The sequence below is a fragment of the Hippopotamus amphibius genome, chromosome 13 (assembly GCF_030028045.1).
Source record: "Hippopotamus amphibius kiboko isolate mHipAmp2 chromosome 13, mHipAmp2.hap2, whole genome shotgun sequence".
In the NCBI taxonomy this organism is placed as follows: Eukaryota; Metazoa; Chordata; class Mammalia; order Artiodactyla; family Hippopotamidae; genus Hippopotamus; species Hippopotamus amphibius.
In genome coordinates, this window is record NC_080198.1 from 93,904,566 (window position 1) to 93,976,654 (window position 72,089).

Below are 72,089 nucleotides of genomic sequence, written 5' to 3' on the forward strand. Positions count from 1 at the left end.
CCCCCCAGGTATACAGAAGGGTGAGGGGGCAGGCCAGAAACTTCAGCTTTCAGGATTTTTTTATTGTTATTATTTTTTCTCCTCTCTTGGTCCAAATTACTGGTCCTTTTCATTCACTGTGATTGGTTTAGTCAGAATCAGCAATGAAACATGTTCTAGAGCAGAAATCAGAATGATACCTAGGATGAGGGTTTAGCTTCTACTCTGCCACTAGTCAGCTGTGTGATTTTAAGCAAATGATTTCCCTTTCTGGGCCTGTATTTCTTTACCAACATTATGAAGATATGCAACTTTGCCACTGATTACTGTTCTCCAACCTTTTCTTTTTCCCTCTGCTATGAGATCTATGTATCACGTGAGATGTATGTTACCTGAAACTTGAGACTGCAATATACAGAACATGCACAAGCAAGTGGCTGTGTTGGCTGGCGTGGCTGGCTGAGCAAAGGGCAGAGAAATGTCAGCAGAGCTTCCTGCCCTAAGGGGGCCCCTTCACCCCAAAGACAGGCCCCCTAGGCTCCCACACAGGTTTCTGGGGCATCACTGAAAGGAACGTGGAAATCCCCAAGCATTTTATCCACAAGTGTTGTACGCATTCTCTTAAATGCACTCTGTACGTGAAAAGAGATCATGGGAGGAAAATCGCTGAGCAAAACTGAACAGATATTGTTTTGTTACTATGATGCTTATGATCTTTGGATGGAGCTGAAGGGCCCTTGTTTCTGATCCACAAAGACACATGGGCTGCTGGCTTCGCACGACCTTGGCAAGGACAAAACTTGAGGCACAGCTTTGGGAAGGCGGCTTGGTTTTCCTCTGTGAAAATAAGAGTTTGAAAAAGTATTGAGCAAGTCAGGGAAAAAAAAAACAAAAGAGAGTGAGTGAGAGAGAGTGAGAGATCTGAATGGCTTTTCTTAATAAAGCATTTCCTCTAATCAAAAAGCAAAACACAGACGCCAGGGCAATCGGGGAAATCCCCCACCCCCACTGAGGTTAATCACCAGCTGCCACCCCCAAATTCTTCTCAACGCCGCATCAGCGAGGCAGAGGCTTGCTAAGACTGGCCCATTCTCTCTGGTGACCTGGAAGGGTGACAGAGAGGCTCACCTGCTGGGAGAGCTCATCCCACTGGGCTCCTTGCAGGTGAGGATTTATTCACTCCCTCACTCATTCATTCATTCATTCATTTACTCAAGAATAGTGCAGTCTGCACACAATGGAGAACACCTCTATTTGTTTTTCCAAGTTTACCGATTAATGAGTTCCCTACATGCCAGGCTTTAGAACACAGGAATGAACAAGATTCCACCAGTTCATCCATCTCTAAAAATCCATTAAGGCAGCATGGCCTCTGAGAAACCTCCTCATCTGGGTGTGAGGCCCGTCCATCCTAGGTAGTCCCATCCATCCTAGATAGTCCCATCGTGCTTGGGCTCACAAGTGTCATCACATCCACTGCAACTGAAGGTCTGGAAGGACAGAGCCCAGGGCTCTGCTGTCCACAGCTCTGGTCCCAGAGAGTTTAGCATAACACCAGGCACCTAGCAGATGTTCAATGAATAGTGGTTGGGAGAATTTAACAGTACTTATCACAGCACTCTATGGTATCCACTTACTTGTCTTTTTTTTTTTTTTTTTTGGTTTAATTTTTTATTTTTTAAATTTATTTCTTTTTTAAAAAATTGAAGTATAGTACATATGCATATATCTATTCTTTTTCATATTCTTTTCCCTTATAGGTTATTGCAAAATATTGAGTAGAGTTCCATGTGCTATACAGTAGGTCCTTGTTGGTTATTTTATATATACTAGTGTGTATATGTTAATCCCATCTTCCTAATTTATCCCTCCCCCCCTTAACCATAAGTTTGTTTTCTATGTCTGTCGATCCATTTCTGTTTCATATATGAGTTCATTTGTATCCTTTTTTTTTCGGATTCCACATATAAGTGATATCGTATGATATTTGTCTTTTCTATTTTCCTTCTCCACCCTCCCTACAGGTTGTGAACTTCTGAAGGGTGAAGCCTCACCTCTTCCTGCCTGACGTCACGTGAACTGTCCCTTCTAGTGGCAGGAAATGAGCCCAACCTGAATTCAAATCCAGGAAACTGCCAAGTCCTGCAGTGAGTATCCTGTTTCAATTTCCTCATATCGAAACATGAAAAAGATTTCCACATCCAGAGCTATTTAAAAAGTTTAGAAAGAATGCCTGTGACCTACCTAAGACACTCCATAGCAAATGATGGTCACACAGTAATTACTCACTATTAATAGAAACTTCAATGTGTTTAAACTTCTAAAGCACATTGGGTTGCTGGAAAAACAGTCCCTCTCTCTCTCTCTCTCTCTCTCTCTCTCTCTCTCTCGAACTTCTGGATATACTTCTGCCAGACGCATCGGTTTTTAACATTTTGCCACGTTTGCTTTATTGTCCTCTCTTTACATCTATCTACCCATCTATCTATATGTAGATATACAGATATATGTACACACACGTGTATCTGCATATACATGCACATAGGTACGTGTAAATTATAAATTCTAAAATATTTATTTGCTTTTCTGAGCCATTGGAAAGTAGGTTGCATACATTCTACCCTTTCACTTATGAATATTTCACTGTGTAATTCCTAAGAATAAGAATATTCTCTTAAATAACCACAATATACTGTTCCAGTGAGGAAATTTAACATTATTGCAGTACTTTCATCACATCTACCTTCCAATATCTCATATTTGTCAATTGCCCCAATCATGTCCTTTAAGCACCTTCCCCTTCAGTATAGGATCTGGGCCATTTAGTGGCCATGTCTATTTAGTCTGCTTTAATCTGGAAAGTTTCTCAGTCTCTTCCACTTTCATACGTTGACATTGTTAAAGAATCCAGACCAGCTATAGACTGTTCTTCTGTGTGGGTTTCTCTGACTTTTCCTTATCATTATATTCAGTTTTCTTATAAGTGATGGTGTTTCCTCCTCCATGCATCACATCCAGAGACATGCGATAGCCATGTGCTCCTCATTACTAAGGTTAATTTTGATCACACAGCCTAAGTGTCATCTGTTTTCGCCAGTGTATAGTGACCATTCTTCCCTTTTCAACTAAGAAGCAATCTGCAGGGAGACCCTTTGAGACCATGCATGCTTCTCATCACGTTTTCCCCAGATTTGGCATCCGTTGATGCTCGTTGCCTAATGGATCCTTCCTGGGATGGATCAGCATGGCGATTTCACTACTCTACCACTCTCCAGTTTTATCATAGGCTTTCCACGATAAGAAACTCTTAAGTAGGCAAGGTGTATTTAAGGATATTTATCCTATTGTCAGAAGGGAATGGGGGCCTGTTGTGCTGGTGAGATGGAGATGGAGGTTTATATGTTAATCCTGGAGAAGCCCCGAGAACGTCTGGGAACAAAGAGAAATAAGGCCAAGGAAACATGGGGCATTCACCATGGGAACCAGAAAGAAGATGCAGTTGCAGGAGACTCAATGGTACAGGGAGAGTTTGAGCAGGATCTGCAGGCAAAGGCTGGGTCAGATCCCACTCAGGCCACTCTCTAAATGGTTAAGGAAAGCCTCTCTACCTTTGTTTGTTCTTCCATAAAACTATGACCATCATACTGATGTCATAGCATTTCTCTGTGTTTTAGACAAATATTAGATCGAAAGCACCCTACTTAATGTCATGCAAGTGCTCTAAATGCCCCTCTCCCTTTTTTCTCTTCCCTGTGTGTTGCTCAGATATTGCCATGGAAACTCACCTCTCTGCTTACACTGAGGTCCCTTTAAAAATTTTGCAATTACTTTAAAAGTTTGATGTTTTAAAAAAAATCTGAAATGAGAAATTCTAAAGGTAATAATATGCTATATTTCCTGCTAACAGTAAATTAAACGCATGGTCAAAACCACCTCTGAACCCAACTAGGAAGTCTCAGAGATGCTTACATTTCAAAATTGTTTTAATTATTTTTAGTAAATTAAAGAAAACAAACTAATTATTTTGCATGATGATAATGATATCACCATTTTATTAGTATCAATAAAATACAGTAATAAAAATGACTGCTTTTAAAATTGGATATGTAGTATTTGCTACACCCCTTTCCAGATGCTTTAGAGTCATTAATTATAATCCTCAAACTGCTTTGTCACTATTCTTCCCATTTTACAGATGAAGACACAGAGACTCAAAATGTCCATGAGACCCACCAAAGGTCTTATTGCAGGAAAGGGATAAGCAAGGCAGTGAGTATACTCTGTCTCCAGAATATGTATACTTTGCACTCCAAGTAACTTCTGGACAATGATTTCACTTCAATGTATTGAAAAAATCATGCTCTCCATTTGCTTCTTCTGAACTTGGCTTAGCATAGAAACAAATGTAATCAATCATCAGATGGAAGCAGAGATTGTTATTTCTATGCATCCTCCTTCATTTCCCACTTGCACTTGCCATTAGGTTGAAGCCAAGTGACTGCTTCCATCCAAAGAATCTGAAACAGAATGACACATATTACTTCCAGGTGGAGGCAGTTACAAGCCAGTGTGCTTCTTCCTCTTTTCTCTCCCCATGCTAAAATGACCTTAGAAGTGACATGCAAAGGAGGCTATATTATAAGATGAAGAGAGCTTGGACCCCTGAATCACTGGATGGAGGAGCATCCCAAGCAAACCACATTGTACTTTGCATGTGGAAGAGATCAACTTCTCTTGTGCTGAGCCACCATGATCATAAAGTTTATTTGTTACGACAGCACAACCTAGCCTGCCCTGACTGACTTGCTAGGGAATCCTTTTTGGGGGCCAGTTATTATGATAGGCATAAGAATCTCATTATTTGGGGTGCCAAGGAGGCTAGGAGACTCTACTTACTATCATTGAAATCAAAATTGAATGGCATAGCCTCTATATATATTTTTAGGCAAATCTAGCATGGCCTTGTTGTTTTGAACCAGGGATGGAGGTGTAAAGAAAAAGGGACTCCTTCCTTTTCTGTACTGAGATTTAGGTTAAGCTGAATAGGAAAACAATGATCTCCTTCAATCCAGAAGGACAGAGGAAGAATGATCTGCAGGAAAAGGCAGGTGCACACTTGGGAGAAAATGTTTTAACTATTGTTCCCACGAAAAGCATCTGCACATATCAGAATCTAAGAGAAAGGAATCACAACTAAAGAGATGCAGCCTGATTAGAGAAAATCATTTTTAAATCACTGTGGGTTTTCACTTTTGCATCGGAAGGCTAAGCTTTGCCTGAATCTTATTAATAAGAGAGTGATGCCAAGATAACAAGGACCGATAAGGAATAAATGCAATTTGGCTTGATTCAGCTGCAAGCATCACCTATTTTGAAAGATTATTATAAGTGACTTTCAAATTTGTGTAATTCTTTTATAGAGTAAGTTTTTTTTGGACTGTACAAAATATTTTTCAATTTCCCTAGATGAGAAATAGCAAAAGAGGTTAATTAAAAGTCAACTGAAGGCTACTTAGACAGTTAAACATGTAATTTCTTGAGCTTCAAACTTAAATAGCTCAAACTGTAAAATAGCTGACTCTTATGATTCAGGCCTTTACTTTTTAAACATTGTTTTTTATTTCCTTGGCTTGATTTAAAATCCCATCCTAAAACTTTGCAGAATCCTAGGTTTTTAATAACCACATTCCCATTTAGATGCATGAATGAGTCTAGGTTTGCAAACAAAGAGATCACTAATTTCGAGAGCGTCTCTTTGAAACCTCAGAACGCTGATTGCAGGTTTCTGCAAAACTTCTTTATACTCTTTCCCCTGTCTCTCTGCCTCCCACCACACCACCTACCCCCCACCCCTGCCTCTGCCCACGCCCCGTGTTGGATTATCCAGCTGATACCTGTCTTTCAGAATCTTACTAATTCTTCAGGGTCCAGTTCAAACTGTTATTGCCTTGCAGTACCTGTTCTGATTGTGATGGTCTTTTCTTCTCTTGATTTTCTGCTATAATCTTTGGGTAAACCACTCATCATTTCACAAAGTTTGCATTGTATTGTTAATTGTCATTTTCTGTTTACATGCCCTATCTCCTTATTTACATTGTAGATTTCCTGGGATCAGCCAGTCTCTCCAGTGCCCTGTAGAGCATCCCTACAGGGCATGGTAGTGGGAGGAATTGCCAAGGTTCCCATGTGGTGCCTACATTCAGGATCTATGTTTGGCTCTGTCTCCAATATTAACTTACTCTTTTCATGAAAAGGAGGGGGAATAGTGAGCATATACTCCAGCCCTGAAAGAGGGTCAATGTCCAAAGCCCAAGGCCAGCTGTGGATTCTTGCAGTTGAGACAGAGAATTGCAGGTCCATGATAACAGAGAAGGCATCCTGGCCAGAGCTGAAAAGTGATCAGAAGACATTTTTGGAGTGTACCATGTTAAAAATGAAATCTTGTTTATTAATATTTAGTGTTAACTTTGAACATGTATTAAAGAAAGATTAAGAATTTTCTGTACTTACTAATAGATTCTGAGAAACTCTACTACAGGGGTCCCCAGCCCCAGGATCTAATGCATAATAAATGTAATGCCCTAGAATCATCCCGAAACCATCCCCCCATGCCTGGTCCTTGGAAAAATTGTCTTCGATGAAAACCGTCCATGGTGCCAAAAAGGTTGTGGACCACTGCTACTCATTATGGGCAAGTCATTCATGTGACAGAGCAGGTTAGCCTTGTTTTACCTTTAAGAACACCTTTCAGAACTTTTAAGGCTTAGAGGCCTTATGTTCTCTCCAGGTTTCAAGCCATGGTACATATTTCCCATCTGCCTGGAAGCATCCTTCGCTTTACCAGGATAACATCTTTGCCAGGAGGTTTTTTGTTTGATATTGTTTTGCATTTGACTTTTTACCAGGATAATTTCACACATTTTCTTAAATATATCCTCTTCTGAGAATCAAAGTGTTCTCTTTTCCCATCTTTCCTCCCTACCCCAAGTTAATTACTTGCTTATATCATATGCATTCTGTACGTCCACTATTCCAGCACATCCCTGCTGTAATTTCTTATCGAATTATCCTTTTTTTTCTGATAGAGGAAGCTCTATGAAGGCAGAAACCAAGTCTGTCTTGTTCACTGCTGAATCCTTCCCTTGCACAGTACCTTGATATATCAGGCATTCCAAAACCATTTGTTGCAAAAAAAATGAACACAGTCCCCATACTTGGGCAATGAGAGAGGAGAAATCCAAGCAAATCAAACTGGAGTCTTGTCTTTCAGTTCTACCTGGCTGAAAATTGTTCACATCAATGAAGAAGAGATTGACATTTTTTTCTAGAAATCTACAGTACAGTATATTTATTAGAAGATAGTAAACTATTTAGAGTTACCCACTCATTAATTAGAGTTACCCATTCATTTTGTGGGTGAATTATACTACATGGAATGTGTTATCCTAAAGCTTCCTGCGAAAGAATCTGAACAAATCATTTGATAGAGATCTGTCTCGATTCTGTAGTCCACACCTGATTATTACTGTCAACTTTTGTCCCCAGAATGGAGACTACGTTTACACGACCACCTTATACAGGGCAGCCATGACTGAGAATTGTTAATATTGGTTGTTGAGTATTTATTATGTTTCATGCACTGTAGTAAGGTATTTCCATCAATTATTGGAGACTACAACCCCTGTATGAGGTCAGCACTATTATTATCCCAATTCATTAATTTATACACCAGACACGAATTGGGTTCCTGCCACACACAAGGCATTGAAATAGACATCAGGGAATGTGGTGGGGATTAAAATAAGTGTCACACTTTGCCCCCTTGGAATTTACATCTGAGCAGAGCAGGAGAGAGCCATAAGACAAACATCAATTACGTTAACCGTTAAGAGTGTTATATGGATGATGCCTTAGAGGACTGGGATGGGGAGGGTGAGGGGGGAGTCAAGGGAGGGAGGGAATACGGGGATATGTGTATAAATACAGATGATTGAACTTGGTGTACCTCAAAAAAAAAAAAAGAGTGTTATAAACAAGTGTAGCAAGGAAGGAGAAAGGGACTGCTGGGCTATGCAATTTTGCAGAGAGAGCTCAGAGGAGGCTTCACTGATAAGGGACATGTGAGCAGAAATGGGAAAGAGGGAAGAGAAGGAGCCATTCAGATATCTGGGGGAAGAACATTCCAGGCAAAGGGAATAGCAGGCACAAAACCCCCAGGTAGAAGCAGATGGGGTCAGGAGTGAAGTTGGTATAGTTAGAATACAAGAAGTGAGTGAAGAAGAAGGAAACTGTGGAGGAGGGGACAGATAACATGGTGTCTCCTGCAATTCTGAATGACAAGGAGATGTCGTGAGGGGTTTTGAGATGGAAATGATGTGAGCTGGTTTACAGTTTAAAAGGGTACTCTGGTTGCAGTGTTGAGGATAGATTGGATAGGTTAAGGGTTAGGGATAGGAAGTCCAGATGGGAGGCTTTGGCAGTAATCCAGAGAGGAGAACAGGGTGGCTGAGACAGTGTTGTACTAGTGCAGGTGATGAGAACTGGTTGGGTTCAGTGTGGAACCCACAGGATTTGCTGATGGATTGGATGTGGGCTATGAGAGAATAAGAGAAATCAATGATGACGACAAAGTGTTTGCCCAACTATAAATATCAAGTTGCTATTTACTAGATGGGAAAGATTGAAGAAAGGACAGGTTTAGGAGAAAAGATGACAAGTTTGAACTTGGACATTTTTGTCTTAGGTTCCAATGGAGATGTTAAATAGAGATTAGATATACGTGTCTGGAGTTCAGAAGACTGTTTGGGGTTGGAGGCACAAATTTGAGAGTTTTTAACATATTAATGGCATTAATACACTAAAAATGAAGTGGGCCTTTCTAGGAAATAAGAGTAGTGATTCAATAACTGAAACTTGGGACAACCCAACATTTGAGTATTGTGTTCATTCAGGGAAACTGATACTCAGGCATCTGAGCCATCCTTCTTGGTCATTTTGCCTGTGAAAGATAAAGAGGGAAGAAGCAGGATAGGGTGAGGAAAGCCTTCAGGACACAAAGCAGATCTGACACTTCTGAAAGGGAAGAGTCTGGAGGAAGCAGAATTAAGTCGAGTGAGATGCAACGATGCAACTTTGATAAAGTCTTGGCAATCCCAAGGGGGAGATCCAAAGCAAAGCTTGCCCTTTAGTAGAGTCCCACATTGGACAAATATGGCTGGGCCTTGTATCTGTCCATGTTCTGTCATTGACTAGGGCCTTCTGAGAAGAGTGTGGCCTCCACTTGGATTCTGCATTGGAAACCAGTAGTGCTGCGGCTGAAGGCTGAGAGCTAATGACACTACTGTCAGCTGACTATCAAGTTCTTTCTTGAAGGTCTGAGCAGCATACAGTTATCAATTTTACCCAAGAGAAATCTGGAGCACAGAAAGATGAAGTAACCAGACCAACATCACACAGCAGGTAAGTGGCAGCCTGACTGCAGATCTTAGACTTTTAACTAAGATCAAGACTACCTCCCTCCAACAAGCCTATCTGAGAGTGTCAAATAATGAATTAGATTTTCCTTGGCATTGTACAAAGAACTCAAATGATGACAGCATTGATTTGGGGGACCCTCAGGGCAGGGGGTGTGCCTATTCAAATTCTCCCCTTTCTCTTTGGCCCTGAAATTTTCTTAGAATGTTTTCTACTCCTTCCTCCTCATCCAACACCCCACACTCAACCACACAAACACCATACATTTGATCCCTGGGCCAAGCTCGCAAAATATTCATAGATAACTCAGAAATGCTTCCTGCTTCATGAAGCTTTCTTGGGTTCCTAAGCAGAAGCAACATTTGACACTTCTAAATTTTTATAACATTTTAATCTGATTCTCATCCATGACTTTGTGCCTTCTGTGATAAGTATGTTCCCCATTTCCCCATTTCTTCATCAGTTCTTGGTCCTGGGATGGTCGTTGAGGGATCAAAGCACAATGCATGACCCACTGTTGGTCCCCGACTGCTGTTCTTCACCCACAAGACTTCTTCCGTCTGCCCTGCTTTCTCCATCCTCTGTGATTTCTTCACAAGCTACCCTTTCTCCAAGGTTCGGATGAAGAGCTCTCTTCTTCAGAAGCCTTTTCCTCTTCCACCCCCTATGAGTCTCATCTAGACATCTCTTCTCTGTGTTCCTACACACACCACATTAGTGTCTTTCAAAGATTCTTGACAATGAGCTAAAGGAAGAAATATATTTTGCATCATGACTTGGTATACAAACCAACACATACACAGCCTCCCATACAATTGAAACACAATTGTTTCACCACATTTTTGCATCCTTCCTGAGGTACAACACACTGATATATTCTGGTCTGGTTTATTTCTTTTTTTTCAAATGCTGTCTGCAGCCTACTAAATTGATTTAATGACCTGCCAATGGGTCTCAACATACAGCATGAGAAACACTGCCCTCTATGGACCTCCATTAACACCCTCCACTCACAATACTGACATCATTAGTATACTTGTCTGTTTCCCCGGGCAGGCAGTAAACTCCGAGGGTACGGATCATATCTTATTCTTATTTTCTCTTCTATTTTAGCACCAGTAAATGTCTGAGGAATGAATAAGAGAGTGCAGGCATGCTCTGAAGTCTTGACAACCGCCTACTTGGATTTTGAAAATGTAACAGAGTTTCCAGGACATTGAAACGTTTTACATTAGACTTTGTAGAAACTTTTCCCTTGCCCCATGGCTGTTTGCCTCCATGTGTCCTGGATGCTAATGGTATGGTCAGCCCAGTAGGCTTATTGTTCTGGAAAGTTCTCTTTTTACATTTCATTTGTATTGTTTGTATACAGGAGCTACCATGAACATACAGAGCTACTTCTCTGGCCTTAGGTGATGGTCTACCGGTGGGCACCCAACATGAGGTAAGCTAATTTCTAAAACTGTGACCAGAATGAACATGAGTCAGCCCCTCTCGGAGCCTGGGAGACAGGTTTCCTGCTTTATGGAGCAAGCCCACCTGTAGCAAGAGAGTGAGGGTGATGCAGAGACTATGGATACAGTCGAGATAGGGATAGAGAAATAATGAACCCTGGCAGTATTCTGAATCCCTGGTTCCAGTTTTCTTAAAAACCAATAGATCCCTACATTTTTCCCATTAAGATATTTAGCCCCTCTGTTCAAATGCCCCAATATTTGGTGGACACTAAATTTCTGTTTTACTTTTGCCAATTTGATGTTGGTTCCTGTCACTGGGAAACAAAATTCCCAAATCACACGTATGACTTGTCAAGGAGTTCCAGACAAGTGTCCAGTCAGGTGCACAGTGACTGGTGGGTATGACTAAGGCTTTGTTCTGGACCCCACCATCACCTCAATTCTGTCAGGAAGGAGGTCACAGACTGTTTTGCATGGGAGTGCAAAGGTTCTTCAGTTTAAACCAAGAGACACATCCAGGTTGTGCTAGAAAAGGCAGAAGGGGAGCTTTTTCTTCCCACTTACACACCAGGACGATTAATTCTGCTGTTTTGTCCCTCCGTATTTTCGTCTGTAAGATCAACGCAGTTCTAAGTTTGGTTGTGAAGATTAAATAAGATTGTGAATGGGAAGGAGGTAACAGAGTTTTTGACATAAAGTAATCACTCCATATAGGTCTGTTGACCCCTCTTTTTCTCGTAGAAGCCACAACATAGTCTCATTTTTAAATCATGCTTCCTTTTAAAAGTTAATGTGTTTGATAAAGCAGAGATGTCCTATGGCTCAATGGTTCTTTTTATTTATTTTCCTCGTCTCTTCTCATTTGCTGAATTGCTCTATCTCCCCATGATTTGAATGTTTAATTTGAGTCATAAGTAGTGGGAATGACATCACATCAGATAAAGATGGCTTTATTTTTTTAGAGCAGTCATGGAAAGGACTTGTGACTAGCCCAACATGGCACTAGATGACGAACACTTTCCTGAAAAAAGCTTACCCTCATCTACCACTACTGACTCAACAAAATCATTTGTCCCTCTTTTCCCGACAGGTGATAAAGAAGCTTGTCTTATCAGAGCCTGATGCCGAATTATCAGAAGAAACCGAGTTTCTGAACCTGCCATATTGTGTAGTGGCCAGAATCCCACTGTGGGTTACAACCTGTTGTGATCGCCACATTTGAATTCTCACCTGTGTGTATTTATATGGGAAACTCAAGATTCTACCTTTGTGTCCTGGGGCAACCTCTGTCCCCTAAACCTGTTAGGTGGAGGTCACTTCAGGCTGGGCTAGTGCCCTGAATTCTGGACATGCTGACGTAAAGCCCTGTCTGCACCCCAGCCCAGAAAATGACAGTGAGTGGAAAATAAGGTGATGGTGGTAGTTCCATGTTTTTCTCCAGTGTCTACTGAGTTCCTACACAGGGAAAGGCAGTGCGTAGAATGGTAAATTAGAATTAAGACAGAGAACTGCAAAATGTTAAGTATAATCTAGACGCTGGTACTCAATGGGCAGAGGGGGGCTGGGGTAGATTGGGGAATGAACATGTGTCAATATCACCTGTAAGACTTTTGTCACGTTATCCAAGACCCTCCATCTTGAATTCTGACATTTAAGGACACTATCAGAATTAATTTGGTTGAGGGGTGTTCTCTGTGATTGTTCCATTTGCAATTAAAAAAAAAAAAAATCTCCCAGATGATTTCAGTATACTGCTATCACTACCACTCTCAGAAAAATAACTTCTCCCTGGTCCATTTCCTCACTGGAAACCTCCTATACTATCCTGGCTGTGGAGTCAATTACATTGTTCTTATATTACATAGGAGATAAAACTGGGTGATGGTGGAGGTGCCCTGGATTTTAGTGCTTCTGGACTCTTGATCAGCTTTCTTTCTTTTATAAATTTATTTATTTTTTTGTTGGATTTATTTTTTTATTGGCTGCATTAGGTCTTCTTTGTTGCACACAGGCTTTCTCTAGTTGCGGCGAGTGGGGGCTACTCTTCATTGTGGTGCACAGGCTCCTCATTGTGGTGGCCTCTCAGTGCGGAGCACGGGTTCTAGGTGCATGGGCTTCAATAGTTGCAGCACATGGGCTCAACAGTTGTGGCTCACAGGCTGTAGAGCGCAGGCTCAGTAGTTGTGGCTCACAGGCTTAGTTGATCTGCAGCATGTGGTATCTTCCTAGGGCAGGGCTCGAACCCGTTTCCCCTGCATTGGCAGGCAGATTCTTTATTTTCTATAAATTTATTTATTTATTGATTGATTGATTGATTGATTTTATTGGCTGTGTTGGGTCTTTTTTGCTGTGTGCGGGCTTTCTTTTTAGTTGCGGTGAGCAGCGCCTACTCTTTGTGGTGGTGCGCAGGCTCCTCATTGCCGTGGCTTCTCTTGTTGTGGAGCACAGGCTCTAGGCGCATGGGCTTCCGTAGCTGCAGCACATGGGCTCAGTAGTTGTGGCTCACAGGCTCTAAAGCGCAGGCTCAGTAGTTGTGGCACATGGGCTTAGTTGCTCCGCAGCATGTGGGATCTTCCTGGGGCAGGGATCGAACCCGTGTCCCCTGCATTGGCAGGCGGATTCTCAACCACTGCGCCACCTAGGAAGCCCAGCAGGCAGATTCTTAACCACTGCATCACCTAGGAAGTCCTTGCTCAGCTTTCTTTTTAACATTATCCCAACCTTTCCTAACTCATAACCCTTTTCCCCCCACACCCCACGATCTCCTTGTGCACCAAAGAAGCTGTGCTTCCCTTACAATTAACGCCGCTAAGGTGTAGTGACTTATAGAACCATAAAACCAGAAGATGGCTTTGAGCTTACTTTGTTTGTTCAACTCCCGATAATCTGTAGACTATGAGTCAAGACCCAAAGAAGAAAAGTGAGGTCTTTAAGATGAACAAGGCTGTTAGTGGGAGAAGAAGGCCTAGCACTAAATTGCCAGAACTGAGTTTGTTTAGCAATTGTCCAGTCATGGATATAACTACCATTAGATACCTTTTGTCATACGATCAACAGTAATAGGAGAATAACCTGCCAACTTGTTGCACAGGTCACCCTACCTTACTGTTATTTCAGCATCATGCGTGTTAAAATGGATGAACAAAGAAAAGTATTTCCTTTCAAGGATCCAACATATAAGAATAGAAGATGAAGTAAGTATACTATGGCAAAACTACTCGAAAATGTAATCAGCTATGGTAGTGTTGCTTATGCAGAATTTTTTTTAAAAAGAATGACAGCAGCAAAAAGCTGCAGCATCAAATCCAGCACTGATATGCAGACATGTGGACTTTTACCCCAATACTCATTCTAGTCTGATAACAGAATCTCTGTTTTCCTTCTGGAAAATTTTTCCTCCTCCATTCTTACCCATGTGATCTGAGTACACAGGGAGTGAAGATTGTGACCCAAGACTGGCATATTGGGTTCTCTTGCTACAGCTGTAAAAAATGATTGCAAACTTAGAGGTTTACGATTCTGGAGGTCAGAGGTCCAAAGTGGTTCTCTTGGGGCTAAAAGCATGATGTTAGCAGGCAGGGCTGGTTCCTTTCAGAGGCCCCGGGGAGAGAATATGTTCCCTGTCACTTTCAGCTTGTACAGCCTGCTGGTATTCCTTGGCTTGTGGTTACTTTAATTTCTGATTCTATTGTTATATTGCCTGACTTCTGACCCTTCTGCCTCCCTCTTATAAATACCCTTGTGATTTCATTGGGGGCACCCAGATCATCCAGGATAATCTTTTCATCCCAAGATGCTTAATTTAACCACATCTGAAAAGTCCCTTTTGCTGTGTAAGGTATCGTATTCACATGTTCCCGGGATCAGTGAACATCTTTGGGGGACTGTTAATTGAGCTCCTACAATTAGTCAATCAAAGCATCACATTCCCCCAGCAATTGTCATTTTTTGGGGTGAGCAAGTGACCCGTATTAATCCAGTCAGAGGGACTCCTGGGACTTGTGCACGTGCTAACAGAAAGAGGCTCTCTCTGCTGACCTTGGGGTTATGGGGAATTGGACGACCACCTGCTCCACGGACCGCAGCCATCTTGCCGTGCCGTGGGCAGGGCTTGTCTCTGAGTAAGAGCCACCCCACTGATTGACTCTCTGCCCAGGTCTACATCTGGACTTTCTATTTTGGAAGTAAATGTGATTCCATTTGCTGAAGTCAGTTAATTTTTTTGGTGTCATTTGCAATTAAAAAAAATAGTCCTCCTAGTTGTAAGCAATAATAATTTTGAGTTCTTACTTTCTACCCAGTATTCTCCTAAGAGCTTTACGTAGATCTGAGACAGGCTGTGATCTGGGACCTGGGACCCTTTGCTGCAGTTCTTGTATCTGGACAAATGTCTCCTCAAGCAACAAAATACAAATAAACTATAAGGGACTGAAAATAACTGTGTGCATGAGCAGTCGGGGCAAATTACGGGCAACAAGATACAAAATTATGGGACAAAAGACCCCCCCAAACCCCCAACTGCAACTTCTGAAGAGCCAGGAGAAAAAACAGGGTACTGCATATGCCTCCTGCACTCAACACCACCAAAGGGCTGGGCAAACCACCCAAGCCGCCCCTCTGACCCAAGGACCCATCCGTACCCTCACCCCATACAAGGAACAACTCCCTCTCGCTGCAGCAGGGGGTCTCAATAAAGCCTTGCCTGAATTTTTTGTCTGGCCTCTGATCCATTTCTATTGATTGGGGAAGGCCAAGAACACTGGTCGGTATCACATCATCTCACTTTACTCTCACACAGCTCTGTAATAAGTTGACGGCTATTATTACCCCTCACTTTGTATGTGAAAGTTTGAGCCTTACAGAGTTTGAGTGCCCAGTTGAAGGCATAGAGCAGGTTAGAGGGATGTCCTGGATATCACAGTTTGTTTTCAGAGATTTAACCACTCAGCTAAAAATAATTTTTGCACCTGAAGGAAGAGCCTGGGTTAAATGGTAGGATCTCTATAATAAAATGGTAACAGTGTAAACAAACTCTGCATAACAGCCATTACAGGAAGAGGCAATATCTCTTGGGAGCACTAGGATGCTTTCTGGGCGGAGGAGTATATTCTAATTTTTTTTTTAATATAATGGCAGTTTATCACTTTTTTAAAATGGAAAAATAGTTTTTATTTAACCGAGATAAGCTCCTTGCCTGCAAAACTGTGCCTGAATGTCGATTTTGTGATCATAGGCATGGCAGATAAGGTTTTGAAGCCTGGTATAAAAGTCTGCTAATTGCTGCATTTACACTCATTCTTCCTGGGAGCTGGGCTGGAAATGTACACGTGTGCATCACCCATCCTGCTGGTGACACTAATAGGAAATATACTTTTTTTTTTTCTGTCAGAGCACTGGGAAAACAGGTCTTCAATAGATAGAACAATAGCAGAGTTTTGAAATGAGCTTGTTTTCTAGCAAACATGAGACTTAAATGTGCATATATGTGTGTGTACATATACAAACATATCCATGAGTCTACACATAATTTTATCAGATGCACTTTCTCAACTTGCCATGTAGATATTAACTTGGTTAATGAATTCCTCTTCAACTTTTCTTTCTCGGGGTCGCTAGCTTGAGGTGACATGAAGCTGACATTTTAAGGGCAGATACTGTAGACCAGGCATACTGTCAGGAAATATGATCACATCATCTCATTTAATTCTCACAAAAACTCTATGATATGGGGAAAATGTTATGTTTTTAGATGAGCAACCTGCAGCTATGGGGGTATGCAATTTGCTCAAAGTCACAGGACAAGTAAGGGTGAGAGCTGAGACTCAAACTGTTACCAAACTGAAGTTCGTTTGCCTGACAGATGGTGAGGCAAAACAGGGCCAAAATGTCAAAGTTTGGAATAGAGAAAGGTTTATTGCAGGGCCATGCAAGGACATGGGTGCCTCATGTTCCCCCAAAACCCTGAACTCACCTAAGGCTTTCAGCAAAGCATTTTTAAAGACAAGGTAAGGGAGGGGCATGGTTCATTGTTGCAAACTTCTTGGTGCAGGAAGTTTTTGTTCATGTAGGTCAGGTCACGGTATTCCTGTAAACCTCCAATAAAACAAGTGTTATTCTCTGTTCTGCAACTTTTTATCTCTGTATGAATGGAAAAGTATTACACCCTTAAACATCAGAGCCTTGAGAATAGGCTATCCTGTATATCTTAGGCTATAGGCAACATTCTTAACTGGAAGCAAAAGCAATAGAACACAAAGGTTAAAGCAAAAGAAAAAGATCTAGGATGGAGTCAGATTTATTCTTCCCTATTACAGAACTAGGGTCTTTTCGACCCCAAAGATCACATTCCTTTCACTACATGTTCCTGAGTTTTTCTCTTTGAAATCCTGTAGTTTTACATTAAGCATCACACGATGTAGTATTCAAATGTGAGCCATCTTCTTGTATTCGTGTATTGTTTTATTTATATTTATTATAACCATACAGCTTTGTATTTTATACAGCACCTACTACTGAGAAGGAGTGAGACTTAGGTGACCCCGTGAGCTTCAGAATTAGATTTGGATTTGCGTCCTGGCCATACTAAAGCCTGACTATGTGATATTGGGCAAGTTATGTAATTTTGCCAAACTCTGGTTTCCTCATCTGAAAATGAGGAAAATAATTGCATCCTTCCAAGATTGCTGAGAGCAGTAGTAAAGACATATGCCCAAAGTTTGTGACAGTGGAAGCTGGGCAAGTGTTCATTTTTCTTTATCCTTTTAGAAGGTTGGAACAACTCAGTGAATGTGGCTTGATGTATTAGCTAAATTAAATGAAACTTAAAACCTTTCTTTCCTATCCTCTAATTCCATTCTTCTTTCACAAAAAAAAAAAAGCATACCAGAACAACGAATAGCTGGCCTTCTGATGAAAATACTCCATCTTTTAGGCAAAGACAGAATTCATGCACTAAATCAGAACCATGTGGCAGGTTTCTTTTTTATAGCCTGGTGAATGGCATATTTTGCTTCTCGTTTGCTTTTATCTTGAGGTCAAAGAAATGATGCAATACATTATCACAAGTGCCCACCCTTCATTTGTTGAACATCTGTGTTCAGAGCGTATGTCTGCTGAGACAAGTGGATTCATCTTGCTACTATCTGGTCTCTCATGTGCTGGCTCCTTTGAAGCATGGTACATTTATTTTGACTATTTCTGCCAAATAATGACAAGTTTAAGGGGAAATTAGAAAAAGAAAATGTTTGTTTTCCATCTGGAAAGAATTCCAAAATGTTTATTAACCACCATCCCCCTTAAATCATCAAGTTTAAATATGTTCAGGAGTCACTAGGCCTGAGGTTAAGTTATTACTAGTGGCTTATCTTGAGTAAATTTTGGCTTGTAGGCAAACACCCATGTGGTTTGAATTTCTTCCATAATAGGCTGAAAATATGAGACTGTAATGAGTGAGTCTTGAAGTTGAATGAATTTATGAGCATGCAAACTCTTGAGATAAGCCAAGCGCCTGTAGCAATACCTCATCCTAATGAGAGGCTTTTCAGGGATTTCCTGCAAAAGGATTTCCTTCAACACCACAACAGGATGGTTGTTAGAAGCTCTCTTTAGAACATCATCTGGGTAAGAAGTTTGATACCTAGGAGGTGACCACGACACATCCTTTTTCCCTCCCCCAGCACCATGTCTTGTGGGTTATCTATCAATTGGGCATCCAATCTCCTTCTACTCTCAGCTCTTTTTACACTTTAACCTGTTTACCATGCAGCCAACTATGTTTTATTTTCCCAAACACAAATCTTATTACATAATAATCTACTCACCATTGTACCCCTATGATGCAGCACCATGCCTGGTGATATTAGATGTTCAATAACTAATCATCACACGATGGATGAATGGCTGAATAAGTGAACTATGGCATTTTAGGTAAGTTTCACCTTCATTTTCCTTACTTAAGATAACTATTGGCATATATACAATTCAAGTGGATTAAGGAACATAATATCTGTGATTTAGAACCTGTGAGCAGTACCACAGACCAGCAAGGCGGCTTAATTCAGTAAGAATTTTATTTTCCAATGCAATAGATATCTTTGAAAGAATTTAATAAAGAAAAAGAACTTTCATCTGGTCTTAAAATAATCTTCATTCTGGTGAGCCAATATGATACCTTGAGACTCAGCTAGAGATTTTTGAAAAAAGAACATATGTACTCAAAGACTCAGTGCCAGCTGGCAGTGATCGAAGTCAGTAAATGAAGATCATGTTAAGACAAGTTCTCAGACTCTGTTAGACCAAGACGCACAGTGCTGTGTGCTGAGGTAGGGAGGCCCAGGGAACATGATATACGAGGCTCACAGATAAACTTGGCACCCTTCTGTATAACAATTTAACTTGAATGATGGAGGAAGTAGGAAAACATGTAATGTTTATGCTTTCCAAAGTTTATGTCGCATCCACCAAATCCTTGTTTTAATTCTGCACAATTTCATATTTAATTTAACTTATATGCCTCGTTTAAGTTTTGATAATAAAAGAAAAAACATTAACTCCTACACATCAGATCGATTTTCTACAGCAATTACTCAAATTTGATTTTTGTTTTACAAACACGTAATTCTACTAAGTTTCATTTCCTACCTCAGCGAGTTTTCTGAGTGAGTTCAGGCATTTGTTTTATGTGATTTCAGCATTAAATTCTTTAAGTTGATGCATCTTCAATCTTGCCTCGTTTCCTCATGTTGGGTATGGAAATTTGTGGGGAGGGGTGCTTAGAATCCACTTGAATGTTCTTCTCAAAGCCTACTTTCTGTTTTTACAGGTTTGCCTCAGATAAAGATTATGATACCCTTATACCTTTTTGTTTTTCTGAAAGTTTCCAGTAGTTTTTCTTTTGTTTTTTAAACCTTTTCTTGACAAATTATACGCTTGTCTTCTGCCTATTTTTTCTCTGTCTCTGTGGTGCTGGGGGTGCCTCACACTCAGCACCAAATTCTAGAATTTTCTCAGTTGTGTCTTGTCCATGAATGGTTGTTAGTTTATTCTTCTTGTGGGGTGTGTTAGTCGTCCTTCTAGTTGGGAATAAACTATGTCACCATCTTAGTGATGTCTCTCTTCCCACTCTACATCCTCAAACATTCTTCTTCTTACTCTGTTTACTTTCTTTTTCCCCTGGCATCCTTCTTTCCTTGTCCTGATTGCATCTGGACTGTATGTTCCCTAAAATGGCTTCATAGCACCCTATTCTCTGGGCTTCCTTTTACTGCTATCTTGATTTAAATTCACTATTTTTTTTGAAGCCATGTCTTTCTCTTGGTTTTAATTGTCATTTTGCTGGTGTATATTCTCAAGTACATTTCCTAAGAATGGGTATTTGGATTATACACTTCCTTCATTCTTATCTGTCCTGACAGTTGGGCTTCATATGCAATTTTGGATTGGAAAATTATTTCTTCCTTATAACTTTGGAATCCACTCTCCATTGTTTTCTGGCTTCCTGTGTGCTTAAGGTGTCTGAAGATACTCTGTCCTTTATTTCTTTGTAGATAACCTATCTTTCTCTCTATAAGATTGTTAACACTTTGTTTACTCATCAGTGTTCTGAAATTTCTTTTTTTTAAGTTTTATTTTATTGGGGTAAGAACACTTAAAATGAGATCTAGCCTATTAACAAAGTTTTAATTGTATAATACATTATTGTTGACTATGGTTGAGATGTTGTAGAGTGTGTTTCTAGAGCTTATTCACCTTGTTTGACTGATACTTTATGCCTGTTCATGAATAATTCTCCATTTACCTTTCCCTCCAGCCCTGGACAACCACCACTCCACTCTTTGATTCTATGAACTTGAATATTTTAGATACCTCCTGTCAGTGGAATCATGCAGTAATTGTTTTTCTGTGGCTGGCTTTTTAAACGTAGCACAGTGTCTTCATGGTCCATTTATGCTATTGAATATTGTAAAATGTTCTTTTTAAAGGCTAAATAATATTCCATTGTATGTATATACCATATTTTCTTAATCCATTTATCTATAAGTGGACCTTTAGGTTGTTTATAGATATTGACTATTGTAAGTAATGCTGCAATGAACATGAGAGTGCTAATATCTCTTCAAGATTCTGATTTCCATTCTTTTGGATAAATGTCAAAAGTGTGACTGCTGGATCATATGGTAGGTCTATTTTTAATTTTTTGAAGAACCTCCATACTATTTTCCATAGAGTTTGAACCATTTTGCATTTCCATCAACTGTTTAAAAGGGTTCCAATTTCTCCACATTCTCACCAATACTTGCTGTCCTTTTGTTTGTTTTGTTTTGTTTTGTTTTTTTGATGATAGCCATTCTGACAGGTATGGGGTGATACCTCATGGTGGTTTTTATTTGCATTGCCCTGGTGATTAGTGATGTTGAACATTTTTTTTTTCATTTACCTATTGGCCATTTGTATATCTTCTTTGGATAAGTGTCCATTTAAGTCCTTAGCCGATTTTAAATTCAGGTTAAGTGTTTGTTTGTTTTCCACTATTGAGTTGTAGGAGTTCCTTATATATTTTGGAGATTAACTTATCAGATGTATGTGATGTGGTCTTACTGTTGGTAATCCCTTAAAATTCATATGCTCATATCCTAATTCCCAATGTGATGGTATTAGGAAGCAGGACTTCTGGGAGGTACTTAGGACCCCACATGAATGGAATTAGTGTTCTTATAAAAGAGATCCCACAGAGCTCCCTAACCTCTTCTGCTTCATGAAGATACAAGGGAAAATCTGCAATGGGGAACAGGGGCCCTTGTCTGACTATGTTGACACCCCAATCTCATATTTCCAGCCTATAAAACTATGAGAAATAAATTTCTGTTATTCATAAGGTACCAAGTCTATTGTGTTTTGTTGCAGCATCATGAACAGTTTAAGATATATTGTTTGCAAATATTTTTCTCCCATCCATTCCATAGGCTTCCTTTTTACTGAGTTGATTGTTTCCCTTATTGTGCAATTTTTAGTTTGATATAATCCCATTTGTTTATTTTTTGTTGTTGTTGCTTTTGCTTTTTGTGTCATGTCAATGAAATCATTGTTAATACAAATATCATGAAGATTTTCCCTACGTTTTCTTTTAGAAAAACTTCAGTTTCTTACTTTTAAGTCTTTAATCCATCTTCAGTTGATTTTTTTTAGAACTTTTATTGAGATATAAATGACATACAATAAACTGCATACATTTACATCTTCAGTTGATTTTTGTGTGCGGTAGAAGATGAGTCAAATTTTATTATTTTTTGTTGTACGGTAGAAACTAACACAACATTGTAAAGCAATTGTACTCCAATAAAGATCTGAAAAAAATTTATTCTTTTGCATGTGGATATCTAATTTTCTCAAAATCATTTGCTGAAGAGACTGTCCTTTTTTCATTGTGTATTCTTGGCATCCTTGTTTAAAAGATTAGTTGGCCATTAATGCATGGATCTATTTTGGCCTCTCTATTATGTTCCAGTGTTTTATATGTCTGTCCTTATTCTAGTACCATGCTGTTTAGATTATTGTAGTTTTGTAATATATGTTGAAATCAGGAAGTGTAACCCCTCCAACTTTGTTTGTCTTTTTTGGGGTCAGTTTAGTTATTCATGGTCTTTTTTGGTACCATAAAAATTATTTTCCATTTTATTCTAGAATTTTTCTTCTATTTCTGTAAAAAATGCTATTGTAATTTTGATGGTCATTGCATTAAATCTGTAAATTGCTTTGGGTACTATGGATATTTTAGCAGTATTAAGCCTTTAAATCCATGAACACATAATATCTCTCCATTTTTTGTCTTCATTTCTTTCATCATTTTTTCCCACTTTTTGGTATGCAGTTCTTTCACCTCCTTAACTAAGTTTATTTCTAAATGTTTTATCCTTCTTTTTTTGGTGCCAATGCAAATTGGATTGTTTCCCTAATTTTATTTTCAGATAATTTATTGTTAGTGTACAGAAATGCAACTGATTTTTTCCATGTTGATTTTGTATCCTGCAAATTTACTGTATTTGTGTATTAGTTCTAAAGTTTCTTGTTGTTGTTTTCTAGTGGAGTCTTTACAGTTTTCTATATATAAGATCAGGATATTTGCAAATGGGAACAATTTTACTTTTTTCTTTCTAATTTTGTGTGCCTTTTATTTCTTCTTGTCTAATTATTCCAGTTAGTACTTACAGTACAATGCTGAACAGAAGTGGTAGTAGTGGGCATCCTTGCTTCATTCCCATTCTTAGAGGAAAAGCTTTCAGTCTTTTGCTGTTGAGTATGATGTTACCTGTGGGCTTGTCATATATGACCTTTATTATGTTGAAGTAATTTCCTTGTATTTCTAGTTTGTTGAGGGTGTTTATTATGATAGGATGTTGAATTTTGTCAGTTTTTCTGCATCTATTGGCACAATGATGTGGTTTTTATTCTTTGTTTTGTATAGTGTACTGTGTCACATTAATTAACTTTTTTATGTTGAACTATCCTTGCATCTCAATGATAAATTTCACTTGGTCATGGTGTATGATTTTTTCAATGTGCTGTCAGATTCAGTTTGCTAGTATTTTGTTGAGAATTTTTGCATCTATATTCATCAGGGATATTGGCCTATAGTTTTTCTTTTCTAATTGTATCTTTGTTTGGCTTTGGTATCAGGGTACTGCTGGGCCCATAAAATGATTTTAGAAATGTTTCATCTCCTTCAGTTTTTTTGGAAGAATTTGAGAAGAATTGACATTAATTATTCTTTAAATGTTTGATAGAATTCTCCTGTGAAGCCACCTGATCCTGGGTTTTGTGTTGTTGTTGGGAGGTTTTGATTACTGATTCATTCTTCATACTAGTAATGTCTGTTCAGACTTTCTATTTCTTCATGATTTTGTTTTAATAGGTTTTATGTTTCTAGGAATTTATTGATTTCTTGTAGGTCATCCCATTGGTTGGCTTATAATTGTTCATAGTAGTTTCTTGCGATCAATTTTATTTCTGTGGTATTAGTTGTAATGTCTATTCATTCAGTTCTGATTTTATTTATTTGAGTTTTCTCCCATTTTTCACAGTTAAGTTAAGGGTTCGTCAATTCTGTTTATCTTTTCTGAAAATCAACTCTTAGTTTTGTTGATTTTTTTCTATTGTTTTTCTATTTTTTATTTATTTCTGCTCTAATATTTGTTATTTCTTTCCTTCTGCTAACTTTAAGTTTAGTTTGTTCTTTTTCTAGCTCTTTCAGTGTAAATTTAGATAGTTTATTTGAGATCTTTCTTCTTTTTTCATATAGGCATTTATTGCTATGAACTTTTCTCTTAATACTGTTTTTGCTGCATCCCCTAAGTTTTTGGTATGTTGTGTTTTCATTTTGTTTGGTCTCAAAGTATTTTTTGTTTCCTTTTTGATTTCTTCTTTGATTCAGTGGTTGTTCAAGAGTATGCTGTTTAATTTCCACACATTTGTGAAGTTTTCAGTTTTACTCCTATTATTTTTTACTTTCAATCCATTGTGGTCAGAAAAATATACTTGGTATGATTTCAATCTTCTTAAATGTCTTAAGACTTGTCTTGTGACCTAACATGTTGTCTATCCTGGAGAAAGATCTGATCATTTGACGCTGTGTGAGGGGCATGTCCTCTGGTGAGAAGGTAATGTGAATCTCCCTATTGTCTTCTGTGAGTCTGATTTCACATTCTCCTGAGTTGCAGTAGTCTTTCACCTAATTTCTGGATTTCTCAGGAAGATAATTTGTCCATGAATTGTTGCTGAATTTGTGTGTTTGTAGGGGCAAAGAGATTCTAAAACTTCCTACTCTATTATCTTGCTGACACGACTCTTGAAATTTCTTAATGACCTATCCAATGTGGGTCTTAAAAATTATCTTGCTTGTTATTTAGTAGGCCTTTCTACTTTTATTGAATTCAGATTTATTAAATGGGAATTCACAAACAATTTTATGCATTTTTGAAGTACATGTTGATAAGCTTTCACAAACACACATCATTATAAATTTACCACTGTATCAGGATACAGGATATTTCCAACACTTCATGCCTCTTCTTAATCCCCAAACCTTCATCTCCCATCCCTGGAAAACACTAATCTTATTTCTGTCTCTATTATTTTGCCTTTTTCAGAATGTCATACAAATGCAATCAAAGACTATGTAGGCTCCTGCTTGTGTCTCACTTCTTTATTTTATTAAAATACTTTTCAGATTTATTCATGTTGTTGAATATATCAGTTATTTGTTCTTTTTGGTTTCTGTAATATTCTGTTGTTTGGATGTACCATAATTTGCTTATCCAATCATCAACTGATAAATTGATGATCACTTGGATTGCTTTTTTGATATCATATAAACAAAGCTGCCATGAACACTTATTTACAGACTTGTGTGTGATCATCTGTTTTCACTTCTCTTGTGCAAATAACTGAAAGTAAGATTCCTTGGGTCACAACATAATTACATATTTAACTTTATATGATATTGTCACTTGTTTTCCAAGGTGGATGTACCTTTCTGTTTTCCCACCAGCAGTGTATGAGAGCACTTGTTGATTTGCATCATCCCCAGGACTTAGTATTTTCCATTTTAATTTTATTTATTTTCTAACGTTAGACATTTCACGTTTATGTAGTTATATCTTGTGATTGGACCCTTTCCTTTTGAGGATTCACATTTCCTCAGTTCAGAAAACTTTTCTTGTATTATTTATTTGGCAATATCCCCCTGCTTACCCCTGCTCCATCATCATCATTAATCCTTTCCAGAATTCCTTTGAATCCAATGCTGTGCCCATTGGATTATCTTCCATCTTTTCTCTCAAATTCTTCACTCTCTTTTTAGCTCCAGGCTCTGTGTCAGTTATCTGACTTTATCTTCAACCCATGTGTATGTTTTTCTTTTAATTTTATCTGTCATATATATTTTTTTAACTCCAAAGAAACTCTTCCTTATTGTTTTATGATTTGCTTCTCATGACAACTGATTCTTATTTTTTGATAGCAATGTGTCCTTAGATTTGTCAGTGTACAAATCAGAATCTGTTTCCTGTTAGAACAATCTCTTTATCCTAGAGTCTTTATTCCTCAACTAGTTCATTGCAGTCTTTCTCCATCATGGTTTCCTTACATTTCAGGTTTCTATGTTGTCCAGTCATATTTAGGAATTAGGCAAAAGGGTGATTTTTGGAAGTTCTGTGTAAAAATGGTAAGGCGTGCAGACCAACAGTCTTTCCTTCTGTTTACCTCCTTACCTGCTCATTGCTCCATAGGAAGCAAAGGCAAGCCCTACAGCTACTGAATTACTGTAGAGGGGGAAAGGATGCAGTTAACATTTATTAAGAATTAACTCTGTGCCTGAACTCTTTCAAATTATAGCAATAAAAACAGTTAACGGTTGTATCGTGCTTATAATCTGGCCCTCTTCTAAGAACTCTTCATACGTTCATTTCATTGCACACTAACCCTGTCACGGATGCCTATTACGATTATCCGTCTTTAAAATAAGGACATCAAGGAACAGAGAGGTTCACAAATGTGTCCAAGTTTGCACAGCTAATAAGTGGCAAAGCTGTGTTTGAAACACAGGAATTGGATCTAGGACCTTTGCTCCTAAACAGTATGCTGCACTGACTCTCTGATATTGACTTTCTCCCTGAATCCTTTCAACAAACCTGTGATATGGGTATTATCAATGCCATTTTGCCAAAGAAAATGTTGAGGTCCAGACAGGTTAAATGAAAAACCTCATTCTACAAATCTCAGGCATGGAAACTGACTACAAAGCTCAGATTGGTCCAAAGGATGATCACTTTAAACACTTACAAAGAAAGATTGCTTGACAATTAAATCAACGTTTATTTGAACCAAGGTAACATTTGAACTCCATGTTTTGGTTTAAATGGTAAAAACAACAAAAAAGACTCCGTGTTACTAATGATCTGTACAAACTGTCTTTTTTACTTTGGAACCAACAATTAAGATCTAAGATATCAATTATGTTGTTTCTCAATAACACAACGGATCAATAACCTTCATTTGGTGTTCTTCTTAATTGCTGCGTGGGGGTTTCTACAGAAACATTCTGAAACAGATCTTGCGTATTAATCTCTGCACATAGTTCTTGTTCCTCACAATGGAGCAATCAGACCCTGATTAATGTTAGCATTAAACTAACTGCTATCTAATCAGTTGACAAAAAGCTGCTTTTGACTCTAGTTTCTGGGGTCTGTTTGTTTCAGATGCTTCTGATTGGTGTTTGCTATAGGGAGGAATAAAGAAATAAGACATACATTATTCATTCAAGTGAATAGAAGGATTTTTGTGATATTTCCTCTGGCTTTGACAGAATAACAGAGCAGTAGCTCAGGCCTAAATGTAAAGCACCGCACTCCCCATCCTGCTATTTTTTGAGGACTAGAGAATTTAAACCAATCATCCAATAAGTAAAATGTCCCTCTAGAATTCCGCATCATGGAAAATGATACCACCAGACACCAAATTGCCCAAGGTGGGAAAATAGGAGTGGGTCTGTTTCTTCTCTTCCTTGTATTCTGGATATTTTCAGATCCTGAGACCATTCTTTCTGTCCTAGTTAAAAATGCTATTTACCATCTTTTTCTTCATCTATTTCCATGCCTTTGTACTCATTCATCCCAGCTTCCATTTTACCTCTACCCACCAGTCCTCCACACTGGACAGAGTGATAATCCTAATACACAGTGTGCATTCATCCACCTCATGTTCAAAACTGTCCAGTGAGTCTCTGATGTGTCCACGAGTTCTGCAGAGTGCCCGGGTTCACTGAGGATGTCTCAGGGTTCCAGGTATGCCTGAGAGGAAAGCCCTCCACCCAATTTTTAAAAGAGCAGTTCTATTTTTATCTGCCTTCTGTCAAGGGATTCTGAATCATATTTTATTTAAAAAGTAAAAGGGTCTATAACTGAAAAGATATGAAAACTATTGGCTGCAGGAGGAAATTCACATGTACAATATACATCCTGCAACATACAGTCCATCCTCTATCATACTATGTCATATAATAACATAGAAGCTTATCTGTGAAGAGTTCCCTGCCTTCCGGTCAATCCATGTTATGCTTCCAATTCCAGGGCATCTTTTAAACATTTAGGATTATTCTGATTTACTTGCATCTCACTGGATGATCTGTGTCTTCTCATGCCATCTCCCTATCTTAGCACATTCTTTTCCCTCTGCCTGGAATCTCTTGCCTCTGATGGTTTACCTGAAAGCTCCTACTTAGTCTTCAAGTCTCAGCTCAAGAGCTACTTTGGGTGAAGCCTTTCTGATCCTCTAGCCTAGCGCTGTCCAATAGAATGTGGTACAATGATGGGAGTGTTCTATTAACTGCACTGCCCAGTTCAGTAGACACTAGCCACATGTGACTATTAAGCCCCTGAAATATGGCCAGTGCAACTAAAGAAAGGAATTCCTAACTTTACATATAAAGTTGTTTTCAGCTATCTATCTAGGTAGATAGACCTAACTTACTTCTGTTACAGAACTTTTAATAAAAACTGCATCATAATTATTTACATGGACATTTATTCTGCTGTGGGACAGGACTTTATGTTTGCCTGTACAAAACTTTGTCGCTAATACCATGTCTGGGACATAGTAGGAAATCTTCAAATGTTGAATGAATAGGTAAAAGAAAGCAGCATTATCAAGTAGGAAGTGCAACATATGAAGGGAAAATTACAAGGACTTTAAATCAGACACTTCTTATTTGGAGTTCAGGACCTTTAAGTTAGTTGGTGAATGATGCAGCAAATCACTCCTTCCGAGTTTTTCTCACGTATTTAATGAGGATATTGCATAATTTCCCTTCATTAGACTTGTTGAGAGAATTAAAGGAGCTATAGTCTATGAATTAAATACAAGTTAATTAAGTAACATTAATCCTCTTTCAAGGTCACCCACTATGTATTTAACTACTTATATATTTTGTCCTGACGCATACTTACATCACCTGAAATTCAAAATTCTAATGATAGAAATGTTTGAAAAATCCATACCAAGAAATAGCAAATTGTAATATGTACAAACAGCCAAAAAAGAAAATAATTTTAAAAGGACTACAGCTGGTGAGTTGCAGACCCAAGTCAGCACAGGTGTGTTCCTAACCTCAATGAAACCAAATCCGTCTCTACGTGGGTAAAAGTATTTGCAGAAACTTGCCAAGTGACAGGTGGTGAGCTAGACCAGCATGACTAATGGTGGAAGAAAAGAGAAAGGCAGAGGGAGAGAGGCTGCTGGTGGAAACACAGTGATTTATTATTCACTGGGAAAAATGCAACGTCAAGAAGTATAGGGTCTTGGCTGACATTAGTGCTCTGAATCAATTGAAACAGTTTTATTTGGGTGAGCTGCAGCCAGAAACAATTGTCCACCTTTGTCATCACTTTGTATGCCTAAGCACAAAATGAAGTGAAGGTTGCAATCAGCAGAAGGGAAGGAGGCCATAAAAAGTATTAGAGTTTTGGCATATGTATATGTAGAGAGACAGCAACCCTGCAAACACTGTGATGATGTACGTAAACAAACACACAAATACATGCATGAAAATAACTTCATCTCCAAATCGAAACTGCAAATTCATCACAGCACTCTCTAGGGGCAGTCTAGTGATCCTTGCTTTCCTACAGGTTCAAACCAAATTTCTGCTTGAAGTTTAAGCAGATTCAAGTTTAGGAAACCTGCTGTCATTAACCGTATCAAGGTATTAACAGTAAAGTGACTTTGGTAACTTATAATTACTATTTAATTATTGAGCTTCAAAGTTGATAGACTCAACTGCAAAATGTGCAAAACTGCGGAACTACATGTTTGTTACTCAGGAGGTTTCTCTTTCTTTCCATCTTGTGACATTTCTCTTCTATTTTAAATCTCTTCTATGGATCAAATATTCCTCATGAAAGGACTGTAATCCATTTCTTTATTGTTATTTTAGTTCCTTATTTGAGGTATTTTGTTCACTATGCATGCAACTAAAATAGAGTGTTTAAAAGCATAATAATTATTGCAACTGAAGTCAGTTCAACCTGAAAATTCATACAAGCATCAGTTATCTGTTATATCAAAAGCTCTGCTAGGTATTGAGAAGCGTACTCAATAAGATTTTCTTTCCATCTACGGTAGGCAGAATTTTTAGGTAAGACCACCAGAATCCACACTCTCTCCAATCCTTAGTACTTGTGAATGTAAGATATCGCACCCATGATTGTGATATGAGGCAAAGTTGACCATAAAAAAGGGATAATACAATATCTTGGTGGGCCTGATCTAAACACATGAGTCCTTAAAAGCAAAGAACTTCCTCTGGCTGGTGGCAGAAGAAGATAGAGGTAGAAAACACACAATTTTAAAAACACAAGAAGAAGTTGAGCTGATGCACCATTGTTGGCTTTGAAGATGGAGCGAGCCATGTGAGAAGGCATGGGGATAGCTTCTAGAAGCAGAGTGGCCCTGAGTTGACAGCCAGCAAGCAAATAGGGAACCCAACCCTATAACCACAAGGAACTGGATTCTGCCAACTTGAATAGTTGGAAGTGGAAGAGCCAGGCTGGCTGACATATTGATTTCAGTCTTACAAGACCCTAAGCAGAGAACCTAATTGAGCTTATATGGATTTCTGACCTACAGACCTGCCAGATAATAAACAGGTGTTATGTCAAGCCACTAAGCTCATAGCATTTTTTTTTTCTTTGCACAGAAGTAGCTAATTACTACAGCATCCTTGCAGAACATAAAGTTAGTTTAGCAAGAAAGGAAAATGTCTGAGTAATTATTATAATGCGGTGCAATATGTGTTGATACAGAGAAAATTTGAAATGAGCATCTAGGTGACATTTGACTTGGGATGTGAAGAATGCATAGAGTTTAGCAGGTGAAGATAGAACAGAAATACTATCCATCAGAGGACACATATCTGCAAATAGCCAGTTTCACAGACTGGATCCTTGGGAAGCAGACTTGGAGATGGAAATTAGTGTGCAGGATTTTTTTTTTTTTCCTGGAGTGTCCTGGGACCTACAGCTGTGGAAGGGAGAGTGAGGAAGCAGGACTCTGCAGAGGGAGAAACTGAACTGTCATTCAGCCCCAACAAAGTCTTCAGCCAGCCCCAGGGGGAGATGGCTCATCAGAGATGTCCTGAGTTGGGGCAAGGGAGCTGGGACTTTATACCCTTGTGATGATTAGCAATGGTTGTAGGCTGTGCTTGTAGAAGCAGGTGAGACCTTGTGTAAAGCCATTTTCTGTAACTGAGACCATTCCCAATGAAGGATGACAACTAAGAGCTTCTTCTTTTATACACATTTCTGAAATGGGATCTGAGAGGTGCACACAAAGGCATGGAGGAGTCTGCCCATTCGAAGATAAGGGAGAAATTTAATGTAGGTGAGGATAAGCAGAAAATCAGAGCAGATTCATAGGAAGATTAGTTTAGAGAGATGGGTGGGTCTCAATTCATGGATGGGGCACCTTTGGAAAGTTTAAGAAGAGGAGTAATTTGGATCTGTATTAGTTAAATGTTTTTGTGGTAGTGCAGATAAAATACATGTCTGCTTTAAGGCATAAGGAATGGAGAGGAAAAAATAGTGAATCAAGGGATATATAGATGAAATCAGCAGAATTGGGTTTGAGATATGGGGGCAAAGCTGGACTCAGGGATAATTTTGTATATTTATATTTTGCATTTATAATGGGCTCCTGTGATATATTTTATTGTTTGAGCACCTGGATGTGTATGTTGGCACCATCTACTTAGCTAAGCAATAGAGGTGGAGTAGATTTAAAGGTAAAGATCATTTCTGCATTGAACATGTTTTTGAGGTTGGTAAAGCTTGATATAAGTTGTAGGAAGTAGAAAATTTAGAAGTTGAATAAAGGAGGCAGGACCACAGTAGGGTAGAAATTTAGAAGTCATTGGCAGGGCATAATTTCCGAGATATAGTTCATCAGACACGAAGAGAAAGGGACGAAGATACAAACTCAAGGAAACCATATTTTAGAGGTGGTTCAAAAGCGAGAGGACAGTGAAGAATTCTGAAGGAGTTTGAGATGTAGGAGGATATAGAAAGGCAGGTGGTAACACAGAAATCGAAAGGAAGCAGTTAAGAGAGTGGACAGCTAAAAGTGTCAAATGCTGATCACTGGTGGTATTAATGGTAAGCAAAGCTTTGACACATCCATTGACCTGATGGAGTTTACAGTCTAATGGAGAGATAGACATGAATTGAATAATTACACACACACACGCATAACATCACTGCCATGGTAAGGGCGGTGAATACACAGTGTAGGATGCTATAAGAGACTGTAGTGAGGAAGTCTGACTTCATTTAGCATGTTAATAAAAGTTTCTCCATCAAAGTGATATTTGAGTTGAAATCTAAAAGGATGGGTAGTGTTATGGGCTGACTTTACATATGTTGAAGTCCAATCCCCAGCACCCCAGAATGTGACTGTATTTGGAGACAGTGCCTTTAAAGAGGTGATTGAGTTAAAACAAGGTCATCGGGGTGGATCCTAGTCCAATACAACTGGTGTCCTTTTCAGAAGAAGAGATGAGGACAGAGACATATGCAGAGGGAAGACCACGTGAAGACAGAGGAGAAGATGGCCGTCTACAAGCCAAGGAGAGGCCTCAGAAGAAATCAACCCTGCAAACACCTTGATCTCAGGCATCTAGCCTCCAAAATTGTGAGCAAATACATTTCTGTTATTTATGCTCCCCAGTCTATGGTACTGGGTTATGGCAGCCCTAGCAAACTAGTACAGGTAGGAATCCACCCACCAGAGTGCAATGATGGAGATGGAGAGATGTGTAGGAAGTCCATGGATGTCTGATAGGTACCAAAAATAGGACTTGATAGGGATGAATTGGATGTTGCGAAACAGTGATTTTTGCATATTATAACACAGATTGTGAAAACAGTTTACAGTGAGTGGTGGGCTGAATCCAGAATACAGGAAGATGGGAATTTGAAGAGTGGACGAGAGAAGTGGAGGCTCCGATGAGTGTGGTGCACACATTCAGGTGGTCAGTTGCACGTGTTCAGCACCTTCTAGCTGGCCGACATGGGGGCTGCACTCTCCTTGTAGAATGGACAGAGACTGCCCTCATGTAGCTTAGAGATTGTTCAGGAAGCCAGATGTTGTGCAAACAACTACACTGATAATTATTTACTGATGGATTAAGTCTTCTGAAGGAGAAATAAGTTATGAAAGTGTATAATCAGGACAGGATGTAGATTGGGCTATAGTTTGGTAGGTTATCACTAAGGAAGGGGTTTTAGCATGGGGACACATTTGATGGCTCAGATAAAGCGGAGAGGGAAAACCAATAGGCGATGTCAGGATGGAGATGAGAGGAGGCATTTGTACACAAATCCACCGTGTCCAAAGTCCCTGTGGGAAGGAAGGTCATCTGAGCAGGCAGCAAGAGCCCTGCCATTTGTCTCCATGGAGCCCAGCAGATGCAGAGCCTGCTCTGACTTTCTGAGCGGCAGGCACGGCACTGCTCAACACAGCTTGTCTGGGGACAGCCATGTAGTCTTATTGCGCTGCTCCCGCCAGGGGGCTGGCTTCGTGGAGCTTTCATGATGGGAGAGGAAGTGAGATGCTCAGACATTCAAGAAGCTGTAGCTCTTCAGCTTGGAGGGGCCTCCTGCCAAGACTTTGAGATCAGAGGGAATGGCTTAAAGTGACAGTGTTCATTCAAACATACTTAATGAAAGCCTGTTCGGGAAAAGGCACTATGCTGAGCTCAGGGACTCAGCTGGTCCCCAAGAGAGAGGTGTTTTCTCTCTGTAGTAGGTTCTGTTATGCTCCTCCCTCAAAAGAGGATGTCCAAGTCCTGATTCCTGGTACTGTGAAGATGAAGTTATTTATAAATAGCATCTTTGCAGATGTAACTTAGCTAAAAGTCACGGAATGAAATCCTGGATTTAGGGTGGGCTGTAAATTCAATGGCTGGTGTCCCCACATGAGAAAGGAGAGGGAGATTTGAGATACAGACACACAGACACAGAAGAGAAGGCCAGAGATTGGAGTGACGGGTCTACACGCCAAGCATCACCAAGGACTGTCTGGAGCCACCAGACACTGAGGAGAAGCTGGGTGCAGAGCCTTCCTCAGAGCCTCCAGTAGGAACCAACACTGCTGAGATTTTGACCTCAGACTCCTGGCCACAAGAACTGGGAAATAATACATTTCTGTTATTTGAAGCCACCCAGTTTGTGTTACTTTGTTATAGCAACCCTAGGAAAGTAACACACCCTCTAAGCTCATGGTTACTGCAGGCAATAAATGAATAAGTAAATAAATGTCAACAATGGCACAGATCTTTGATACCTTGTATTTAAAAGCTAACCCAGAGAATGTGGTAGCGGCCAGGTGGGAAAAAATGTACACTTAGAATGAGATACTCAGGGAAGTGTCACCTCTAAGGAGGTGACATCCGAGCAGACACCTGCAAGGGTGAAAGTAGCAGTTCTGGGGAAGACATTCTAGGAGGAGGTGAGAGCGTGGACAAATGTCCTGAGTGTGGGAGGGACGGAAAGGAGTGTGGGGCCAGAGCCAATGAGGAGGCTGGAGACAGGTGCCAGGCACTTAAAGGCCACGGTACGGAGTTTGCGTTTTATTCTTAAGAACAAAGGGAACAGTCCTGAAAGGAAGAGGGAAAGCAGAAAGGCTCTTGGGATAAGTTTGGGGAAAGTCTTGACAATACAGAAGCAGCATTGGTAGAGCTAAGAGGAATCACAGAGAAACGGCAGTTTTATCTTCCCGTGTGCTTATGACTGGTAAGATTTCCATCTGCCAGCTATGTCACAAACCGATCTTTCCGATCACTTCCTCCAGTCCCCGCATAAGCACAAAGCCTTATGCCAGGACACTAATTAAACTGCATTTAATGAAAGTGGAGACACAGCAGTGGTGGCCAAACAATAATAGTGAGAAGATGAACATTCAACACTTTTCTTAGCCAATTCAGTTTAGAATCCGGGGGCTTATATATTTGCAAACATATATACAGAGATTGTATGGCTTCATGCTTATCCTATGGGGTCAATGTCAATCTTATGATTTTCATTGGTGGAGGGTAGAGGTAGAGAGAGAATTAGGAAAGACTTGATATGGTCTTCCACGGGGATGACAATAACTAGGAAGAGGAAGAAAGCAATGAATGTTTTTGGTTGAAACTGCCGCACGCCAGGCCTTATGCTGGATATTTTATATGCAATAAGCCACTTACCTTTTATAATCCTAGGAAGTTGGCATTATTATCCATATTTTCATCCAAAGAATCTGACACTCAGAAGGGTTAGGTGATTTGTCCCAAAGCATCCAGAATGGAGCCAGCAAGTCAAGACCAGGACCCTGGAGCTTGTGTTCTTCCCTGGTACCAAGCTTTATTTCCCTTCCTGCCAAGGAGATCTCGATGCAGTGGACCCAAAATTAGGCACTTCCACACATGCCTCAGTTTTCTCCCCTGTTAAGTGAACTGAATTGGACTTGATGGCTGAAGAGGATTTGCCGGGGTTCCTGGAGTCCCAGAGCTTTCCTGTGTAACCTGCCTGTGCAGATATATTTTGAGCATTCAGTATGCAACGTGAGACATGTTCATTCCCTCTCTAACCGCTCTTGGAGTTGTAATTCTTATCTTTATTGCTACCCCTGCAAGGAAGAGTAAATCATTATGTGGGTATTTTTCTTGGCCTTTTCTCTCTTTCAAAGTTAATCGAGTTACTTCAAGTAATTTTTTACAAAGGAAATTTCCAACTACCTTTAACTACAAATTATTCATCACATTGGGCTTTTCGGGGTTATGTGAAGTCATCTGTCATAGATGCTGCCAATAATAGTTAGCTTAGGCTAAACGTTTCCTTGTTCAGGGTATTTATCACATCCTGTACTTGCCATGCCTATGAAAATAAAAGGCAGCAAGAAGGGTGTGAACCCATTCATAGGAAGCACAAGATAATAAATGTGAAAGAGCTGGAAAAACTGTAAAAACTTCTGTAGTTGGGAAGTGGTTATTGTTGGCATTTAATCACTCTGGCACGTTGTATCTCTGAATGATGAAAGGGGCTGAGAGGAAGTGTATACAGGTTCACGGATACATAGGGGGCTGCGTCCTAAGAAGATGGGCTTTCCTGCCTGGAAACTAAGGCTACCTTTGACCTTGGGCAGGTCATTTACACTCCCTTCATATCAGGCTCCTCACGTGTAAAGTGTCAGTTGGAACCTTTGCCCCATAGGGCTGCTGTGAGATTTAAATGAAGCTGTGTTTGTGAAACACTAGCCCGATGTCTGGCTCCTGGCATTCTGCAGATTTCATCCTCCTCTCAGTCGAGGCAGCCGCCTAGAAGGGAATCTTGGAAGCGATAGCTGGACTCGTGCATGGATCACGTCACACCTCATGTACAGTATGTGTGCTACAGACATCTGCAGGATGAGTATGTGGGTTCATGTATGTACAATATTCACTGAATGAAAGAATACATGAACACACTGACCTTTATAAATAACTCTGTGTTGGTACTTGGACATTCGGGGATGGGACAAACATTTGCTGGGCTAGGGTCTGGTCCCTGCAATGCATTTTTCTTTTTGAATGATAACCACTTCACTCTATCAGGTTGGGGCTGTTATTCGCATTTTAGAGATGAGAGAGAAAAGAGATTAGGAATTTTAGGTAAAAGGATGGTCATAATGTGCCTCAGTTTCTCAGCCGAAGAGTAAATCCTCAGTAAAGCCTTTCTCATAAAAAAACGCTTCATTGGTTACATAATCTAGGTTAGAAAATTATGTTTAATCTTCTCATTGTGTTTCCTCTTCTTATCAGCACCACCGTCACCAGTTTAGCACTCGTATTCTCATCCAGGCAAAGGAATTTGGATTTGTTCAAGGACACCTGACTCTCCATAAGAATTGATACCTGTAACTGGAGGCAAGTGACCATGCTCCACCTGGGCTTCCCCATGGCTATTTAGCCCCTCACTCTGCCTAGGATACGGCAGAAGTCAGAGGGGGAACAGGGTACTCATGATGCTGTCTCCAGCAGAGAGGGATCACTCAGTCCCAAAGTGGAAGCCCCTGGGCACATGGTGACCACGTAGAGCTGAGACGGACCCTAGCCAGCTTGGGCATGTGGTCAGCCTGGGTAGAGTGGCATGAGGTGGGGAGCCCAAAGCCTGGGCTCTGTAGTCAGGAATATCTGGGTTCCATCTCAGACTCCTTGAACTTGAGACAGTGGGCAAATACCGTGACCTCTCCAAGGCTATAAAACACATACTTTGTACATCAGTGGTGAGGATTAAATTAAATCACACCTGTAGAGAACTTACTGAAGTGAGGGACGCACAGCCCATCCCAGGTATCCTGTGGCTCGTCTCGTTAAGCAGTCCTGTGCTTTCCTTGTTCCTATGAAGGGGCTGCGGCTCCCCGGGAGCTGTGTGGCAGTCTCGGCCTGCTGATAACCGATGCCGTGGTTCTTATTAGGATTGCAAGACACCCTCAGAAATAACCATCAGGGAACTTTGAAAGAAATACGGCTTATTACTTTCAGGTCCTGGAAATTACATGGTGCACCTGGGGCCACACAGTGAGGTCGCAGTTAGAGAGAGAACACGGGTCTGGGATTCTACTTTCACTGGGGTCGAGGGTAGGGGCTAGAGTTTCATAGAGTCACTCATTTTTTGTTTGTTTGTTTACTGTTTTTTTTTTTTTAATTAAAGTATAGTTGATTTACAATGTTGTGTTAGTTTCAGGTGTACAGCAAAGTGATTCAGTTTTATACGTATATATATATTCTTTTTCAGATTCTTTTCCTTTATAGGTTATTACAAAATATTGAGTATTGTTCCTTGTGTTATATAGTAGGTTCTTGTTGGTTACCTATTTCATATATACTAGTGTGTATATTTTAATCTCAAACTCCTACTGGTGAATTTAATATATGAGAGGGACAATTTTAAAGCAAGCAGAAAGAAAAACAAGTGGCCCAAAATGTCAGTTATTTAAATCAACGGAGATCTCTAAAACAAAGGCGCCTGGTGGGGGGAAGGGGCACCCGACTCTTTATCTAGTCCTGTGACCTGCAATGTGTTTTTCAGATAGCCTTCTTTGAAAACGATGCTTAAGTAAACGCCTCAGCAGTCAAAGCTTAAGTCAGGGCTTGCATTACTAGGGGTCATGGGACTTGTTCAAAGTTACCCAGAGGCAGAACTCACATAAGGAACAAGGTCTAGAAAGTCCCTTGTGTAAATCTGTATCCTAACTTAGGCTATATTTCTTGACTTAGGCTAGCTGATAACACGACCCCATGTTAGGGAAGGTATTCAACATATAGGATCATGGCCTATAACCTAATGACACCCTTTGCCTTATGGCACCCTGACCAATTGGTTAATGCCATTCTCCTGGCAGGAATTTTCTTTGTCTAGTGGTTATAAAAGTTGGCTGCGAGCCTGTGAAGGGGTCGGCTCTCCCTGGTCTGCCAGGAAGTCATCCCGCTGTCTTTGCAGCGTCCCTTCTCTCAAATAAACTCTATTTTCCTAATGAAAAAAAAATTCCCTTGCATTCTCTGTCCATCATGATGTGATGCTCTGTTACTGCTTTCTTTATCACTAGCCACTAACACAGTGCTTGTGAAATGAATGATTCCATGCTAACACCACTGATATTATCCCTCATTATGGAGTTCGCTTTATTTATTCATTCATTAAAAATTTATTAGACTCTATTTCCCAAGCCCTGAGCTATAGCCAGGGATAAAATAATGGTAAATATAGGCATGTGCCCTTGCCTTCATGAAGTTTACACTCAATTCTCAGATTAGTATGATACAGATTGTTTCAGAGGCTCATTTCTCTACATTGGCGCTGGGAAATAGAAAATGAGACTATTTTTCATTTAACATTTTTTTATTTGATTTTTGTTTTGATTTACTATTTTTCATTTCACCGCTTTTATTCTAAGAATAATTTTCCTTCCAGTTCTCTGGCCTTACCAGTGTCACTAAGCAGAGATAATTCTTAAACATGCAACAAGATGAAACACATGGTTCGCTCTTTTGATGAACGCATAACAATGCTTTGAAAAATCTATTTTTGGATACAACATCTTTTTTTGTGCAAATTTTATATGTAATGGTTTAAAGAAAAGAATGACTAAGGCACGTAAACAAGAAATTTTGTATTCATATTTCAAGTGGTTCATGAAAAACATTAGCTCTTTTCCAAAAAGACACAGAGCTCCCTAGTTATTATCAAGGATTATTTTTTTAAACTGACCACACAGGACAGCTGCTTTAAGATATAAAACAGCATAAATATAGTAGGCTCAGCCTGCACATTCAAAAAGAGATCAATTGGTCAACAGGTGTATAGTAAGTACCTACTATGTGCAAGACAATGTTCCAGGTATCGTTGCCTCTAAAGAAATTATATTCTAGAGAAAGAAACAGAAAATGTATATGCAGATTAAAATGTTATGTGAATAATTTTAGATCCTGATAAGTGCTATGAAAAAGAGAAAATTGATCTGTGTGTTAAAGAGTAACTGATGGTGCTGCCACAGCTGGAGATGGGAGGCTCTAAGGTGACTTTTGTGATCTCAGAGATGAGAAGATCATTATGGGAAGGTCTAAGGGAGAGTAATACAAATAGAAGGAATAGCAGATACAAAGGTCCTGAAATGAATGTACATGCTGTGCTCTTCTGGGAACAGCGAGAAGGTCAGTGTGGTTAGGTGAAGAAGAATGTGACTGGAGATGAAGTTCAGGAAAGGAGCAGGGACTACATCATGAAGGGCCTTGAAGGACATAGTAAAGAACTTGGGGCATGGCTTTATACAGGGAGATTATGCTGTTTATAAAGCTCCTCTGGCTTCCATGTGGAGAACAGACTTTAGGGCACAGGCACAGAAGTGAGAATAACAGGGAGGATGATGACTCTGGAACTGGAACTGGGTGAGGGACAATGCTGACCTGGATTCAGGTTTCTGTGGTAGAGATGATAAGAAAAGACAGGACTTAGGATGCATTTTGGAGACAAAGCTCATAGAACTCATTGATGGATCAGGTTGGGGTAAGGGTAAAGGAAGAAAATCAAGAATTGCTCCTGGTTTGGGGCTCTAGGAACTGGGTTGATGCTGGTGCCATTTGCTGAGATCGGGAGGCTAAAAGGAGAGAGGATTTTGGTAGGGGCAGGGGTGATGTGGGGAAACAAGTGTCCTGTTCTGGGCCAAGCTAAGTTGTAGGATGTTATTTGCACATACTGAGTAGGAAGCTATGCACAGGAGCCTAGGACTCAGGGAAGTCATCAGGTCTAGAAATGCAAATTTGTATCTATATACTTAAAGGCAGGAGACTGTACACAATCACCTGAGAAAGAGGATAGCTAGAGAAGATAAGCTATTTGGGGACAGAACCCCAGGTACTCCAAAATTTAAGGATCTGACAGAGGGGTAAGAGACAGCATAAACAGCTAAAAAGAAGGGAGGGAAACAATGTAGTATTCTTCTTGTCCTGTTCCACCCTCAGCTACTTCACTTCAGCATGTCTGGTGAGTTTCCATCTTGATGGATAGTCCTATAAACTTCTGGATCCAGTTCTGGCTTGGGATCTATATCCCAAATACTCACTTTGAAGATTCATGAGCTTAAGATACGTGAGGGCATGTTGTCTATTGTCAGGGCCAGAATCACAGGCTTTCCAATACAGAAGAGGAAACAAAATAACACAAAAGATTGTGAAAAGTGAAAATTCCCTGGTTGTATTCATTCATTTTTTTCATCCTTCAGATAGCTTCTGTGTCTATGTTGGGTTAAGTAGGGACTGTGATTTTTTTAAAATTAATTTTTATTGGAGTATGGTTGCTTTATAATGCTGTGTTAGCCTCCACTGCACAACAAAATGATTCAGCCAAACACATACAGACACCCCCTCCCTTCTGGACTTCCCTCCAATTTAGGTTGTGTTAGGTAGAGCTCCCTGTGCTATACAGTATGTTCCCATCAGTTGTCTATTGTATACATAGTATCAATAATGTATATGTGTCAATCCCCATTTCCCAATTCCTCCCACTCCACCCCTTTCCCCCTTGGTATCCATACATTTGTTACCTATGTCTGTGTCTTTGTTTCTGCTTTGCATATAAGATCATATACCATTTTTCCTAGGTTCCACATATATGTATTATCATACTGTATTTGCTTTTCTCTTTCTGACTTGCTCTGTATGGTACTCTCTAGGTCCATCCACATCTCTACAAATGACCTAATTTCATTCCTTTTTGTGGCTGAGTAATATTCCATTGTATATATGTACCACATCTTCTTTATCCATTCCTCGTTGATGGATGGGGGCTGTGATTGTAATCTTAGGGTCTGCTCTGATTCTGGTGCTTGGCTGGGAGAGGTGATGCTTCATAGGTGAAAGGCCACGGATTTCTGGGAGAAAGATCTGGAACAAAGTGTCTTATGGTACAAAGTGTCTTATAGATTGGTATGCTGATTTGTCCACATGTGTCTCCATTTTCTAGGCTATTAGTTTCTCATAGAATAGGAGCCATATGCTAATAATAATTAATAATAATAACAAAACTGATAAAACAACTAACATTAATTGAGGGTTGCCTCTATGCTAGACACCATGCAATAAAGAGCTCTATTTCATCCTCAAAACAAACTTAAGAGGCAGATGTTATTATCGTCTCCTTTTTTTCAGATGCTTAAACCTAGGCTTATAAAGTTGATTACCTTCTCAAGATCATAGACCAAGAAAGTGGCCAAATTGCAAACCGAACTTAAATTTCTTGACTCCAAGCCTCCCAGTGACTTAAGCACTGGCTTAAAATATAGGCTTAGAGTCAAACAAGCCTTGAGATCTTGTTGAAAATGCACATTCTGATTCAGCAGGTCTAAGCTGGTGCCTGAGAGTCTGCATTTCTACCTACCTCTCGGGTGATGCTGTTGCTGCTGGTCCTCGGACCGCTCTTGGAGTAGCCGCTTTACGAGTCTATGCTGTACTCCCTTCATAGCATATTTGCCATTTTATGGATGTTAAGCAAATGCATGTGGAGAAAATAAACATGGGAAAGTGGGACAATGGGTAAGTTGTCCATTCTGCTTAGGGAAACTCAGATCTAAATGTTCAGTCTGAACTCTGCATGTCTTAACTCCCAAGTAAGGGAGGAGAGAGTTTCAGTTCCCCTGCTTTTTGTGACTGGATTATTACATAAGGCTGAGTCAAAATACATTTCAATCACATTTTGGCTAAAATTTAATTCAAGAAATGAAAGAAATCCTGAATTGGGTCAAGCATCTTCCAGTTTGTACCTTTGTGTATAAGATCAAGGGGAACTTCACCCAGCTTTCTCAGGCTTAACCATAAACTACATTTTGTGTGTGTGCATGGTAATTTTTTCCCTGCGGTATTTTTTCTCCCTGCTAAACCCGAAGTCCTTACAGCCTTATCTCCCTTTCCTTCATGCTGCTCATAACATAGGCTAAATTTTCTCTACTTTACAAAGGAAGGTATAGGAAACACAGATAACTTCAGGGATTTGCTTAAGGTCACACTGGGAATCAGGGGTGAAAAAAGGAAGTAGATGCTGTGCTCCTGACTCTTGGGCCATGACACTCTTTCCTTCACCACACCATTCTGTGTGACATGCTTCCTTTCTCAAGGAAACAGAACACTGGTCAAAGAGATGGACTTAACAACCTTAAAAACTTGACAAAAAAAAAGGATTCTGAAAAACAGGTCCTAGGAAAACTCTACTATACTGTTCCGATGAATTCACATGGTACACTCAACTCTACCCTGTCATTGTGGCTGGACTTCAAAGTGACCTTTCATCTTTCACTGCCCATTGACCCACAGATAGGAGTCATTGTTCCCAGCCTTCTAACCACTGCCATGAAGTTTAAAAAAGACTGAACAAACAATATGGTGGACACATGATGGATTGTTGAAGAAGACATTCCCTCTAAGTTAGAGGTGTGCATTTGACCCTTGAAAGATATCCACAGGTACTAAGGCAGTCTATGAAAGTTAGACTCTGCTGTGCTGTGCATTAGGTCCTTCTCTCTTACTTTCTCCTTTGCCTTTTCTCTTTTGTTGAAGGGATGTAATAAATATTATAATAAACTATATAGATATAGTTTACTATGCTGTATATACTATACTATGCTATAGTATATAGTTACCGTATAATATATATATATGGTATACCTGTGTAGCTAGTATGTTGATTTACTTATCTCTTCTTCATTCTCTCCTGGCCCCTTAGATTTTATTTGATTTTAACTCACAGTTTCCCCTGTTATAAGCTTCTTATTCTTGACCCACAATCTCAATTCATAGTTGGCCCGAGAAAGAATAATCAAATATGGAAGCTTGAGGCTAGCTCATTGAATTCAGTCTGAATGCAGTACTTTACCTATTCTACCCACCTCTTCCTTGCTCTGATCCCTGGCATTCTTCATGAGCAGGTGTGTTTGAAGCTGTCTGGTTAGGTGGAGACTGAGAGGCAGCTCTCCATCCCTGGATGACAAGCGTCAGAGACTGAACACAGGAATTGCTAACCAGGGGCAGGCAATTCTGGAGATCAGGGGCAAAACTCAGCCCAAGGGAGACTGTCAAGGGTCTTAGCAGATTTGCCAAATCCACTGTCAGAATTGTAGAACCAGAAATGAAGATTGAAGCAAAATACCAGAAGCCAGGTTAACAAGGAATAAAGTAGGAGACATGAACGAAACAGGGTTCAAGGCAAGGGCATTTGGGACCTTGCGTGCAGAGGGTTATAGGTCTAGGGTTCCATTATTCTGGGGCTGGTCAGATGGTACCAAGTCAGCTTAGCCTGAGACGGCAACACAGCAGCTCAGCAGAAGCCAGGTCAGCTTTCTCCTCTAGGCTGTAAATGCGTGAGAAAGGGAAATACGTTGTAATTACCTTGTATCTGCCACATAAATTATCAAAGGTCTTAGAACACAGAGAGTGTTCAGTGGATGCTCACTGCTTGAATTTTGTGATCTGTCTCATACAAATTCTGCTTCACCTATGAAACCTACCTTTCTTTTGAGAAAAGATTACAAGACATTGTGCTCAGTGGGAAGATGGGTTCTATTAGTTAGCTTGACATGAGGTAATTTCAGGTGTCAGTTAACGTGTGGTTCACCTTTCTGGATTTGAATTTAGCCCTGCCACTTGCTAGCTGTGTGACTTGGGAAATTACTTAACCTCTCTGTGCTTCCATTTCCTTGTGGTGAAATGGGGAAAATGACAGTTTCTGCCCCTCTGAGCTATGATGAGATGCAGATGGTTGTAAACCACTCAAAGCAGAGCCCAGTGCTTAGGAGGTGGCTCAACAAATCTTAGCTATAATTATTATTAGTTATACTTCATAATGACCCTGTTAGTCAGGTTGACCCTTAAATATCAGGGGTTTGATCTGCATGGGCCCACTTATATTTGGACTTTTTCAATAGTAAATACTATAGTATTACACGATCCAATCAGTTGAATCCACAGGTGCTAACAGGGAGGATCCTTGGAATAGAGGAACTGGGGTTACTGTTCTCCCTGCCCCACCCCACCCGTGTGTGTGTGTATGTGTGTGTGTATGTGTGTCTCTATACAGAGAGAATATGATAAAGCAAATGTAATAAAATAGGTGAATCTGGAAGAAGGATACACATGTTTTCTCTCTGTCTTGCAGCCATTCTGTAAGCTTGAAATTATTTCAAAATAAAAAAATAAAGAGAGGGAGAGAGATTTGTGTGCAACTGCACACCTGGTTTAGGAGCATCTGCAAGGCTGTCTCCACATCTGATGCTGAAGTCTGAGGTCTACAAGGAGCACAGTCAGTTAGCAAAGATCAGGAGCAGCATGGGGATGGATCCCACAGGTTCATGTTGGAGCGAGGAGGACCAGAAATTACCTTATATTTATTCTCCCTTCTTCTTGCATGAAGGCAAATTAAACTTGCATTTCCTAAGCAGCCCAGGGCTTATACAGCTGCTCAACAAAGTCCTGAAGGACCCAGACTTGTCTAGTTTCTGTTCCACCATCTGTAGCCCATAGTTCTCATCATTGGGTTAGGAGATGGCTGTTCTGGCCCTGGACATTGACTCCATACTCCAGTCAAAAAGAAGAAGGTGGTAAGGAAGAAAGGAAGTTTCTATGGCTGGCGGAAAAAGTTTTTCTTAGAAATCAGCAGGAGACCACAGTTTATGTTTCACTGCTCAAAACAGTAAAAAAATGTTGACCCTTACCATCAAGGAAGACTGTGGATTGGGGCTTTGGGATTTTTTTTCCCCCTATGGACATGTTACTGCTTCAAACAAAATTAGGGTCCTGTTAGCAGAGAAGTGAGAAAAGATAGATATTGGGTAGGTCAATGACATTCCAGAGGGAGTTTAGGCAGGAACTTTCAGAAGAAGAGTCTAGAGACTTGGAACATGGTGGTCGTGGGTGGACAGAGTTGTAAGTGGTGGAGTCAGGATGCATTTTGAAGGCAAAACAATCAGGATTTGCAGGTAGATTTTATGTGGAGTGGCAAGAAAAAAGGGAAAAAAAACCCTCATGAATCATTCTTGATTTAGGATAAGGTTTGGATGTTGAAATTCCTGAATTTAGTGACAGTGTCACAGGCTCAGGACTCCCTGCTTCACCCTTACTTCTCAGAGATGCAGCTGGATGCAAGGAAATCCCAAAAAAAGCAGGGAATGGGTAGCTGGTGTTTTTTGGTTTTTTTGGGTTTTTGTTTTAAGAACTTTAATTGAGATACAGTTAACAGACAATAAACAGCATGTATTTAGAGTGTACAATTTGGTATCCCAACGTCCCAGTTCACTCCCCACAACCCTCCCTGCTTTCCCCACATGGTGTCCATATGTTTGTTCTCTACATCTGTGTCTCTATTTCTGCCTTGCATTTCCTCTTTCATAGTTGTTAGCATTTGCCTTGTGTATTGAGGTGCTCCTATATTGGGTGCATATATATTTATAATTGTTCTCTCATCTTCTTGGATGGATCCCTTGATCTTTATGTAATGTCCTTTCTTGTCTCTTCTAACACTTTTTATTTTAAAGTCTATTGTATCTGATATGAGTATTGCTACTCCAGCTTTCCTTTGATTTCCATTTGCATGGAATATCTTTTTCCATCCCCTCAGTTTCCATCTGTATGTGTCTCTAGGTCTGAAGTGGGTCTCTTGTAGACAACATATATATGGGTCTTGCTTTTGTATCCATTCAGCCAATCTGTGTCTTTTGGTTGGTGCATTTAGTCCATTTACATTCAAGGTAATTATCGATATGTATGTTCCTAGTACCATTTTCTTAATTGTTTTGTGTTTGTTTTTGTAGGTCCTTTTCTTCTCTTATGTTTCCCGCTTAGAGAAGTTCCTTTAGCATTTGTTGTAGGGCTGGTGTGGTGGTGCTGAATTCTCTTAGCTATTGCTTATCTGTAAAGCTTTTGATTTCTCCGTCGAATCTGAATGAGATCCTTGTTGGGTAGAGTATTCTTGGTTGTAGGTTCTTCCCTTTCATCACTTGAAATATATCGTGCCACTCCCTTCTGGCTTGCAGAGTTTCTGCTGAGAGATCAGCTGTTAACCTTATGGGAGTTCCCTTGTATGTTATTTCTCATTTTTCCCTTGTTGCTTTTAATAATATTTCTCTGTCTTTCATATTTGTCAATTTGACTACTATATGTCTTGGTGTGTTTCTCCTTGGGTTTATCCTTTCTGGGACTCTCTGTGCTTCCTGGGCTTGGGTAGATATTTCCTTTCCCATGTTAGGGAAGTTTTCAACTATTATCTCTTCCAATATTTTCTCAGGTCCTTTCTCTCTCTCATCTCCTTCTGGGACCCCTATAACGCAAATGTTGGTGTGTTTAACATTGTCCCAGAGGTCTCTTAGGCTGTCTTCAGTTCTTTTCATTCTTTTTTCTTTATTCTTTTCTGCATCAGTGATTATCACCATTCTGTCTTCTAGGTCACTTATTCGCCCTTCTGCCTCAGTTAATCTGCTATTGTTTCCTTCTAGTGTATTTTTCATTTCCGTTATTGTGTTGCATATCTCTGTTTGTTTGCTCTTTAATTCTTCTAGTTCTTTGGTAAACTTTTCAATCTTTGCATCCAGTCTTTTTTTCAAAGTCCTGGATCATCTTCACCATCATTATTCTGAAATTTTTTTCTGTAAGGGTGCCTATCTCCTCTTCATTTAGTTGTTTTTCTGGGGTTTTATCTTGTCCCTTCATCGGGTACCAAGTCCTCTGCCTTTTCCTTTTCTCTATCTTTCTATGGCTGTGGTTTTCAGTTCCACAAGATGAAATACTGCTGATACTGCTTGATACTGAAGTATGCTATCTTGTGGAGGAAGCTCTCTAGGAGGCTGGTGGGTGCTTCCTGATGGGAGGGACTGATGGTGGGTAGGGCTGGGTGGGCGGAGCTCCATAAAACTTTATTCTGACTTGGTGGACGAAGCTCAGTAAAACTTTAATCTGCTTGTCTGCCAGTGGGTGGGGCCTTGTTCCCACCTTGTTGGTTGTTTGGCCTGAGACTACCCAGCACTGGGGCTTACAGGCTCTTTGGTGGGGCTATTGGCGGACTCTGGGAGGGCTCACGCCAATGAGCACTTCCCAGAACCCCTGCTGCCAGTGCCCCTGCCTCCTTGGTGAGCCACAGCTGCCCCCCACCTCTGCAGGCAACCCTCCAACACCAGCCGGTAGGTCTGGTTCAGTCTCCTATGGGGTCACTGCTCCTTCCCCCTGGGTCCTGGTGAGCACACTGTTTTGTGTGCCCTCCAAAAGTGGAGTCTCTGTTTCCCCCAGTCCTGTGGAGGTCCTGCAATCAAATCCCTCTGGCTTTCAAAATCTGATTCTCTGTAGATTCTTCCTCCCGTTGCTGGATTCCCAGGTTGGGAAGCCAGACATGGGGCTCAGAAACCTCACTTTAGTGGGTGGACTTCTGCGGTATATCTCTTCTCCAGTTTGTGAGTCACCCACCCAGCATTTATGGGATTTGATTTTAACGTGATTGTGACCCTCCTACCGTCTCATTGTGGCTTCTCCTTTGTCTCTGGATGTGGGATGTCTTTTTTGGTGAGTTCCAGTGTCTTTCTGTCTATGATTGTTCAGCAGTTAGTTGTAATTCTGGTGCTCTTGCAAGAGGGAGTGAGCACACGTCCTCCTACTCTGCCATCTGGATCCTATCCCAACAATCACATTCTTCATAGCTGGTGTTTTAGATGATTGAATACTAAAGGCTGAAAGAATGAGGCCAAACCTAGGTATGTGTCTTGGCTATGCAATGGATGAAGAATGTTGTAAAACTAAAAAGTGGGAAAAACAGGTTTGGGTAAATACCAGCATTCACTCTTAACCACCTGTGTATGCAGATGACCTACCTTCTCTGAGTCTTGGCTTCTTCCTATGCTAATGTAGGAGATTGTCATTTTAGGGTTGTTTTGAGAATTACTTGGTAATCTTATATAAAAATGATTTAGCTTTCTTTGTTGGTTCCTGGCCTGGGAAAGTACCCTCTCTTTTGAAGCCCCAAGCAACTCTGATATCAGACTTAGTGTTCTAGAGACATTCTAATATTGTGGAAATGGCCAGATATCTGTGTCAGATAGATATGGTTTCAAAACCTGCTTCTTATCAGCAATGTGACTATGGGTGACTTAACTTTTCCCAACCACAGTCTGACAAATGCAAAACAGAGGGAATGATACTGACATCTTGGGATTACTGAGATCTCATTGTGAGAATTAAGTAAACTTAAATATAAAATAAAGCACATAACATTTGTAGCCTAAAACCTGGCATGTGGCAGGTAGTTTCCCCTCCATCAGTTAGGGAGATGCAAGTGAGAGATTATTCAGCTTAACACTATTAGGTTTTCTATGATACTGGGTTCTTAACCCAGGCCTGGTTGACAAATTTTTGCTAATTTTTATTTTTTTGAGATACCCTGTGTCTCGTTCTGGAAGCTTTCCCTACTAATGTCATAGCCCTCTGGAATTAGGGGATGTGGAGAATTTCAGTGGAGAATAACCCATGATACAATGCAGGCAATGTGTCCTACAGCACCCTACAAATACAATAAGCCCAGGAATGATGCAAGCAAGGGATTCTTTTAAAAAAAAGGATACAGGGATTAGCTAGGAAGGAAGGGGTGGATTTCCCTTGAGCCAGTGGTGAAATAATGAATCATGAAAATAGAGTCCTTGTATTTTAAATGACACAAAAGGGACACCTCCCCGTTCAACCTGCTTCCCACTTCGGGTCATGAGCACAAATCAGAACTGCGATGGTCTGCTCAGGCAACAGGCTGGCTTCAGCGTGTGACAGGAAGACTGTCAGGGAGTTGGGTCATGCCTTACATGTAGAACGCCCTCTGTCATCAGACTAATCACAGAGCCTTTTCCTTGTGACTAATGGGTAGTTTTCTTTAATCTCCAGAAACCTCTGATCAATTAACTGCTGTTTAAACCAATCAAGGAAATTGAGATATGGGGTTTAATTAGCTTTCTGAAGGTTACACACAGTATCAGTCAGCAGAGAAGCCTGAAGTGGAACTCAGGGCAGAACAGGTAGATGTGCACAGAGTAAAAACGAGGTGACAGCCAGATGGTAATGAAGATGTAAGTAGGCACCAGGAGATGAGGCATTCTTTGTCCACCACCGGACACCCGAGGGTCCTCTACTGCAGCTCCTTCAAGGAAACCAACTTCTCCATTGAACAATTAATTGTGTTGCTGTTCATATGCGTAAAGCAGGTTTGACTTCACACGTATGTCTTCCTAGGTCAGTGCATGGCCTCATCAGCCCTTAACCTCACGAGGTGATTGTGAGGACTTAACGGTACAGCATGTGTGATGGTTTCATAGTGAACACTTAAAGCTATAACCCCCGTGAAGATTTTAGCCAGGGCGAAGCACACATGAGTGGCAATGATTAGCCCTTATTATCACTGTTACCTGCTCCCAAGTTCTATCAGGGCAAACTCTCTGAAATATTTTCTTTTCTCTCTCCCTCTCATTCTGGCGAACTGCTTTCTCTTTTTTCAGTTTTTGGTGGCTTTACCACATGTTTAGTGCACAGCCCTGCCCTGTCTCCCCAGTGCCCCCCCCCACACACACCCCAAATCATCCTAGTTTGGTATCTCTTCCCCAGTGTTTTTTTGGGTTCTGTCAAGCTCCTGATTCAGTCATTTTATCTGCATACAATTTGCTTTTCTTTGACAAGGGATGGCTTTGACTCAAAGGGATGTCTGGCCATGTTTCTTGGTCAGTCTAAGCATGGATGCATTTGTTTCTCCAGGTGTGACATTGCAGAAATCCTGGGGTAGATTGATGGCCTTGATTTCTTGGGTTGTTGTATAAGTTTCCTATTGCTGCAGTAACAAATTTTCATCAATCTAGTGGTTTAGGACTTCCTAGGTGGCACAGTGGTTAAGAATCTGCCTGACAATGCAGGGGACATGGGTTCGATCCCTGCTCCAGGAAGATCCCACATACTGCAGAGTAACTAAGCCCATGCACCACAACTATTGAGCCCATGTACAGCAACTAATGAAGCCCACGCACCTAGAACCTGGGCTAACAACAAGGGAAACCACTGCAATGAGGAGCCCGCACACCACAAGGAAGAGTAGCCCCCACTTGCTGCAACTAGAGAAAGCCTGTGTGCAGCAACAAAGACCCAATGAAGCCAAAAAATAAATTTATAAAAAAAAAAAAATCTAGTGGTTTGTAACAACACACATTTATCAGCTTTCTTCCTCTCTTCCTCTCTCTCCCTGCTGTATTTCCTTTCTTCCTAAGAGATTTCACAGACAAAAGATTATAATTTAGATAGGGGTCATAGAACAAACATTTATAGAAAGCTGTATAATTTCAAAGATTTCATTGCATGCATTAGCACAACAGATTCTTACAAGTCCCCACGGAGGTGTTTATGTTATTACCCTTATTTGCAAATGAGAAGACTAAAGCTCTACCATCTAAGGTCACATACTCATTCCATGAAATCATATCCCAGTTCTTCTAGCCCTTTTCCTCCTTGCACTAGGTCACTGCATCTCCCCAGTCCCCATTCCATCCTTTACAGTTTCCTTCTGAAATTCCCAGTATGTTGTCTTATCTCTGAAAACATCTTTGGAAGCTTTTAATTTTTGCCTGGAAGATTAACAGGCAAAATGTACTTTCTGGAAACTATTATTGATGGAATTTCCATAACCAGGGTCATATGTTGGTGCTATTTATTACGAAGAGTGTGAGGTGTGCTTTTCTCCTTTGGCAAAAATAAATGGAACAAAGGAAAGTGGATGATCTGGGATCTATGAGAGTTCACACTCTAAACCCTAGGAATCCAGCTTCCAACCTGCAGGCCAAATGAGAACCATTTGAACTGAACATGGGCTCCACCTGAGATTCTTAGTACACTAAACATTTATCCTAATTAGCCAGCAGACATGAACTTGGGGGCCCCCAGGACTTAACAACCTGCTCAGATACCACATCTCACTGACATCTCAGACAAGAGGCCATGGATCAATGACTAATTTTCATTGAAGCTGAATCCATCATTTGGAACTACTCAAATTGACTTCCATTACAATTAAAAGTGTTGGAACAGAAGCTATAAGAGAGACACTGATGAGAGAGATGGTGTAATGGAGGAGAAAGGGTACAGGTTCTGTGTTAGAAATTGATGGTCCATGGCTTTGGTCCTGATCACAGCCATCCTCTGAGGACTTGGCCACAGGTTATTATCTTTGTCTGCTATTCCCAAACTTTGTGCCATTTAATCCCATCGCTCTGGTTACCACTGATTATGGTGTGGAACAGTTTTCAGGCCTCCAGTGACCATGAATATGCTTGATATTGTCAATAGTAATGACTTATGAGGTCACTGCAAAAGACTTCCCAACTCATATTGGATTCTGTTTATTGGAGCATAATAATGTGAAGGGCAGAGAAGTGTACAACTGGCATTTGTTCATACTAGTTCCTCTCTCCTCATGCCTCCAGCATATCTTTCCTTTTCCTCACATTTAGCTGGTAATCACACTTCTAATTTTACTGAGAAAATAGAAGCACTCAGAAGATCTGAACAAACTGCATCTACTTTTATATCCAGCTACCATCATCCGTACTCATAAACCCTAGTTTTACTCCCACTAATCTGTAGAGATGAATTGTCCATGTTTCTCTCTATGGCTAACGCTTCTGCTTGTGCACTAGATCCCATTTCTTTGTGCTTCTCCAAGCATATCACCCTTCTTTCTTCTGCATCACTTTCTTCTTCTACTCTGGAATGTTATCATCAAGATAAAAAACTCTATCAGCTCTGCATCTTAAAAAAAAAATCCCTCCTGACTTCACTTCTTCTGCCAGCTGTTACAAATCTCTCTTCTTTATAGGGAAATTTCTCAAAAGTGATGTATGTACTTATTATTTCCAATCCCTCCCCTCCCATTAATTTTTTTAAGAACATTTATTGAGATACAGTTAATAGACAATAAACAGCATATATTTAGAGTGTACAATTTAGTATCCCAATCTCCCAATTCATTCCCCCCCAACCCTCCCTGCTTTCCCCACTTGGTGTCCATGCGTTTGTTCTCTACACCTGTGTCTCTATTTCTGCCTTGCATTTCCTCTTTCATAGTTGTTAGCATTTGCCTTATGTATTGAGGTGCTCCTATATTGGGTGCATATGTATTTGTAATTGGTATCTCCTCTTCTTGGATGGATCCCTTGATCTTTATGTAATGTCCTTTCTTGTCTCTTCTAACACTTTTTATTTTAAAGTCTATTGTATCTGATATGAGTATTGCTACTCCAGCTTTCTTTTGATTTTCATTTGCATGGAATATCTTTTTCCATTCCCTCACTTTCCGTCTGCATGTGTCTCTAGGTCTGAAGTGGGTCTCTTGTAGACAACATATATATGGGTCTTGCTTTTGTATCCATTCAGCCAGTCTGTGTCTTCTGGTTGGTGCATTTAGTCCATTTACATTCAAGGTAATTATCGATATGTATGTTCCTAGTACCATTTTCTTAATTGTTTTGTTTTTGTTTTTGTAGGTCCTTTTCTTCTCTTATGTTTCCCGCTTAGAGAAGTTCCTTTAGCATTTGTTGTAGGGCTGGTGTGGTGGTGCTGAATTCTCTTAGCTATTGCTTGTCTGTAAAGCTTTTGATTTCTCCGTCAAATCTGAATGAGATCCTTGCTGGGTAGAGTATTCTTGGTTGTAGGTTCTTCCCTTTCATCACTTGAAATATATTGTGCCACTCCCTTCTGGCTTGCAGAGTTTCTGCTGAGAGATCAGCTGTTAACCTTATGGGAGTTCCCTTGTATGTTATTTCTCATTTTTCCCTTGTTGCTTTTAATAATATTTCTCTGTCTTTCATATTTGTCAATTTGACTACTATATGTCTTGGTGTGTTTCTCCTTGGGTTTATCCTTTCTGGGACTCTCTGTGCTTCCTGGGCTTGGGTAGATATTTCCTTTCCCATGTTAGGGAAGTTTTCAACTATTATCTCTTCCAATATTTTCTCAGGTCCTTTCTCTCTCTCATCTCCTTCTGGGACCCCTATAACGCAAATGTTGGTGTGTTTAACATTGTCCCAGAGGTCTCTTAGGCTGTCTTCAGTTCTTTTCATTCTTTTTTCTTTATTCTTTTCTGCATCAGTGATTATCACCATTCTGTCTTCTAGGTCACTTATTCGCCCTTCTGCCTCAGTTAATCTGCTATTGTTTCCTTCTAGTGTATTTTTCATTTCCGTTATTGTGTTGCATATCTCTGTTTGTTTGCTCTTTAATTCTTCTAGTTCTTTGGTAAACTTTTCAATCTTTGCATCCAGTCTTTTATTCAAAGTCCTGGATCATCTTCACTATCATTATTCTGAATTCTTTTTCTGTAAGGGTGCTTATCTCCTTTTCATTTAGTTGTTTTTCTTGGGCTTTATCCTGTCCCTTCATCTGGTACAAAGTCCTTTGCTTTTTCATTTTCTCTATCTTTCTGTGGCTGTGGTTTTCAGTTCCATAAGACGAAATAGTGCTGATACTGCTTGATACTGCTTGATACTTCTTAATACTGCTGTCTGCCCTCTTCTGGAGGAAGCTATCTAGGAGCCTCCTGTGTGCTTCTTGATGGGAGGGACTGAGGGTGGGTAGGGCTGGGTGTGCAGAGCTCAGTAAAACTTTAATCTGCTTGTCTGCCAATGGGTGGGGCTGTGTTCCCACCTTGTTGGCTGTTTAGCCTGAGGCCACCTAATGCTGGAGCCCACAGGCTTTTTGGTGGGGCTAATGGCAGACTCTGGGAGGGCTCACACCAATAAGCACTTCCCAAAACCCCTGCTGCCAGTGACCCTGTCTCCTTGGTGAGCCACAGCTGCCCCCCCACCTCTGCAGGCAACCCTCCAACACCAGCCGGTAGGTCTGGTTCAGTCTCCTATGGGGTCACTGCTCCTTCCCCCTGGGTCCTGGTGAGCACACTGTTTTGTGTGCCCTCCAAAAGTGGAGTCTCTGTTTCCCCCAGTCCTGTGGAGGTCCTGCAATCAAATCCCTCTGGCTTTCAGAGTCTGATTCTCTGGGGATTCCTCCTCCCATTGCTGGACTCCCAGGTTGGGAAGCCTGACGTGGGACTCAGAACCCTCACTTTAGTGGGTGGACTTCTGCAGTATAACTGTTCTCCAGTTTGTGAGTCACCCACCCAGCATTTATGGGATTTGATTTTAACGTGATTGCACCCCTCCTACCGTCTCATTGTGGCTTCTCCTTTGTCTCTGGATGTGAGATGTCTTTTTTGGTGAGTTCCAGTGTCTTTCTGTCTATGATTGTTCAGCAGTTAGTTGTAATTCTGGTGCTCTTGTCCCATTAATTTTTTAATGAGCTTTAATCAGACATTCATTCCCACACTCCACCGAAACTCCTTTATAAGGTCATCAATGACTATTATGATGCTCAGTCCTATGGTCCATCCTAATCTGACTTAGCAGCATTTAGTAGAGTTAATCACCCTCTCCTGCTTGAAATACTTTCTTCAGTTAAATTCCAAGATATTACACTTCCTTGATGGCCCTCCCTACTTCACAGCGCTGTCTTCCTCAGTCTCCTCTGCTGGTTCTTTCTCTATTCCTGACATTGGAACAACCCAGGGCTCAGTCACTGATTCTCATCTCTTTTCTATCTATACTCACTTGTTGATTTCAGCCAATCTAATGATAGCAAATACCACCTGTGTGTTGAAGACTCTCAACCTTAATCTCTAGTCCAGACCTCTTCTTTGAACTTTAAGTTTGTATGTCCAACTACCTACTGGCCATCTTCACTTGGGTAAAATGGATATCTCAAACCTAACATGTCTAAACCTGAACTCCTGATCTCCTCCAACCCCACTGATACTCTAGAGATCATATTCTGCTCAGATAATGGAAACTCAATTTTTCCAGGTGCTCAGGCCCAAAAACAAACAAAGAAACAAGCAAAACACTTAATGTCCTACTAGTCTCTTTTCTTTCTCTCGCGTCACGCATTCTACTCAGTTCATCAGGAAATCCTAAGTCCTTCCTTTAAGATAGTATATTCAGAATTTGCCTCCCTCTCACCACTTTTACCATATTAACCAGGCCTGGGCCACCATTAGCTCTTGCTTTGGCTATTGTAATAGCTTCCTAATCCACCTTTCTGTTTCTATCTTCACTCTCCTACCATTTATTTCCTACTGACTCAAGAGCCAGAGTGATCTTGTTACAAAATGAGTCTGATCATGCCACATTTCTGCTTTAAAAGACTTCCTTGAAGTAGCCTATTAGGCCCTTCACAATCAGGCTGTTGTTAAGACCTTAACCTCCCCACACTTACCTTCATCTTACTTATTCCACTTCAGCCACACTGCCTTTCCTCTGCTCCTTGAACATGACAAGCATGTTTTGGTCTCTGGGCCTTAGTAGTTTTTGTTTTCTCTAACCAGAGGATTGACTGATTCCTTAACTCCTTTAAATATTTTCTTAAATGTCACCTTCTGAGTTTGAGAACTTCCATGAACACTCTATGTAAAATCACATTCCCAGTAAGTTGGTACAGCCACTATGGAAAACAGTTTGGAGGGTCCTTAAAAAACTACAAATAGAACTACCATATGATCCAATAATCCCACTCCTGGGCATATACCCACAGAAAACCATAATCCAAAAAGAAACGTGTACCATAATGTTCATTGCAGCACTATTTACAATAGCCAGGACATGGTAGCAACCTAAATGCCCATCAACAGATGAATGGATAAAGAAGATGTGGCATATATATACAATGGAATATTACTGAGCCATAAAAAGGAATGAAATGGAGGTATATGTAATGAGGTGGATAGACCTAGAGTCTGTCATACAGAGTGAAGTAAGCCAGAAAGAGAAAAACAAATACTGTATGCTAACTCGTATATACGGAATCTAAAAAAAAAAAAAAAAAAATGGTCCTGATGAACCCAGTGACAGGGCAAGAATAAGGATGCAGATGCAGAGAATGGACTGGAGGACACGGGTTTGAGGGGGGTGAAGGGGAAGCTAGGATGAAGTGAGAGAGTAGTATAGACATATTTACACTACCAACTGTAAAATAGATAGCTAGTGGGAAGTTGCTATATAACAAAGGGAGATCAACTTGATGATGGGTGATGCCTTAGAGGGCCAGGACAGGGAGGGTGGGAGAGAGTTGCGGGAGGGAGGGGATATGTGTATAAATACAGTTGATTCACTTTGGTGTACCTCAAAATCTGGTGCAAGAGTGTAAAGCAATTATATTCCAATAAAGAGCTTAAAAAAATCACATGTCCAGCACTTTTCTTTCCTTTTTTGTATAATTTTTGTCCATAGCTATTATCATCTTCTAGTATAATATATGGATCATTTATGATTTTATGTCTACCTTCCCAATCTAGAATATGTTGCTTGAAATGAGGGCCTTCTGTCATTTGTGTCTGTTGGTATATCTGCAGCAGCTAAAATGGTGCCAAGCCTAGTAAGCACACATTAGAGATTTTCTGATTAAATGGAATGAGTGTATAAATGAATAAAATAGACTTCTCGGAGAATATAAAGAGTACCTTTTCACAAGTACTCTTTTTATTCCTAAACAAAATACTATGTAATATGGAAATTTGGTTATGATAAAGGTGACATCACAACCCACCCAGAGATACATAAGAAAAAAATATGAATTGATACCAGATTATTTGTTGAAGCATAATTTGTAGTAGCAAAACGTAATAATAGATAAGCTATCCAAAAGTCCAACGATATGGTATCAGTTGAATAAACTGTTACATATATACAATGGAACACTCATAATGAAGTGATAAAAGAACAAGGAAGCTATATACTGATATGGAAAGAGCTTCATGATATGTTGTTAAGCATGAAAGTTCACGGTGCAGAATGACACACAGTATGCTAAGTTTTGAGCATGCTTAAGAGAGATGCGTAATATGAAATACAAAATATTATACGTGTGTGTATGTACAGTCTTATATTTGTTAAGCACTGAAAAGATAAACAAAAAACTAATAAAACATGATTATCTATATAGGAGAAGGAAGTGAAAATTCTCTGAGTTTATCTTACAAAGTTTTGCCTTTGGAAATATAAAATATTTACAAATCCAAAAAAAAAAAAGGACTAAAGAAAAAAGAAAAAAGAAAAAAAAGTTAATTTCTAAAAATTCAAAACAAAGACAAATGAAACTATTATAAAGTTGGTGATATCACTGCAACCAGAGAAATAATTATTTCAAGTTATTTTAGGAAACCATATTTTAATTCTGCATACCTAATGGCATATATTCTAAAGATAAAGAGATTGGCCAAGAAATCTTTTTTTTAAGATCTTTTATTGAGATACAGTTAACAGATAATAAATTGCATATATTTAGAGTATATAATTTGGCATTTTTTTTTCTTATTAGTAATGTATATATGGCAATCCCAATCTCCCAATTCATTCCCCCCAAGAAATCTTGAAATGCATACATGTATCTAATTGTTAGCAGTGATACTGGTATTGTTATGTAAGACAATATTGGAGGATAATGCATAAGTAATTATCCTAATGTTTTTGGTTACCAAGATTTTCCACGTAAGGGAAAAGGGACATGAATTTAAAATCAAAGTTAGTTAAATAAAAAAGAAAATAATTAAATATTGCATTTGAAATGGAATATAAGAACATCATTAATTTTCTTTATTAAAAGAAAATTCTTGAGAACCAAAAAACCTACAGTGATGGCATCCCAATTTCAATGAGCACCCTTAACTGTCCAAATTGTGATCCCTCTCACCTTTTCATGTTAAAAGTAACCAGTGCTCCTTGGAGAAATGGTTGATAAATATAAGACAAGCATTGGATATTTTATCCTGCCAGGAGCTTTCAGAAGGACCAAGAACTCAACCTGAAAGAGTTCCCACCCATAAAAGATGGAACAATTTGAGCATTAAGCAAAGAATAAATGCAATCAGTTGAGATATATGGAGTATTTAAAACCCTTGCATTCGTTATAATTTTTCCCGTTCAGAAAAGAAAGAAATTCCACTCCTCTGTTGGAAGAAACTAGGTTACCAAGCACTTATTTAGAAATTTGGCAATTTAAAAACATTTAAGTATTTATCATGCCTTTACTGTATGCATCTGTATTTAAGTGTAACTAAATAGCTCTACAGGGCAGTGAAAAGTTCTTCAGAGACAAACTCAAGCTAAAATGTGGAGGAAATAATAAAATTAGAGAATCATCGTTTGAAAACTCTGCTAAAATAATTGATTCTGAATGAAACCATTGGATGAAAGCTTCCTTTATAATGAAGGAAGCCGGAATCTACACTTGAACCCACTGGTCCAGTTTAGCGACGCTGAACTTGACACATCCCAGTATTGTGGGCAATACAGAGAGTGAGGCACCACCTGTGAGGTATTCTTGCCAAGGAGGTTGAATCCTAATGTAATCAGAGCTCCGAGATAACTTACAAGAAAAAGGGAAGCTAAAAACACCAGTTAAGTATCACATTTAGCAAAGAGATGAGTAAGGAGTAAGTGATAATCGTATTGCCCAAACAAGGATTTTCTTGAGTTAAAAGAGGTGTTACCTAGGGTGGAAAAAATGTATGCATTAGAATGATCCCATGTAAAGCTTAGTTGTATTATTCAGAATATAAATATTCTAAGAGACAATTGACCTGTTTTTCACAAATCTATACTAAAGAGAAAAAAGGAGGGGCTTAACAGATAAATGTGACAAATTGATATTGAGTTTTGGTTTTGTGGATGTATGTTTTGGATGTGCTTTAGAGAAAAAAAGTGTGTAAAGAGACATTATGGAGACAAAGAGAAATTTGATTATGCCCTGGGTATTTGATCATAATAAGGAATTAGTGATAATTATATTAAGTGCTATAACGGTATTATAGTTTGTAACATTTTGTCCATATTTGCTAGCAATATATACTAAAAAAATGTCGGAATGAAGTGGCATCTTAATTTGCTTTACTCTACTACAGCAACACATTTTCAAAAGGGACAGATTAATCAATTAAGGAAAATAATTGATGACTGTTGAATCTGGGTAATAGATATGTAGATTTATTAGACAATTCACTCTACTTTTGTGTATGTTTAAAAATTTTCTGACCAATCTTAAAATAATGAGTAATGTTAAACTCGGTGTCGTGCCTGTGTTCTAAAAGATGAACCATTGTCCCCTTTTGCCATGAGCTCAGTTGTGTACTGTATTAGAAGTGATGGGACCTCGAGGGACTACATCCTGACACTGTTTTGGATTTCTGTATGTCCTTTTCATTAACTCCCAACATAAGAAACCGAGGACCATAACTCCCTTTCAACTAGTAAGAGTCTAATATAATACCTGATTTTGAATTCTAGCTCTATCAATACCTGTGTGAACACTGGCAAGTTTCTTTAAGCTCAGCATTCCTATAATATAAAATAATAAATGAGCATAGTAGAGGACTGCTGGGAGAATTTGAGGTAATGTGTATGAAACACTCATGCAGGACTTGGCATATATCAGGTGATCTTTCCTTGCTTCACTTCCAGCAGAGTCATGACCAGAACATAGATTCTTCTGAGTCACACTAGTTATTGAAAAAAGCAACATGACAAATGAATGCCCATTGATTTTGTATCACATGATTTTTATTGAAAATGTATGTATCTACTCCTGCTTTTGACAATACATCCTCAAGTTCAATAGAGGTCATTGTGAGAATGAACTTGGTTCCTATCAAATTAGAAGAAATTACAACCTCTAAAAAATCAATGCGGTTTTTGGAGTGGATTTAAAAAAAACAAACAAACACATGTACATGGAGGGTTCCAGTATTACAGTGTAGCAGAGTGAAAATACGAAGAGCATAAAAGATATCTCATGGGCTTTTTCTAATGCTATAAATGTTATTCTTTCTTAATCAAACTTAAATTTTCAAAGGTAAAATAAAAAGAACCCAGAAAGAGAGCATATTTTATTTCTATTTAAGTTTAAAACAGACTTTTTGAGGAAAGTATCAACTCTATATTTCTCCTAATTAATCAGAGGCTTTGGTTGTGCTTGTCTGATGGTCTTCCTTTTCTTTTACCAGTGCACCAAAAGCTGTTTCTTTTTAACTTGGCATCATCAAGAGAGATACTATTCTCAAACTTGGCTCTGAAAGCAGCTCTTTCTAGGACACTGCATTATTTCTATAGATGTTGTCATTGCTGAGAGTGAAACAGTCCCATTTCCTAAGAAACATCCAGTGATAGCCATTTCGATGAGGCAGATATTTATATGCAATAGGTTTCCCCTCTTTCCCCATGCTCCATTATAATGTCAGTGGTTATTTGTTCCCTTTTCAGGGAGAAACACTGGGCTCTCCTTACTTCTTCAGAGAGGGTTGGGCTTGTGAATCCCTTATCTTTTGTTCAATGAGCATGCTCAAACACCATATGTTTAGAACAAACTTCAAACCTAATATTCTGTACTAACCTATATCGGAAGAGAGTCTGAAAAAGAATGGATATATGTATATGTATAACTGAATTACTTTACTGTACACCTGAAACTAACACAACATTGTAAATCAACTATACCCCCATATAAAATAAAAATTAAATTTAGAAAATTTAAAAAAAAACCCTCAAAATAAGCACTCAAGGATTTTGATAATCTTTCTTCTGTCTCTTCTCTAGCCTCACCTTTAGCAACTCTTCTAGTGATAATCTTCACTCCATCTTTATAGATTTATGAGCTCAGAGCCTCTTTAGAGATTTTCCTTTTGGGTACTAAACCTCTCCTTTCCCATCGGCCCAGCTAATTTTTACTTATCCTGTGGTATACATCTCAGAAACTCCTATTCCAGGAAGGCTTCTGTGTTAGTGTCCTGTGACTGCTGCAGCAAATGCCACAAACTTGGTGGCTTACAGCAACACATTTATTCTTTTATGGTTCTGAAGGCCTGACATCTTCAATCAATAACACTGAGTCCAAGTCCAGGTATTAACAAAGCCTCATTCCCCTCCTGGAAGCTCTAGAAGAGAAACTGTTCCTCATCTCTTTCAGCTTCTGGTGGCTGCCATCATCCCTTGGCTTGTGATCACATGGCTTCAGCCTTTAAGGCCAGCATCTTTAACTGTCCTTCTCTGTCCCAGCTTCACATTGCCTTTTCTTCTGTGTATCTTTGTGTCAAATCTCCCCCTCTGTCTCTCTCTCATAAGGATACTTATGATTATATTTAAGACATACCTGGATAAGAGAGAATAATCTCTCCATCTAAAAATCCTAACTTAATCACATTTGAAAAGCCCCTTTATCCAAATAAAGTAACATTACCGGTGCCAGAGATTAGGACCTGATATATTTGGGGGGACATTACTCAGAGTGACATATCTTCCTTGTTCTTTTCCTCCATCTCTAGCTCTTCCTTCCAGGCTGGATTATGAACACCTTATCTGAATATTGATTTAAAACCTTGGATTTAACTTTATCATGGTGCATATAATGATGATGGCGATGTTGCTGTTGATAGCTAAGATGTATCAATTGCTTATTGTATACTGGGCACTATGCTAAGAATTTCACAGATATTATATCAATCAATTCATACAGCCATTTTAACATGTAGGTGCAATGCTCCTCCCCATTTTTCAGATGATGTAACTCAGGAACCATGTCTAGCAAGTGGACTTGCTGAGATTCGAACCCAGGCAATCCAATCCAGAGCCTGTGTAGTATTGCACCATGAATATCAATTCATCTGCCTTCTCCCCAGTTCTCTGTAAGGTCCTAGAAGCCAGTCAACATCCTCAGCTTCTAGGACACAGCTGATGCTCAGTGATGTTTGGGAAATAAATTTATAGGCAGATTCTAAACCGGATCCACCCTTAAATAGAGGTAAGGTCTCAGACGTGTGTGTAAACCTTTCTGGACCTCAACAATTTATTCAGGATGTTGGACTTTGGATGACCGCCGTGATCCCTAATATTTTATGAACAGATCATCTTAGATGTCCAGTTGAGGTCTAAAATCTGACTATTGGATTAAGGTGACTGATTCACTTGGCCCAGGTTGTTGCGAATACTCAGCCCAGGGCACTGTCGATGATTTATCACACTGGGGAAGTTAACTTTTGGAGCTGAAGTCATTATAGAATGTCCCTGTTCCAAAACTTTGAAGAAATGCCAGAAGTATTAACATCTATTTTCCCAAAATAGACACATCACTTTTACCTCTGGTGGGAAAGACTAGCCTTTGGAATTTTTCTCAAAAGACTGTTATATTCATTTATTGCCTGTCATTCCTGCAGCCTAATGACACAGAATCATTCCACCTAGGTGACCTACCCACATAATAAATGAATACTAATATCTCAATCTTGGGTTGGAGGACCCAGGTCACACACCTGTATAACATTCTGCCAATGGGTTAATGAAAAGTGAATCAAATAAATTCAGAAATTAACCTCAGATGTAAGAGCTGCATGTATGCACACACATTTAGTGCTTTCTACACAGGTTACCTCATAAAGCATTTCTCAAATACTGGAATGTGAACCTTTAGACACATAAATATTAATTGACAATAAAGGGAAATGTTGAAAAAGTTCTCAAGAGTACTGTATAGTGCTGACTTGGTCTTTGAGAGTGCTCAGAAACCCTCTTCGGTTGGAATAATAACCATGGAAGCATGAACCAAATAAAAGACTTTAGGCTAAACTCTGAATGAAGTTGCATATGATTAACTTTCATTATCATTAATGTGTATTATGGCCACATCCCCAATGACATGTGGCTGGGAGAAGAGCTCCTTTAGTGGCAAAACTGTTACCTTATTTCTGTTGTTGCTATTTCAGTTTGGGTTGCTGGTACGAGGTGATGATGGCACAGCTCAAAACCTGCTTCCTTTAGTGGAAACAGCATGGGCTTTGGAGCCAGACAAGTCTGGATTGAAATCCCAGACACTGCTGGTGAGTTGTGTGGCTATGGGCAGACTGCCTGACCTCTCTCCCTGCCAAATAAGGGAAACAGTGCCAGGTTTCATGGAGAAAGAGGTAGAAAGCTGAGATGAGGGAAGGTCTATAGGACCACCATTCCCACACTGAGTTTCTCTAATAGGTTCCTGTGGGAAATATGCTTTGACAAAACTCCCTTCTGAAACCCACACAGAAAGCCACTTTCTATATGGATGACTTAGGTTTTGGTTCCAAATCGGTGTCTTTATTTTTTTAATCTCATTTTTTGTTACATTTTTGTTGAGATAGAAATCATATACCAAAGTTTAATTTTTTATAGCATGCAATGAGTGATTTTTAATATATTCACAAAGCTGTGCATTGATCACCACTAATTCCATAATATTTTTATTATCCCCCCCAAAGAAACCCCATACCCCCTAGCAGCCACTCTCTATTCCTCCCTCCCCTCATTCCCTGGCAATCATCAAGATATTTTCCATCTCTATCAGTTTGCTTATTCTGGACATTTTATATAAATGGAATTATACAATAAATGGTCTTTTTCATCTGGCTGTTTTTATTAGAATAACGTTTTCAAGATTCATCTGGGTTGTACCATGTATTTTATGCTCAAGTAATATTCTATCGTATGGATATATCACCTTTAGTATATCCATTCATCAGTTAATGGACATTTGAGGAATTTCTGCTGTTTGGCTATTATACATAATCCTGCTATGAGCATTTCTGTACACACGCTTTTACAGACATATGCTTTCAATTATCTTGGATATAAGTAGGAATGGAACTGCTGGGTCATATGGTGTGATAATAAGAATAATTGTCCTATAAAATGTATATATTCTACTTCTTGGAACTTGTGAATAGGTTACGTTCCATGGAGAAGGGGATTTAAGTTTGTAGATGGAATTAAGGTTGCTAATCAGCTGAGTTTAAGATAAGGAGATTATCCTGATTAGTGGAGAGAGACCAATGTCATTGCAAGGGTCCTTCAAAGTGGAGGCGGAGGCAGTCAGAGTTTCTGAGGGAGGTGTGACTATGAAAGGATGGTCAAAGGGATGCAGGTTTGCTGCATTTGGAGATGAAGGAAAGAGGCCACAAGCCAAACAATGGAGGCCACCTCTAGAAGCATGAGAAAAGGAAATTGATTCTCCCTTAAGGCCTCCAGAAGGAATGCATCCCCACCGACACCCCTGGTTAATACCCAGGGGAACTGTTGTCAGGCCTTTAACCTCTAGAACCTTAATATAATAAGTGTGTGCTCTCTTAGGCCACTCAGTTTTACATATGTTGGTAGCCTCTTATTAACACCAACTGGTAATGCCACTGGGGCAGCTGTGATGTCAAATGATTGTGGCTGATTGTTTTTGCCAAATACCTTGTGGGCAGGGCTGTGAACACAGAGCAAGCTTTGAGTCATGTCAGTGAACGATGAGTTCCGAGAATGGAGATTTTCAGTGAGCTTCCAGACAGATGGAATCATGCAATTCTCCAGGGAAGGACTCTTAGGATGGTTCAGACTTGTTTTTCCTGCTCCTGTGGCTTACAAGTTGCTAGTTTTCATAACTAGCACAGTTGCAAGGCTGTTGGCTTTCAAGAGCTCGAAGAAGGTGATGATATTAGGGTGATTTAAAATGCCAGTCTCTCTGTTCTTATCTTATTCAGCTATTTTTCCTGAATAAACACTCCTTTGATGGTTAAAAGCCCAAGTTGTGAAAAAAAGTAGCTTTTGACAATTTTTGCCAGTGTTCTCATGACTTTATAGAGGAGTGAATTTTCAGAGGCCCTTCCCCTACCATTTTGGAAGTTGAGCCCCCTTCTTCTGGATTTCTACTCTGGAGAACTGGGCAGATCAGGAATAGAACTCAAGCCATGTCCTTTCAATGAATCTGAGTCGCCTACTTTCCACATCCTATTTCCAGGAGTCCCATCCAGATTGTGTTTATTCCTTTAGATCTTCCTGCTTTACCATTCTGTCCTTCCTCTGAGTCTATAGCACAAGTGACTTAACTGACTGCTATGAAGCTCCTTCCCTGGCCTCACTGGAGTCTCACTGGCCTTTGGGGATGATGGCGCCTTGGGAGGGTGGATGAAGCACTAGCTCTTTTTGAAGGAATCCTTACAAGTCTATAGTCTCTAGACTTACATGGGGTCTAAGAGTTCCAGGGAATCCTTCTCTGCTAGTTCCCACTCCATGTCTGTTAAGCTGCTACTCCTGACCTCTGATGCTCTCTTTTACTCTGCACTATGCTCTTAGAGCTAGAAAAATAGGCTCTAGTTCTGGATCTGATATCTGCTGGCTTCTTCTGTTAGACATGTTATTGTAATTTTCAGGAACTGATAGGCAAATGGTAATAAAACAGCAATATCACAAGACTGTTTGGACATCACAAATGATAATTTATTGGAAAGTACCTTCTGCAATCTCTATCTCATTTGGCCACCTTATTTTAGGCTGTAGGAATCCACTCACTGCTTGAGCTATTTTTCTCCAACAATTGCTCTTGAGTTCTCTCTAAAGATCCTCATCAGTGTTAAAAATATATTTTTGTGATCAGTTTGAAGATGATTTTCAGAATTAATTTTAGTCTATTCTAGATTGCTTGGAGGACCACCTCATAACTACATACTCTAGGCAAAATTTTTTTTCCTCATGTTTGTTTATTTTTTACTGTATTGTCATCAATTAGCATTACTGTCATTGTGGAAAAAGAAGCAAAGTAGAATTTAACATGAAAATGATGCGTGTATTTCAAATAAAAATTAAAGACATATCAATAAAAGTTTTTAAAAAAAATATCAATAGTTACAGAATCCTGATCACTAAAATGCAATAGGCATTACCTTAGGCAAGGGTTGCAAACTCAGATGTTTCCATAATTAAGTAATTAATTGTAAAAATTTTGGTGTTATTTTACCTAAATGTTTATAAGAATATACTTGTAAAACCATCTAGCCCTGGAGTTTCTTCTGAGTGAACATTTTTATTATGGATTCATTGTCTTAATAATAACAAGAGTACTTATGTTTTCTAATTCCTTTTTGTGTGCATTTTGACAAATTAAATTTTTCTAGGATTCTGTCCATGTCATCTAAACTGTCACCTAGTCATATATTTTGTTCACAATATCCTTCTATGATTTATTAATGACATTAAAATTTATGCAGGAGGGAATACGGGGATATGTGTATAAAAACAGATGATTGAACTTGGTGTACCCTCCAAAAAATAATAAATAAATAAAATTAAAAAAAATTTATGCAGATGCTCCCCCCAAAAAAATTAATGACGTCATGAGTCATAATAATAAATTCAATAGAGACATATGTTGGAAGAATTGATTATTCGATTACACAAAATTGGTAAAGATAGAACGAACACACACATACACACACACATACAAACACACAGACTCTGCCCAAGCAACCATTATAATACTCACATTTCAAACAGCGCTTTTAGTTTCAGCAAAATGATATCAACTGACATGTAAATCTGATGTTGATCCTTTGGAATATAATGGTTCTACAGTTTTGTTTGTGATAACTTGGTGAGTCTTCTCAGGTTTTATACCAGTGTAAGAGCTATAAGACCAAGGTGATTATATTGAGTCTATATGTATGCCTATATAAGTTATATCATAATAAAATTATGCAGACAGCACTAGGGGGTCCATGAGAATGTTTTCCTTGCAGATGGAACTTAGACATTGCTCAAGTTTGAGAGGCACTGCTCTGCCTACAGAAACCAGGTAAAGCTCTTAGGGAGCCTTCAGTGGGAGTTTATACTCCGACTGAAGGCATGTCTTTAGGCCACAAAAACAAAATAAAGAGATAAGAGAGACTTTCTCACCATAAAGGACAGAAAGTTGTACATCACCAGAAGGCACAGAAAAGTCTTGTGTGGAAACGAATTTAAGATAATGAAGAGAGTTTGGTTTACAGGAAAAGGAATAAGTAAAATATGAGAACATTTTGGGGGCCCATTTATAAGAACGTAGGACTGGGAGAAAGAAGGCCTGATTTAAAATTGTATTTCTACCTCTTATGTTTCAGGATGTCCCATTGGCTGCAAAGCTTAATGTTTTTCAGTCTCAGTTTCTTCAACTTTAAAATGTCTCCTTCATAGATTCGTTATGTGGGTCAAATAATATTGTAGGAGTGAAAGTAGTTTGTCAGACACAAAACCCCGTATGATGGGTTTCATTTTGTTAGATGTTCATAAAGTGTCCCTGGAAATTTTTTGAATTCTCTGCAATTGAACATCTCAGCAAGAAGGTAAAAAGCCCTAGAATGCTCAAGGTCAGTGAAATAAGCAATTCTCGCATCTAATCTAGGCTGAGATCCCAGCAAATGCAGAGTTGATATATTCTACAAAACGTTAGGGAAGTGGGTTTAGCCCAGATCTCTGACAGGAAATTTCGACATGTTCAATAGATTTTCAATGTGTTAATCACAAAGTTTCTTTTATAGATTAAAATGAAAAAAAAAACCCTCATATTTCTCATATCTGTGTACACATATATTCCTACACACATTTACCCACAGAAGTATCCAGGCCAATCCACGTATTCATGTCTCCATAGAGACACACACAGTATGGTGCTGACACATGCAAGAACCACCTTCACACACATGCCCTGCTCACTCTCGAATGGACACTATTCCCATTGACCATGGTGACCCAGAGTTTATCACGATTAGTTTCCAGCCTGCTTTGTGAGGACTGGACAAAAATGTCCTGACCTTTCCATCTTACAACGTTTATCTCAGTCAGGGATTCCCCCACCTCCTATTCTTTAGATCATCCTTAGAAGGCACTTTGGGAGCCACGAATACAGGTTTGAAAGTCAGTCCTGCTTAGATATGAATTATGACCTTGGGCCAGTGACGATCTTTTAGAGCCTCAGTTTTGTTGATTGTAACTTGGTGATAGTGAACACTGTGTCATGGACACGAAGGCATTAGATGCAACGATGTATGAGTTTCCTCTATGTGCTTTTGGTTCTATTTGAAGGTGCTTTTCTTTGGAATGATACATATATGTGGATACTATGAAACAGAATTTTAAGATAAAGTCAGGCAGGAAGCGTTCTCATCCAAAATGGCCCCAGGATCCTTAGTGGGAGAAACTCATGGATCTCCTTAATGCTCATTTGTTACCAGTGTGGCTCCGCTTCCTGCACATCTTCTCAGTTCTTAACTCTTTAGGATTAAATTTTCTTTGCTTGTTCAGATTTACTACTCTCTCTTGATTTCCCATGGTCGCACCGGACATGGATTTACCTCAAGGCATCCTCTCAGCTTCTGACTCCATCATAATCGCTGTGGTCTCACCATGTTGCTCAATTGCACATTTGTAAGAGAAGAATTTGATGTCAGGACTCATCTTTTTCACACCAGGCCATACAAATTTAACTTTGGATTCCCACAGACCTGAGATAAAAATCTACCTCCAACTTTTATTAACTCTGTGACCTTAAGCAAGTCGTTAAACTCTCAGAATCTCAATTTTCCCATAGTCATATGGAGAAAATTATGGTTCTTACATCCATTGGATTGTTGTGAGGACTAAATCCAATAATGTATGGTAAATGCTTAGTTTAGTACATGGTATATATTGAACCATAAAGAAATGCTATTCTTTAGTGTCAGTTCTGGTCATAGACCAGAGGTCAGCCTAAGAATAGGCTGCCCACCTTTGGCCCATCAGTCACAGCCACTGGACACCAGAGGCCGTGAGTTGTTCCCTTAGACAAGAGTGTCAGCAGGACAGACTTTCTGTAGTCACATCTACTCAAGAAATTATGGGAGGGACTTCCTAGGTGGCGCAATGGGTAAGAATCTGCCTGCCAATGCAGGGGACACAGCTTCGATCCCTGCCCCAGGAAGATCCCACATGCCACGGAGCAACTAAGCCCGTGTGCCACAACTATTGAGCCTGTGCTCTAGAGCCCATGAGCCACAACTATTGAGCCCATGTGCTGCAACTACTGAAGCCCAGGCGCCTGGAGCCCATGGTCTGCAACGAGAGGCCACGGTGATGAGAAGCCCGTGAACCACAAGGAAGAGTAGCCCCCACTCGTTGCAACTAGAGAAAGCCCGTGTGCAGCAATGAAGACCCAACACAGCCAATAAATAAATAAATAAATAAATAAATAAATAAATAAATAAATAAAAATAAAAAAAAGAAATTCTGGGATATGGTTTCCTTTAATTCTACATGAAGTTAGAAAATAATGTAATAAAATCAAGATGTGGATATATGACTGTAAAATAACTTTGGGGAAAAAAGCCATTAATATTCAAAAGGTTAAAACTTCTTCCCCTTCACATATTTATTGCCCATATAATAAAAAGGGTCATCTGAGAAATATTAAGAAGGAGATATTCGCAAGGTGTTTTGATGAATCCTCCGACCAAACCTAGGGACTGGGCAGGAGAGGGTGAGGCTTCCTGGAGGTGATGCCATAAATTTTGAAGAAAGAGTATAAGTTACACAGGTTAGCAAGCATGAGCATGGGGACAGTGGTACTTTCCAGAGAGAAGATGCGATGTTCCCTTGCACCCATCTTACTGGCAGATACACACATACCTGTTCAAAATGGGAATGCCGATCCCACAACCCAGTTTTCCTCAAAAAAGTGAATGACACCCTAATGATTTTAGTTTCTCAATGCATATATCTCCCCTAACAAGTAATTTGGGTTCAGAATCAGGGAAATCTGGGTGTCATTAACAATTCCTACTTCAAAGAGTGAACTAAGTACTTGCCAAGTGTCCAACCCATGGATTGGACCAATCCTTATCTGTTACTCTATAGATTACACAAAAGGAAACTTCCAGAAAATTTCTTTATCTTGAGCAGTGACCACAGGAACCCAAACTTCTTCAAATTGTCCTGAATTATTTCTGAGCTCCTCAGTGAACAGTCAGACGAAGGCTCAGAAGACCCCCACTTCCACGGTGTTCCCCTCACTCTTCCAGGCACTGAGGTCTCCTCTGGGACTGCTTCGGACCTGTGGCAGATGGAGGAGGGCCTTCCAGATCTGGGGTTTATGGTGTGACAAGGGTTCCAGAACAGCTGTGCTTGGCAGTCAATAGGAACTTACTTGTCAAGCAGGTATGCTTTTATTCTTTGGAAAAGCAAAAATTGAAAGATACAGAAGCAAAAAAGAGAGCAATTTAACAACCATCTGTATACCTGCCTTTTGCAATTAACAAATATTAACGTTTTACAACATTTGCTTCACACATTGTCGTTCATACAATAATATTACTGTAAAGTTGAAGCTCATTGCTTAGTTCCATCCCAGATCACCCCCTCCTTCCCAAGAGACAACTATTAGGATGAATTTGAGGTATAATTTACCAGCCAGATATTTGTACCTTGAATCCATAAACTGTATGCTAAAGTTTTAAAAATTTTGTACAAATATCACAATATTCATCTTCCTATAATTGCTTAGATTTCACTCAACATGATGTTTTTTTTAAAGGTCTTTGTTGGTCCATTTGAATCCAGTTCATTTGTTTAAATTGCTGAGTCATAGTCCATGGATAGATGTATAAGTTAGGTTTTTAGATTTTACCTACAACATCCATCTCACAAGGATCCAGGCATCATATACTTTAGAGAAAACTGTCAAGTTTTCTACATTCAGATTTAGCAATAGATAGCCAACAAGTAATCCTAAGAAATCCATGGTTACCTCTAAATGAAGGCTATTTATTTATTTATTTTTCCTTTCTGAGTTAAATTTACCATTCCATATACTTTTTTCTTAGAATGAATCTTTATTTTACTCACAGTGTTGTATGTTGACTTTTATAAGGCCATGAAACAGCTTCCTTGATATTTTCATATATGTCTGAACCCCAGGGGATGTTATAGATGCAGATTTCCACAGTCTGCCCCTTCAATTTACCAAACATTTTCATATATGCCAAAAATCAGCATCAGAGTTGAGGAGAATACCCAAATTCACTAGTAGTGCTTCAGACCTGCCACCTTTTTCATTATCCATTGAATTATCCTCTGTCTCCTACAGGAATTCCCATGTACAAAATTGCTTTTATTACTCAATTTTCTTTCCTTTCTAGAAATGAGAATCACATACCTGATCATGTCCTATTTTTACCTTGGCCACTAGGAAGCTCTGAACCAAATTTGTTGCTGAGATAGAATTGTGGCCTTTCCTTAGTGCTGAAAGTTTACTTCAGCTTCATTAACTATTTCATAATATATTCCAACATGACACAACTTATTTGTAAAAAGAGGCCATAATTTATGTGACCATATATTGTACAAACTGGGCACTTTTAAAAATGAAAAGCAACACAAAAGTAGCTGGTATTGTATATGTTTTTTGAGTTATCATGCTTTACATAGAGTGATATGTAAATTAACTTTCTATAGCTTCATGAGACAAATATTCATATTCAGATGTAGTGTTATTTAAAATGAATTCCAACTTTTGAGAAAGATGCTGATGTTTTTTTTTTTTTGCATGGGTCTGAGTCTTTGGGCTGCAACATGACTGTGACCCCTTCTTGAATCATAGTAAGCACTGTATATGATTTTACCATTTTTTTCTTGTCCTAGCGTATA